Here is a 72089-nt window from a genome sequence, read left to right on the forward strand (position 1 = left end):
ACCAGCCAACGGTGGTAGAATAACAGTTCTGGTACCATGGATTCCCAAGACTATGACCAGTGCATGATAAGAAGGACCAAACTCCTCCTTCACAGCAACCTTTTCACGTACTAGATCCCAAACTTTAGGAATCCAGCCAGTAGGTATTATTGGTACACCCTTAATTCCTGTGGAGGCTGCACTGGCAGAAGCGTTGTCGTCATGGAACTGTTGTAATTCCTGCAAGACAGTCAGGACCAACAAGATCTGGAACATACATTTGAGTTCCAAGCAGGCACTCGTATGAATTATGACCCCCCAGGGACCTTCTAGGCAAATTGTTAAGTGCTCTCTGGACTCCATACAGGTTGTTAAGCAAACTACGACCCGTACCTAAGACACTCTGGCTGTTAAGGATTGCTTTAAATCACGGTTTTGTCACCCCCCCACGCTATTTCCCATGGGATGAAATGGAGACGAGTAATGTAGTTGAATCCCTAATGAAGCCATGACGTCCCTGAATTCCCTTGAGGTGAAAGCAGGGCCCTAGTCCAAGTAGAAAGCCGCAACTTCATATGTATCGATAAAGACTTGCAAATCTTTAATAACAGTCCGAGCGTCAGCCGAACGTTGTGGCCACACCCATAGAAATCTGGAGCAAGAGTCAACAGTGACTAAAATGTATCTGTATCCACTGTCAGGTGTTAGTGAAGACCACTGAGGTCATAATGAGGGCCTATATCTATTCTGTGGGGTCTCTGTATGCGGAGATTCTCCCCTTTCTTTTTTACGTGTTTGTTGTTTTTTATCCCATTGTTTCTTTATATCCTCAGGTGCTTGCTTATTGGAATCTTTATTAGATTTACCCTGAAATTGTGGTTATGTGGTTCTGGCCCCCAGACTATCTCGACCAATGCTAGAGTAGGTCTCCATGATAATCTTTGGCAGCTCATGTTCTTCATCCCGTGAAGGAACATCCCGGAGCCACATGTGCACTGCTAGTGCGACTGCTTCCCGTTTAAGGTTAATTAATATAATTGAGGACACTGTGGCAAAGTTGCCCATTTGCTGCATTCCCAAGTCCAGGGCCGGGGCAGCCCCATATTTATCTTGATTTTGTTTCAACACTTCTGGTAAATTGGCAAGTGTCGGCAGACCATGTGCGGTAGCATAGATCGTGGCAAATAGCGTGCCCCATGTATTACAGTTGTCTATAGTGGGAACCATCCCAAATGACAAGCACATAGTGAGAATTCTATGTTGATCCTGAGGTCCTGTATGGGGAAATTCTGCTTCCAGTGCTTTATTTTTTGAGCTAGCCAAAATGGAATTTCTTCTTGTTTGGCAGGTACCTTACCCATGATTGAATGTACAGTCGCAGGAATAATGCCTGGCGTCACTGCATGTGGTTGCACCGGAGCAGCATGTGCTGGGTTTGTGTTTAATGTTTCAATTACAAACTGTACTAATCATATTTATATTGCTGTCAGATCAGCATATAAGCGACGGACGTCAGCAACCGTGAGGTTGGCTGCAGCAGGGTGAGGTGTATAAGTGGCAAATAAAGGCCAGGTAGGACCATCATTACTCCGAGGACCTAACCTTACATGTAAAATTTTGTGGGGTAGGGTGCCATCAAGGCAATTATGATGTTCTTGATAAGATAGATGTATTTCTAGATATGCATATGCTCTGTATTGTGCAGGCACGTTTGCAGGTGTATAGTGATGAAATGTATTGGTGTTCCCATCAACTGCTGGAAATGTGACCCAAGAATAAATAAGTTCTGTTCTATAGACTGAGTGAGCCTCAACAACAAATGTGACAGGACCCCCCTGCGCCGATAGGCCATGTGCCAGTAAATGTGCCGTAAGGGGTGGTTGCATATTGACTGCAATTGCTACCTGTTGTGGATTCGCCATAATGAATGGTGAGTTTTGTTCAGAGATAAGCGCAATATATGGGGATTATCCTTTTAGAGTTCAAGCTTGGACAACCTAGTGTTAGTTAGGTACTCTCTACTTAGCTGAGGAGGAAATCCTCAATCCCACAGACGTCTCCGTATATAGTACTGGGGTGTCTTTGTATGTAGTGAGACAGAGATACTCAGGAGGACCCGGAAATTAGAGCACGACCGAAAGTTGGCGGCGTCATGTCACGTAGGCTCTCATTATTCTAATAAGACTACTGGATTTGACCAGCAAGATTACCTGCGGTGTGGGGCACTGAGTCTAACCCACTACAGGTGACACCTGTTGGGCTAATCTGGGTTTTGCTCCGGCTAACTAGCAGTGCCTCATCTCCACCCAAGAGTAGGGTTGGTTGGGCAGCCGAGCACATGACACAATTGACTCCTCAGGGAAATCGTGGTCACTCAGATTGCATCCGTTTCTCTCAGTTACATTAGTCTCACATATACAAGGACAAGCAGAGGCAGTGTATGTATCAATAGGGTTTCAAAGAATCAACTACATCTTAGATAATAAAGCATGTACTGCAATAACCAGGACGATAAAGCATGACAGAATTTAAATTGTGACATGAAGAGTGAAACATAGAAATAATGCTACCATATTGTCACTAGTGTGAATGGACTAATTCATACCTATGCTATATTAGAGTGCAGTATGTTAAGCTCTAGTTCTCCCTTTCTGGTTTCCCTGTGAAGACATCAACCCTCATACCTGAGCAAGAGGCCTGAAGTCTGCATAAGCAGCTGCTGCGAAGCGTTCAGCAATCAGCAAACAGTTGTGGTCATCTGGCTGGAATCTCCCTCTAACGTGCATGGGACAGTGAAGTGTTTTTATAATAAAACAGCTGATATTCTGAGAAAATGTCCATACATAAGGATGTGTATATTTCTATGAATAACAGAGACAAAGCGTTACCATGTTTACCAGCAACCTATCCTACTGCAGCCTTGAGAGAAGCACAGTGTGAAAGAAATGTCTTGTTTAAGAACGCAGTGCTGGCCTAGGCAAAGAACAGCTAGATAGAGAGAAATAGCACAAGACTGCAAATGTGGCTATTGTTAAAATAATAAACAAGGCTGAATAAAATATATCTAGGTTAAAGTGCACAGCTGCAGGCCTGGTCTTGCTAAAATAACGTGCATGGAGCTACAACTAAAATGGTGAAACCACAGTGGTAGGCACTTTTTCAATGGCAATTACGTATATGTCTGATACTTGATCAAGACCATTCGACATTGGCTGGGTTTTAGCCAGGCGTAGGTCGTAAACGTAGGCTGCTGCAGCACACATAGAAAAAGCAAAATTGAGGAGGAATAAAAGTATTCCTTCTCATTACACCATGCTAAAGCCATCCCTGGGGTGGTGTTAGTTTTGGAGCTGCCACAGATTTATGATTTCTCGTAAATTTGGGACAGTGTTAAAAGCAACGGGTGTTGCAGTGGAACTGCATCAGAAGGGCCCATATTTATAAGGTGGCGTTAAGCCACAAAAAGTGGTTTAACGTTTACTTGTAAATATGGTGCAGTGAATAGCACCACCGGAGCATCACTAATAGTGATGCTCCGGTGGCGTTAGGGCCTTTCAAATCTGGCCCTCAGTTTCTTTAGGCTCACTCACACAGAGCTTGTCAAGCCATACTTCTTCAGCTTCAGCACAGCATTACTCCTGCAAGTTGCAGGGGGCTGGTGCCACCAGTCAGGGGAGTCTTTCTTGGCTTCTCAGTGTCCACAGGAGTCCCTCTTGCTGGTAACAATGAGCTTTCACCACAGGCACACATCAGTCACTCAGTTCCAGTGGTGGTCTCCTTGGGTCACTTCAGTGTCCTCTCTTCTCTGTGGCTGCAGTCCAGGTCCTGTTGTCGGTGATGATGTCTTCTTTGTGCCTCTTCTTCTTTGCAAGTAAGAACTGAGGGTCTGGTGGCAATGGAGACCCTAAAATCCTACGTTATTGGGTTTTAAGGGTGTGGGGGACAGTGGCCAATAGACTACTGGCCCCCGCAGCTAATCCGCCCCTGCAGGGGCAACTTCCTGTGGAAGGATGTCACTTCCTACCCAGAACCCCCTACTCCTAAGGGTTGCCAAGATTGTAGAACTCTTCTTCAGCTGTATAGTCCTCATAAACCACTCTAAAGGTGTGGCTAGTCTTTTGGGGGTGTACACCTCCTGCATAGCTAATTTTCCCACCTGTAGAGCTGGACAGGGCAGGAAGGGCTTTATCTTCCAGTGGGTGGGAGGTGAATAATTATATATCAAGAGTGGGGGAAGCCTTTGAGGCTCACCACTTTCATTACCTTTCACACTAACCATCCTGGTAGGGTGGTGGTGTGACCTCCTGCCTGCCCAGGCCCTTTGTCTCTATCCTAGGGAACGTGTAGCACAACCAGCAGATGGGCAGACTCTTGTCTGTGGTGGCGGAGGCTCGAGAGCCTGACAAAACAGCAGAGAGCTTGGTAACTTGGTGGGCCCCCTCTAAGGGTGCCACCACGACACATGCTAGTTAATACTGAGCACAGGGTTAGAAAGCAAGGTGTTTGATACCAAACACTGGGGGAATATCAGCAGGGCCATCATGAAGATGGGAATCTGGAAACTGCCCATATGCCAGCCCATCTTAACCTATGGACTTCTGGGTACTTGTGGGAGCATTATGTTTTAAATGCAAACACAGTCCGCTGCGCTCAAAATACACACACACGTACAAAACAACACTACATTGGTCAATTCAAACTACACTCACCTGACACACATACACACACCACACCCACCCCACTATAAAACACCCACCCACATTACCCACAACCCTTTACCACTACAAACAATTTACAACAGAGAGAGAGTCATGCCAGGAGCACCCACAGAACCAGAGCCACAGAACACCATCACCCATACACCATCCACGCACCTCACAGCACACACCCCAACACATCATCTCACACACCCTCACACATACCACACACACTACAACCATGGCACCACAAAGACACCCCAGGTTCTCTGAGGAGGAGCTAAGGGTCATGATGGAGGAAATCATCCAGTAGAGCTACAACTATTTGAATCACAGGTGCAGCAGACATCCATTGCAAGGAAGATGGAGCTATGGCGGAGAGTCGTGGACAGGGTCAACACCGTGGGACAGCACCAGGGATGACATCAGGAAGAGGTGAAATGACCTACGGGGGAAGGTGCGTTCCATGGTAGCAAGACACCAGATAGCAGTACAGAGGACTGGCGGTGGACCCCACCTACTCCCCCACAACTAACAATATGAGAGGAGCAAGTCTTTGCAATAATGCATCCTGAGGGCCTGGCAGGAGTAGCAGTAGGACTGGACTCTGGTAAGACAAATCTTAACTACTTTCACCTCCCTACCTGCATGCCATTGCATACCCCCACACCTACCCTCACCCCATCACCCCACCACCTCACATAAACCCCACCATCACAACCCACCCATCCCAGTACACAGCATTGCACGCACTACCAATGTGTGGACACCACTCACAGCCCTGCATGAAAACCCATCACCACAGCATGCACAGTAGTGACAATCACTTAGCCAACCAAATTACAACTCACACAAGCCAAAGCTGCCGTGGTAATAACAACCATAGAGGGAAACATACCCATGCACAAGATGCCACACACAGTAACAATAACACTGCATTTACATCCCCACAGGACCCCCACACAACCTCACCAGAGAGGAGGTGCCAGCAACATCCAGTCCCCCCCCCCAAGACACAGGACGATCAGGGACCTGGGGTCAGTGGCAGTGGGCCCACGGTTCAGGGGACAGGGGCACAGGACAACAGGGAAGCTGAGAGGACTACTGTGCAACGGGGGAGGACAGGCTCAGGGAACCGACTCTCCACAAGGCACTCAGCAACATCCTGGGAACATACCACTATTCCCAGGAGACCGTAGGCCAGATACTGGCCAACTTGCAGGAGACCCAGCGGCTGCAGGAGGGACAGTACCTGGGGATCAGGGAGGACCTGAAGGACATCCACACCACCCTGATCACCTTTGCAGGGGTCCTGGCAAACATGGCCAACACTATGAGGGAGGCAGTGGCACACCAACAGGCCCCTGACACTAGCCACATCGATGAACAGCCCTCCACCTTTGCTGCCGCTAGTGGACAGGAGGCCCTGCCACAGGAACAACAGGCCACCTGCACCCCACCCGCTGAAGAAGGAGAACCACCCCACAAACAGTCCCTTTGATCCAGGCAGAAGCCAGAGAACATTGCCAAGACCCCCTCCAGGAAATGAGACTCTCCTGATTGTCACCCTTGTGTCCCACTCTGTCACCATGTTCACCTTGAACTGACATTGCTCCCCTTCCTATGCCCCCTTGGACGATGCACCTGTGATACCAATAGACTGGACCCTATCCTGGACTTTCCTCCACCATCACCCAAGCCCATTGCACATCCCCATTTACTTCTCAGCACTGAAATAAACACCCTTGTAAAAAACAAGTATGGAGTATGTCAAATGATTTAAGGATGTAGTTGTTTAACAATCAGTAGACATTAAAAATAGACTGTACAGTGATGTATACATAGTTATGACCTGTAATGTGCTGCAGTCAATACACCAGGAGCCACAGGAGGGCACACATATCTGCAAATAGACATGCTAAAGGGTACAATAAATGGCTTTTGTAGTGGGAACAGCAGTCAGCCAGAGAAAATACACTTTACAAAACAATCAATCAATCAGTTTGTAAAGCGCGCTACATACCCGTGAGGGTTTCAAGGTGCTGGGGGGGGGGGGGGAGGGTGCTGCTACTACTCGAAGAGCCATGTCCTGAGGAGTTTTCTGAAGGAAAGAAGGTCCTGGGTCTGTCGTAGATCCGACGTGAGGGTGTTCTAGGTCTTGGTGGCGAGGTACGAGAATGATCTGCCACCGGAAGATTTGTGCTGGATGCGGGGGATGGAGGCGAGGTTTGAGGAGCGGAGATGCCGGGTGGGGGTGTAGAAGCTGAGTGTGTTGTTCAGGTATGTTGGCCCTGTGTTGTGGAGTGCCTTGTGTGCGTGGGTGAGGAGCTTGAAGGTGATCCTCTTGTTGACGGGGAGCCAGTGAAGGTCTCTTAGGTGGGGGGTGATTTGGCAGTGGCGAGGGATGCTGAGGATGAGTCGGGCGGAAGTGTTTTGGATGCGTTGGAGGCGTTGTAAGAGCTTGGATGGGATACCGGTGTAGAGGGTGTTGCCGTAGTCGAGTCTGCTGCTGACGAGGGCCTAGGTTACTGTTTTTCTTGTTTCTGTTGGGATCCATTTGTAAACTCTGCGGAGCATGCAGAGGGTGTTGTAGCAGGAGGAGGAGATGGTGCTGACCTGCTTTGAAATGGAGAGTGAGGAGTCGAGGGTGAAGCTGAGGTTTCGTGCGCTGTCGGTGGGTGTTGGTGGGGGACCCAGTGTGGTCGGCCACCATGAGTTGTCCCAGGAGGAGGGGGTGCGCCCAAGGATGAGGACCTCTGTTTTGACCGAGTTCAGTTTTAGCCGGCTGTCTCTCATCCAGTCGGCGATGGCTTTTAGTCCCTCGTGGAGGTTGGTTTTGGCGGTGTGCGGGTCCTTGGTGAGGGAGAGGATGAGTTGGGTGTCGTCGGCTTAGGAGATGATGTTGAGGTTGTGCTGATGGGCCACTTGTGCGAGGGGGGCCATGTAGACGTTGAACAGTGTCGGGCTGAGGGATGAGCCCTGGGGTACGCCACAGATGATGTTGAAGGCTTTGGATTAGTACGGGGGAGGCGGACTCTTTGGGTTCTGCCGGCGAGGAAGGATGCAGTCCATTCGAAGGCCTGGTCCTGTATTCCTGCTACGTGGAGGCGGGATTTTAGGGTGTGGTGACAGACGGTGTCAAAGGTGGCTGATAGGTCTAGGACAATGAGGGCTGATGTTTCTCCATTGTCGAGGTGGTTTCTGATGTCGTCTGTGGCGGCGAGGATGGCGGTTTCGGTGCTGTGGTTGAGTCTGAAGTCGGACTGGGAGGGGTCGAGGATGTTGTTGTCTTCAAGGTACCGAGTGAGCTGAGTGTTGATGATTTTCTCGATGACCTTTGCCGGGAAAGGGAGCAGAGAGATGGTCGGGAAGTTTTTCAGGTCCTTGGGGTCCACCTTTGGTTTCTTGAGAAGGGCGTTGATTTCGGCATGTTTCCAACTTTCCGGGAATCTTGCCGTTTCGAAGGAGATGTTGATGGCTTTCTGTAGGTGTGGTGCAATGGCGGTGTCTGCTTTGTTAAAGATGTGGTGTGGGCAGGGGTCTGATGGTGATCCGGAGTGGATGGAGTTCATGGTCTTGCGGGTTCCGTCGTCGCTGATGCTGGTCCAGGAGGTCAGTCCGCTGGAGCGGGTGGAGTTCATGGTGGGTGGGGTAGGAGCGTCCGGAGTGTGAGGGGAGGTGAAGCTGTCATGAATGTCCGTGATTTTTCAGTGGAAGGCGGTTGCTAGGGCGTCACATAGTTCTTGGGAGGGGGTGATGTCGTTGACGGTGGCATTTGGGTTGGAGAGTTCTTTGACAATGCTGAAAAGTTATTTGCAGTCGTGGGCGTTGTTTTCTAGGCAGGTTTTGAAGGAGGAACTTTTTGCTAGCCTGATGAGTTGGTGGTGTTTGCGTGTGGCATCCTTGAGTGCCGTGTGGTTGTCTAGAGTGCATTCGAGTAGCCATATTTGCTTGAGTTTTCGGCAGTGGCGTTTGGAGGCTTGGAGGTCGTCGGTGAACCAGGTGGCTTTTTTGTTGATGTGGTTGTTGGAGGGTTTTCTGAGTGGAGCAAGGCGGTTGGCGCAGTCGTTGATCCATAGCATGAGGTTGTGTGTGGCGATGTCAGGGTCGGTGGGGTTGATGGGCGGTTTCTGGGCTAGGGCGTTGGTTAGTTGAAGTTCAGTGACTTTGCCCCATCGTCGGCTGGGTGGTTGTTTGGTGAGATGGTGTTCTGCCTGCTTCTTGAAGGTGAAGTGGATGCAGTGGTGGTCGGTCCAGAAGAGTTCGGTGGTATGGTTGAAGGTGACGTGGTTGCTTGTGGAGAAGATGGGGTCAAGGGTGTGACCGGCTGTGTGGGTGGGTGTGTTGATGAGCTGTGTGAAGCCGAGGTTGGCAAGGTTTTGGTGAGGGTGGTGGAGTTGGTGTCGTTGTTTTCGAGGTGGAAGTTCAGGTACCCGAGGAGGATGTAGTCTGTGGAGGCGAGTGCGTGGGTGCTGGCCAGGTCGGCGATGGCGTTGCTGAACGGTGCCCTGGGTCCTGGGGGGTCTATAGATGAGTGTTCCTCTGAGCGTGGTGTTGGGATCAGTGCGGACTTGGAAGTGAAGGAGTTTGACGGCGCTGAAGGAGTCGTCCAGGGTGGTTTTGACTTCGAGGGTGGCTTTGTGGACGATGGCTATGCCTCCTCCGGTTCTGTTGGCGCGGTCCCGGCAAGCGACTTTGTATCCGTTCAGGATGGCTATGGCGATGTCGGGTGCTGAGAAGTCGTTCCACCAGGTTTCGGTTAGGAAGGCCACGTCCGGGGAGGTGGAGTTGAGCAGGTCCCAGACTTCGATGGCGTGCTTGCGGGCTGAGCGGGTGTTTGAGGAGTATGCAACGGAGGTGGTTGGTCTTGATCCTTGGAGGTCTATGGGCTCTGTTGCAGGTAAAGCGGCAGTTGTGGCAGGAGAAGGGTCCGTGCGTGTTCTTTGGAGAGGCCTGGAAGCAGGTGGTGTCTCGGCTGGTGTTGAGTATGCAGAGGGTGTCGGCGTTATAGCAAATGCTGACAGGGTGGCTGTTGCCGGGGCCAGGGGTTCTGGCACTGGGCACGGTACAGGCGTGGAGGGACGCAGATGGACGCAGATGGGCTTGCCTCTGGCGTGCCTTTGGTGCGCCAGCGGCATGGCCGTGCCGCGGCTGCCATAAGAGGAGGGGAGGGTGGGAGTGGCAGTCGGAAGGCGGGAGGGTCTGACGAATGAGAGGGCTGGGGGGTGGGGCCGCAGGGGACGCAGCGGTGGGAAAAGGCAGGCAAAAGAAACGGTGAGAAGGAGGGGGAGGCAGGAAGGGCCGCAGGGGACACAGCGGTAGGGAAAAGCAGGCAAAAGAAACGGTGAGAAGGAGGGGGAAGGTGGGAGGGGCCGCAGGGGACGCAGCGGCAGAGAAAAGAAGGCAAAAGAAACGGTGAGAAGGAGGGGGGAGGTGGGAGGGGCCGCAGGGGACGCAGCGGCGGGGAAAAGCAGGCAAAAGAAACAGTGAGAAGGAGGGGGGAGGGGGGAGGTGGGAGGGGACGCAGTGGCGGGGAAAAGCAGGCAAAAGAAATGGTGAGAAGGATGGGGGAGGCAGGAGGGGCCGCAGGGGACGCAGTGGCGGGGAAAACAAGGAGGAAAACAAAATGCGGAGTGGAGGTGGCACGGATGGCGGAGCGGGGAGCGACCTGTCTGCAGAAGCAGGGTGAAAGGTTGCAGCTTCCAACAGCAATGGAAGGTGAGGTTACAGTGTCTTACCTGTGTGTCACTGGAAGTACTATTGTATTATAGTTGTTCTGTTATCCATATTCTCTTCCTCTGCCTCCTCTTTATCACTGTACACATTCTCCACCGCTGCTACATGACCATCTCCAGCCTCATCCTCCTGCAGAAAAGGCACCTGGCATCTCAAGGCCAGGATCTGGCAGACCTTCTTGGGTGAGTAGCACAGGGATCCACCTGTCAGATGGAGGCACCTGAACCTGGCCTTCAGGAGGCCAAAGCTGCGCTCAGTGATCCTCCTTGTTCGCCCCTGTGCCTCATTGTAACGTTCCTCAGCCCTTGTCCTGGGATTCCTCACTAGGGTCAGTAGCCATGAGAGGTTGGGGTAACCATAGTCACCTGTAAATATTGAGGGATACCTGTTAGCCAGACACTCACCCTCAGGGCCAACCCCACACCCATATACCAACAGACACTGGTTGGGGACTATGGGCTCACCATTTAGCCACACCCTGTGCCTCTGGAGTTGAGTCATAACATATGGGATGCTGCTACTCCTCAGGATAAAGGCATCCTGTACAGACCCAGGATACTTTGCATTCACATGGGAGATGTACTGGTCCACCAGGGTCACTATCTGCACATTCATAGAGTGAAAGCTCTTTCGATTTCTGTACACCTATTCATTTCTCGGGGGGCCAAAGGCAATATGTGTACCATGAATAGCACCAATGATGTTGGGCATGTGTGCCAGTGCATAGACGTCAGCCTTCACTGGACAAATCCTCCACCTGGGGAAACCAATGTAGCTGCTCGTGTGTTTCATCAGGGCAGACAACACTCTGGTCAGCACGTTTGAGAACATAGGCTGTGACATTCCTGCTGCCATGGCCACTGTCGCTTGGGAGGAGCTACTTGCCAAGAAATGGAGCACTGATAGTACTTGCACAAGAGGGGGGATCCCAGTGGGGTGACAGATAGCTGAGATCAGGTCTGGCTCCAATTGGGCACACAGCTCTTGGATTGTTGCCCTATCAAGTCTGTAGGTGAGGATAATGTCCTGTCCTCCATTGTAGCCAGGTCCACTAGGGGTCTGTACACGAGGGTATGTCTCCATCTCCTATCCATCCTCAGCGGTTGAACTCTAGGGGGAAAAACGGTGAGCAGATGGTCATATTCAAACCTATCCTCACAGTAAAATGCCTTGCATGTTGTGGCAGAAACAGTTTGTGAATGTGTAGTTCCGTAAATGTGCCTATGTCTGCTGTGACGCAGTTAGGTGTGGCCTGAAATGGCGGCCTCCCGACCTGTGTGGAGGGCCAAGTGGAAATGAGGTAATTCCACTGATGTTGTGCGCCGTTGTGGGAGACGGTCGACGGCAGCCGTGCAACACCTCATTGGTTTTCATTGGGCCCTATGGGTTCCAGTAGCCAATGGTGATGTACGCCGGCGGTGACGGTATGCACCGCGGCGGACCTGACCGCCATTTTCTATCTGTTCACTCACTTGCTACCTGACCTTCAACAGGAGAGGACCTACAAAGGGTCCCTGCCTTCACTTCAGAGGAGTTGGAGAGACTGGTGGATGGGGTCCTACCCCAGTACTGTTTACTTTATGGTCCTCCAGACCAAGAGGTGAGTACACTGTGAGCACGATGCATGGGGCATGAATGCATGGAGTGCTGTGTATGTAAGCCTCATGTAAGGGGGGGTGGCTGAGGGGTCCTGTGCAGAGTGCTGCATGTATGGTGGCGAATGTCTGTGCGCAAGGGGATGGGAGGGTAACAGACAGTATGACTAATACCTTTTTCTATATATCTTTTTCTGCAGGTCAGTGCCCATCAGAAAAAGGGTATTTGGCGTGTTATCACCAAGGATGTGTGGACCCTGGGGGTCTTTGACAGACGGAGCACCCACAGTCGCAAACGGTGGGAGGACCTGCGCCGCTGGGCAAGGAAGACGGCGGAGGCCCAGCTGGGGATGGCCTCCCAATGAGGGAGGGGTGCCTGTCGTACCCTGAACCCCCTGATTTTCTGCATCCTGGCGGTGGACTATCCGGAGTTGGATGGGCGCTTGAATGCATCACAGCAGCCACAAGGTGGTGAGTACAGTTTCAGAATCAAAAAATTGCACGTGTTGAGGTATTATCTGGGTGGGGGATGTGGGTCTGTGGGTGCCCCTAGGCCAGGACGAACATGGCAGGGTAGGTTCCATGATGGGCAGGGTCTGATGCACTCCAGCCCCAAACATGCTAGTGGGCATCTACTACTGGGCAGGGTCCTGTGGGTTTCAGCTGTGCTGCTATTGGCGTTAGGCATTGTATTCCATGGCCTGGTGACTAGCATTGTAACTGGTAGTGCATGGCCTAGTGCATAGGGCTGTTCGCTGTGTGCTGTGTACGCCAATGGTGGTGCTGTTGCTGGCACTGACCAAGTGTATCCTCGGTCTCTCCCCCCCTTTTTGTTTTGTCACCCTGTCCTTGTGTACATTAGCATCATCTGGCGGAGGAGCAGAGGCACCGGCGACGGAGGGAGCTGCATCCCACATGGCCTATGAGGCGGAATCCACCAATGTTGAGGGCACCAGTGGGACAGAGGGTGAGAGGAGCACCACAGCAGAGACTGAAGGGGACAGTTCTGACAGCTACACCTCCTCCAATGGAAGCTCCCTGGTAGTGGCGGACACCTCTGTGTCCACCCCATCTACAGGTACAGCCACCACGCCCGTAACAGCACCGCTCTCCCAGCAGCCCCTCAGCGTGTTTCCGGTGCCCGCTCACCAAGGAGGGTGGGCATCTCCTTCGCCCCAAGCACCTCAGGCCCTGCCCCAGTCAGCCCTGCTGCCCTCATTGAGGAGTCTATTGACCTCCTGCGATCCATGTCTGTTGGGCAGTCAACTATAGTGAATGCCATCCAGGGTCTGGCAGGGCATTTGCAACAAACAAATGCATTCCTGGAGGGCATTCACTCTGGTGTAGCGGCCCAACAGAGATCATTCCAGGCTCTGGCCTTCTCTCTGATGGCAGCCATTGTCCCTGTCTCTAGCCTCCCCATCCAACTTCCTCTACCCAGTCCCATTCCCCTCAACCCCAGCCTATCCCAACCACACTTTCAGACCAGCATGCACCCAAATCAACACAGAGAAGTGGCTCAGGCATCCCACAGGCACTCACACAAGCACCATCCAGATGCAGACACACCAACATCCACTGCCTCCACTGTACCCCCCTCCTCCTATTCATTCACCTCCCTCCCAGTAGCGTCTCCACTCACACCTGCATGCACTACATCCTCATCCACTACCTCCATCACGACTATCACTACATGCCCCTCACTGGTTGTCACCACCCCCACATCCATGCACATGTCCCCTGTGTCTTCTCCCACTGTGTCTGTGCCCCCTCCTCCCAAAGTACACAGATGCAAGCACTCAGACACCCAAAAGCCATCCACCTCACGACAGCATCCAGCCCATGCACCTGCACTCAAACACAGCAGACAGACACCTCTTACCACCACTCCCTCCTTCTCCGCTCCCAAACCTTCACCGTCTTCCAGCCCCAGTGTCCCTGAAAAGCTTTTCCTCTCTACCCTTGACCTATTCCCTGCCCCTCTCCCCATCCTTCACTTCAAGCCAGGGTGGTCAGGACCCAGGCTAGCACCTCAGCCACCCAGTCCACGGCCACTGTCGTTTCTGCAGCTACTGTAGTTGTGAGAGGCACAGTGAAGACACCCGTCCACACAGCCAGTGTGCCTGCACCAGCTGCCAAGGGCAAAAAGAGAGCACCAGGTGGCAAACGCAAGGAGGCACCACCAGCTGGCAGAAGGAAGAAGGCACCACCAGTTGGCAGAAGCTACGGGGCACCACCAGCTGGCAAACGCAAGGAGGCACCACCAGCTGGCAGAAGCAAGGAGGCACCACCAGCTGCCAAGGGCAGGAAGGGAACACCAGCTGCCAAGGGAAGTGACAAAGGCACAGACACCGCGGGCAGGATTGATATGGAGCATTTTGCTGGAGCAGTATCTGGGCAGACAACACCAGCTATGGCACGTCAGCCATCCAACGCTGTGGGGGAAGGGCTGGAGCCTCCCCTCACCACAGGCAGCATCGCCGTCAGCACCACCACCTACACTGCCACCTGCACTGCCACCAGCACCACTGCCAGCAGCTCCAGTGGGCAGCCGTCGGAGGCTGCGGGAGAAGGGCTGAAGCCTCCCCCCACTACTGGCAGCACTGCTGCCAGCACCATCACCTGCACCGTCACCTGCACCGCCACCAGCAACACTGCCAGCAGCCCCAGTCCGAGGCTGCGGGGGAAGGGCTGGAGCCTCCCCCCACCACTGGCAGCACCACCGCCAGCACTACCACCTGCACCACCACCAGAACCACTGCCAGCAGCAGCAGCCCCAGTGGGCAGCCATCTGAGGCTGCAGGGGAAGGGCTGGAGCCTCCCCCCACCACTGGCAGAACTGCTGCCAGCCCCGCCACTGCCAGCACTGAGCAGCCGTCACTGCAGGCGGAGAGTGTGTAGTCGTGCCTCCATGGGCTGTAGTGTGTCCTGGCCCCTTAAAAAACTGTAGGTGTGACACCCAGGTGAGAGACTGTGACCTTGCACCCTCCAAGATCTGCATCACAGGGCACAAAGTGCCCTCCAGAACCAGTGGAAGAAGTCATCCACTCACCCCCTCCTTGCCAGGATGAAGCACACTGGGCACAAAGCCCCCTTGAGAACCAGTGGAAGCAGCCATCATCTTGAGAGACTTTGGCCTTGCACTCCCCAGGACCAAGCAGTGGGCAACCCACCCACTAGAGAGACTGTGGCTTTGCACTCCCCAGGACCAAGCAGTGGGCAACCCATCCACTAGAGAGACTGTTGCTTTGCACTCCCCAGGAGCAAGCAGTGGGCAACCCACCCACTAGAGAAACTGTGGCTTTGCACTCCCCAGGACATCGCAGAGGGCATGTAGCCCCACCAGGAGCAGTGGTGTTGTACCATCTTCTGGCTGAGGTGCCCCCCCTTCCCCTTCCCCCTGTGTATTTTTGACCTGCTGCCCCAGCAGTTATCTCTCCGTATTGAGTCAGGAGTCAAGTGGGGGCCTTGGCCTATGTGATATGGCCCTGTGGGCCATGGACATTTTGGATTGGGCAGTGTCCCTCCATTTGTATAGATTGTAGATACTGTGTGCTTTGTGGACGTATTTCTTGAAATTTGTATTATTACACTGACTTTAGTCACTTCCTTTTGTCCTTGTGTTATTCCTGAGAGGTACTGGGTGGATATGTAATGTTGTTGCATCTGTTTGTGTGTATGGTGTGTGGGGGGGGTGGGGCTGGAGGTGTTGCGTGCTTGTGTCACTCTCTTTTTCCTCCCACCCTCCCTTGTGTGCTAGATGCGGTACTCACTGTGATTGTCTTTGCCGCTGTTCGTGTTCCTGGTGTAGGAGGAGGTAAACCAACACCTGTAGTTCGGGCTCCATGGCGTTGTGGTTCTTCCTTGAGTGTCCAGAGGTGAGTTGTTTCCCTTTTGTGTACTGTTTCCACCGTGCTTTTGATGGCATTGGTACCGCCCCTGAAAAGGTGGCGGATTGGCTTGTTGTAATAGGGTGGACGGTACATTGTCTTCTGCCTTGCTGTTGGCGTTACCGCCACAGTGCTTGTTGTTACCGCCATGGTGGTTGGTGTGTTGAAGTGGCTGTCTGTGTGAGTGGTTTCCGCCGTGGTCATAATTCCATTTTTGTTATCGCCGGCCTGTTGGCGGTATTACCGTCGCTTTATCATCGACCTCCAGGGTAGTAATAAGGGCCTTATTCTTTTGGTGCATTAAAAAAATAGTGTGTCCTTGTGTAAAATAATTGGTGTGGATCTGGGTTTGCACTACAAAAAAACACTGCAAAAAAACTGGATATATTGTGGTGAAAACTGATCTTTACAATGTTTCTTCCTCCTTGACACTGCAAATAACAATCGAGAACAGAATGGACATTCTAGGTTACACTCTTTCCTGACTGATCGTTCTACCAGGGTTTCTCTTTACCCTTTCACTTCAAATATGATTCCACTGCTATGTTGGGCCTGCACTCCCACCCTATCTTTTCAATGTTTATGAATTGGTAGATCATCCACTCTTGTGACCTCCCACTTTATGTCTTCAGGTGATATTCAAATTGGGGGTGGGAAGTTAATTGTGTGCAGTTTTCCAAAAGTGTAAGTAGGGATTAGGAACTGGATGGAAGGCCATTGCTTAAAATTAAACTAATGAAAATCGATGATCCTAGCGGCAGAAGGGAGCTCAGAGTTATAGAATTCCTCCTTACAGCCTGAGCCCTGGAAGACTGTTCAACCACTTTAAAGTTTGTGAATAATTTGGGCTTTAAAATCGACTCAGACCTCCACCTCAGAGAACAGGTTGGGCCATTTCCTCCCCATGTTTCAAATACTGCCTCAGGTTATCCAAATGTCACTGCTTTACCGACCCCTCCGTTCTTCTGTGGAAGCTTCGCTGGCTTGAACCTTGAATAGTGCACTCCTGGGACTTCTGTGAAAGAAATACTTGGTAGCCTCTTCCTACCATGAGCTGCTAAATACTCCTTTGTTTAGGAAGGCAGATCCCTTTCTGTCTTGACATCAACCTTACTGAATACTTTTCCTTTAGTATTATGGATAATTATAATTTTTTTCTCTTTCAGAAAATATTCAAAAAGGTTCGTGTTTTACCAACCGGAATCGATATAGATGTTGTGCGTCATTAACTTGCCCCATTTTAGTAGCCAGGGGGCGGTAGGCTGACACTGTGTAATTCCGTGTAACTATGATGGCTGACTCTAGGTTTCAAGAAGCTAATTAAGCAACCTCGTGCAGTCAAAGAAATGAGGTAGGGGCGAATATATGGCAGCAGAGAAAAGAAGAGAAGAATGGAGATGGGGCGGATGAATGGAAACAGAGATGGATGATAGAGAGACGGATGATTGAATCAATGGAGAGAGGGATAGCGAAGATGGATGGACGGCTGCAGATACGGATATAGCGGATAGAGGGAGGAATGGACAACATATTAATGTAGAGAAGGATGAACAGAGAAAGGGATGAATGAATGGAAAGAAAAAACAGAGTGACAGAAAGAAAGAAGGAAAGACAAATGGGTTGATGGCGGATAGCAAAAAGAAAGGGTGAAGAATAGATTAAAAGGAAGGAAAAGAAAACGAAGGAGGAAGAGAAGGAAGACTGATGAAGTTAAAAAAATCAGGAGTGAAGCATACTGGAGAGAAAAGACATAAAGTGGGAAGGTTGGATGGATGCAAAATAGTACGCAAGGGATAGGAAAAAAGAAGGGAAGGTAAATGAAAAAGGAAAGAAGGATGGTGAAGGGGAAGGACAAAAGACTGACAGAAGCACGGAGAAAAGGAAGGAAGGACATTTAAGAATTTCAGAATTCTCCCAGGAGGTGCAGTCTCCTGAGTGACTGTCAGATTCGCTTGCCTCACCCCTTCGGAACATGGGATTTGGAATATGGTTCAAAGTAGAGGGTACGTTTTCCCGCCTAATCCTTTGGGTTGTGTTATATCACCTGCTTATTTTGATTTTAATTCCTGCGTAGTCCAAGACGCTTCTGGTAGTCTAAGCGTGTGTAGGTTTAAAACTAGGAGAGATAATGAATGTTTTTTCAGCTTGTGGAGAAGAATGTGCCTATGTAATTGGTGGTCGAGTGTAGGTCACGTAGCAGAGCAAGGTTTACACTCCCTAGCGGAGAAGGGTTTAATTGTATACAAGTTAAGGCCAGAGAGCCCCCAAGCAACTTAGAAGCAAGCACCAGACTATCGATAGAGAATGTACCTATTTTGATATCAGAGTTCATGTTGCACCTGTTGTGCAAAGATGTCCTTATGCATCTTGTGCAATATAATGTAATGCGGTGTTCTTTTGTTACTGATAAGGGAGAATGTGCAATATTTACATGGGGGTACAGAGTATTCTTCTTGGCATGGTGGGTGAATGTAACTAAGTAATGGCGATGAAATTATACCTATTTAAATATTGGTTAGAGTGTACCCAGAAACGCGGTGCAAGAGAATGCACTTTTTCACTAGATGTGGTCAAGAAGGTGATGGGGTGATATACCAAAGCAACAGATGAACAACCTCCAGTTCAGATTACTTCTCCAAACCTGCACATTGCATCTTCGCATTAACCACTTAGGTAGTAGTTCCCTTTAACTGACTGATATTTTCCATGCTGCTAAGGTAACATATCAGCCCTTCTGTTAGAAGCGGAGTGTGAGAATGTGCTAAAAAGCCCCTATTTTGCTGGGTTGCTTTTGTTTAAGTGGGAATTTGTGAGCTGTTAGAAATTCTGCAAAGTCTGCAGTCCTGCTGCTTAGGGTGACTAATGCACACTGACAGACTAGGCAGATACATCGTAAAGAAGCAGATCTTTGCTAAGTAACTTTCCCTCATTAGCACTTTTCTGGTTATGTGCAATATAATTTGCAACTGCAGTGTGAGCAAAAATGTTAAGTGGTAGAGGAATGGCTATCAAAGAACATGCAGGACCAGTGATGCGGACCCATAGAAAGCACTTGGAAAAAATGCAGGCTTTCGCATTGGCCCAGTAATAAAGCACACGGTGGGCCTAATCCACAAATTAATGTAAATTTGCAACCATAGATTTACAACTACCCTTAAGTGTACATTTCTGAAGTTTTGAATAGTCATATTTCATCAAAACTCATGTAAGCTCTGACAATAACTTATCAGGACCACTTATTGGCATAAGAAATGACGTGCATAATTGTACAGGATGCCCAATTAATGAGTGTAAATGAATTGAAGTTTTTTTCTGGATGGGGAAATAATTCTCACTACTTTCCAAACACCACTCAGCGTCCCTTCAGACTGCTTACGCCAGCTCTCCTGCTGCACTGCTATGAAGCAGTATCTCAGACACCTGCTTTAATAACCTAGAAAATACAGTTCGTAGTTAACACCAATGCACATAAGCTACACTACAGAAAGCCGGCCATAAACCACAAGAACTGTATTCCGATTACTCTCATACCAGATCATTCCACAGGGAAGAGAAAGTCTGAGAAGGCCCTGAAATGCATGTTACACAACTGCAGACCGGCGGGTAAACATGCCACAGACATTGCATAAGCTATCTTATCTCATCAGCCCCACATGCTACTCCTGAATAAAATATGGCTTAACCACTCTTCCTCATCCTTAATAGATATTCTAACTTTACCATCAAAAGGCTTAATAGCACTGGAAAACTAGACAATGGGATTGCATGAATCCACCCTACATCCTTGATGGTAATGCCCTTCCAATCAGATAACCTGTCCTCCTATAAATATATGATTGCGGAAATCTGCACAGCAGGCAGATCCTTAGCTAAGTGGTGCATCGCCTTACACCCTCCTGGAGGCAACCAGTTGTTCATGGAGCAAAACATGGAAAGTGTCACAGTCCACTCGCTCCATCACCCGAATGTGATATTTCTCGGGGACGTCAACTTTTGCCGGAACAAAATGGTAGACATACACATTAACATTCTGAAGAACTTCCTAAATGATCGAAACTTTGTACAAAGCCTACTCACAACAAAGGAGGAACACTCAACCTAATTATATACAAGGCACAAGCACTGAGCATCAACCTAATAAACCCAATCAACTGGGTACACCATTACTATATCATTGTCACATTAGACCCTGCATACAGAAATCAAGGCACCAGGTGGTCAAACCAAGATACTGGTCCAGCGATACCAGAAACCTAAATTGAGGCAATTTCTCCTCTCTCTAAGTGAGAATCCTTGTTACTTAAGAGAAACTACAGGATGTACAAGAACTAACGGAACACTATTATCACATAATGAACAAAATAATGGAGGTCGTTCTGCCTCATTAACTAATTGATGAAAAGACTCATTAACTAATTAGGACAGCCATGGTTCAAACCACAACTTAAATGAAGAAAGGATGAGACTCAGAGTATTTTTTTATTTTAATTTTAATATTCTTTTGAGTCAAACACAACAACATGCCCAAGTGGGCTTGAAAGCAGCAGTAACAAGGGAACTAGGTAGCATTACATTGTCGCTCATTAGTATACAGCATATTCTGGTAGACATTTAGTAAAAGTCTCTTGTTTCTAGCGGCGTACGTCCATGGTCCCACATGCTTAGTCCGATCATGAATCCCGTGGGGTACATCCACTGTTGCTCTCCTCTACCTCCTGTATCCCGTAGTATGCCCTCCAGGGTCCCCAGATCTTTAGGAATTTCTTTGGGCAGCCTCTAGCTTTATATGTTACTTTTTTGCCCATCATATAGAGGTCCATCCCAATCCTCCATTCCCTCAGTGTAGGTATCTCAGGGGCTCCCCAATGCTTTGCCCCATCTCTCTTGGCCACTACTAGGCCTAGGTTGCCAAAGAGGAGCTTAGGATGTGGTATGTCTACATCTGTGGGTATGCCCAGTCACACATATCCTGGGTCTGTGGGGATTTCTACTACCAGTATTTTACTGAGTTCTTTCAGGGCAGTTGTCCAGTATGTTTGTTTATGGGGACAGGTTCAGAGTGTGTGCAAAAAGGACCCCCATTCTGTCTCACACCTTATACATTTTTGGTGATTCGGCACTCCCCATCTTGTGAAGACTTGCCCTGTCATAGAATATCCTGTGAAGGATTTTGAATTGTATTAGCCGTAGATGGATTTTGATGGACACTTCACGCAGGTGCATCAAGGCGGCCTCCCAGTCTGTGTCCTCCATGGGTCCCAATTCCCCCTCCCAGTTGTCCCTCACCTTTCTTAGCATGTCTGGCATGTTGTTCAATGTTTTATATGTCCATGAAATTGCTTTCCCTTGTATCTGTCCCATTAACAATCTCCCTTCCAAACGTGCGTACTCAGGGAGGTCCATTAAGTCTAGTTTCTCTGCCTGCCAAGCATGTGACAGCTGTGCACATTTGTAGCATTGTGTAGCGGTATGGTGGATTTCCCTCCTGAGTGCATCAAATGTCTTAAGCCGCCTGTCCTCTATCAGATTACCTAATTTAGAAACCCCAATCATGTCACATCATCCAAATCCCTGGAGTTTTCCAATCTCTTTTAATCGTGCTCCTTCCCACAGGAGGGTTTCCCATGTGAAATTCCGATGCCAGTCCATCTTTCTTTTCACCCTCCTCCAAGCCTCTATTGATAGTTGGGTAGGCAGTAGCAGTTTCTGCAACACTTTTCCCCCATAGAGGTGATGGAGATGTGATTTAAAAAACAAACTGACCCCTCTCCAGGGTGTATGCGGGGTGGTCACCTGGTGTGTATTCCCAGTCATTAATGGCATAAGGTACACTGCCCAGTAGTATGCCCGGGAGTGTGATCACCCCATTATATGGGTTACACTGGAGCATCTGTAGGGATGTTTCCCATTCCAAAACAACTTTCAGACCACTCTCTCTATTCTCCTAAAGAGCATGTCCTTTATTTGCACTTATGTGTTCTGGAGGGAGTATAACATTTTTGGCAGGGTAATCATTTTGTACATCGCCGCTCTACCGAACAATGTTAGTTGCAAATTCCCCCACCTTTGCACGTTGTTATAAAAATCTATCAGGACCCTCAAAACATTCTGCTCCAGGCTATGCCCCGGGTCTAAAGTCACATATATACAGGAGTGCAATTTTAACATCTCTGCCGAAATAAAGAACAGCACCGCATAAGGTGACCCTCAATGCAGCAGCAATACTAATTTCCGGTGAAAATTGAAGTTGGCCTGCATGATGCACAAAGCCCTCCATAATATACCTTTATATCTGGCACAGGAGCTCACAATATCAGGAGGCAACCTCTCCTTAAGAGTGCTAGCTTCCTCCTCCTAGAACCTTTAAGATTCAGTAAAAAGAATAGCTTTGACCACACCTTGTCAAGATAGGCCCCTAGAATTTGGAACTCTCTTCCGCCTGAAAGATATGCAACCCCCTCAATACTGGCCTTCAAGAAAGAAGTCAAAATGATCTCAACAGATTTCTTCTGTGACATCTTTGTTTCAGGATCAGACCTGATTAATCGGACACCGGAGACTCATGAACTGTCAGACAGAGTAAACCCTCTTGCTATATACATACTTTTACAGCAAGGTGAGTTTTTTTACTAAATGAGCTGATTTTACTAATAATGAATTTGTATTGATTATTAGCTTAGAAGTGACATGAATTATGATAATATAAAATAACTGAGAGTTTGGAGAATGTGCCCACCAGTGTGGCTGCCATGATGTATGCAACATTAATAAAGAAAATAGCATTAACTGTTTGAAATAAATATGTAGAAAATTATTAAAATGTATAAGTGGATTATACTGACATATTAATGAAATGTACTTGCTTAATTTGCTAAATGTAGAGCAATTGTGAAAAATCGTGGGCCTAGTCGACATACTTTTACAGCAAGATGAGTTATCATCCCCTCACACTGGGTGGTATGGGACAGTGTGCAATACATTTTTCCTTTGATTACATCTTTTGGGTTGTTATCTGTGTTGTAATGAGATGAGGGGGTCTTTCTGCACAACACTTTGACACCTTTGGCTCTTGTTTGCACTTTATAAAACTCTCTAAATGAAATAAAATGAAATCCCTTTTGTGATTATTCAGTTCCAAGAACCATTATCAAGAGTAATTTAAATGTACCTGTGAGAGCTGATATTACTAATAATGAATTTGTATTGATTATTAGCTTAGAATTGACATGAATTATGATAATATAAAATAACTGAGAGTTTGGAGAATGTGCCCACCAGTGTGGCTGCCTTGATGGATGCAACATTAATAAAGAAAATAGCATTAACTGTTTGAAATAAATGTGTAGAAAATTATTAAAATGTATAAGTGGATTATACTGACATATTAATTAAATGTATTTGCTTAATTTGCTAAATGTAGAGCAATTGTGAAAAATTGTGGGCCTAGTCGACAGAGACCCATACTGATTTACGTGGCATTAATAAATGTTCTTAAATGTTTTTCTGATGCAAGAAGAGAAGCTTCGCTGTGCATTGGTCCTTGTTCACACAGAGATGACCAAATAGATTGTAATGTTGCAATGTTAAACTAGCTGATGTCCTAACTTTCTCATGAGAACTGCTTGCTGTAATGTCCTGTGCTAGATGTTGTTACTTTGTATTTTTAGTGTGTGAGAAGCTAAGGTTCCCAGGAGTTAACAATGACCGTATTGATGGGAGGTGTGAATTGCAACAAAAGTTACTCGAAGAAAAATGGTGACAGGAACAGGAGAAGAGGAGCCAATCATCGACGCGTGAACGAATGTCTAATCATATCACTGATTTGGGAATTAATGATCATTGCTTCTAGTGTGAACATTTGATATTTATACAATGACGACGTTAGAACTTACTGTGTAGTTTTAGCTTATACCCGACTTCACTTGACAGGAGCAGTGAGAGTTCGAAAGAGATGAGAGATGAGCATGCGTTAGAGCAAGAGAGAGACTTAGATGCTTTCCTTAGTTGATGCCCTTATGTTGATTCAGCTGACTTAGAGCCTACAGTGGCTGAGCCAGTCCCTTTCATTGTCCCCATTATGAATGCTGACCGGAAGGATGTCCAGCTGACGAAGAAGTCTCTGCTTGCTGATCCATAAAGGAGAGGTATAAATAAAATTAAATTAGCTTGTTATGGATTTTTGTCCTTTTCTTTTTTAGGTACCAACTGCTATATTTTTTATAGAGCCATAGCTAGATGTTTTTACAAATTCATTTTTGCCTGTATTTTGTTTTTTACATGAATGACAATCATGCCATTCGAATTAGAGGGTTAGTTAGACTGTTCACGTCCAACAAATGTTCTTAACAAGGGATTGATTTTGTTCTTCTGTGAATATATAAATGTATGCTATTTTTTTTATTCAGTTATTGTTGATATTAATCTGCTTGATTACTCTTGAATGATTAGTGGTAAATGCATTAGTTAAGTTGAGGTTCTCCTGCTGTTTTGGTCAACCTGAGTTGTTCATTTATGTGTATCACTTAGTTTTAAGATTGCTTTACATGACTTAAGCATTGTTAATATAGGGAAATACACATTTTAGCTTTTACTAAAAGGTGTGGTTATTTATGGTCACATGGGCCATGATGTCTGAAGGTTTCTGACTCAAAATTGACAAATGTTTTATTCTAATTGATTGCGTTATTGGTAGGCAGGTTATGTACAGGTATTGTGTCCCTGATAGAACACTCTTGTAGTGTGGTTGGTTTTACGTATCCTTTGCGCGTTCGCTTCAGGCTTTAGGCCTTTGTGCACTTTGCCCTGGATGTATTTTATTCATTTTCTGGCAGCTTAGAGCCTCTGTGCACTTTGCCCTAAATGCTTTTTATTAGGCTTCGTACTGTTATTTTTCAAATAGCCAGTTCTACGGTTTTGTTTTTTATTCATATCACACTGTTTTGCCTATTTCAGCACTGGAGTTCTCCATAACACATTCACTCTGTGCTTCAGTCAAGGATACAGTCTGGTACATTGCCGATAGACGTGGTAGGAGTTTAGACTTGGCATTCCTGCGTAGGGACATTTTGTGATCACACTGACATGTTAGTTATAAATTCACTTCCTTGTCCCAATACACGCAAGAGGGAGATTCCGACCAGGGAACCACAACTAGACGCTGACTGCCTCGTTGCAGATGCTGAACCAGATCACAGGCCTTTGCTCAGGTATGAGGGCTGATGTCTCACCAGTGATTCGGAAAGGCAAGCTAGAAGCTTAACATGCTGTGCTCTAAATAGAACAAGCAGAGGGAGAGTAGAAACTGTTAGGCACTATGATAGCTTTGTTCTTATGTTTTACTCTCCTGGTGACTATTTCAATCCTACTATGTTGTATTGTTCTGGTTATTGCAGCTCACGCCTTATTATCTAAAATACAGTCGTTTTATTAAAACATTATATAAAACTTATACTGTCTTTGTCATTTGTATATGAGATCATATTGTAAATGAGAGAGTTGGTTTGGATCTGAGTGACCACGACTTCCCTGAGAAGTTCAAAAGATGTCATGCGCTCGGCTGCCCAATCATTTCTTCCCCGTGGGAGAAATGAGGCACTGCTAGTTAGCCGGAGCAAAAACCGGATTTAGGGTGACAGAGTTCCTTACAAGTGGGTCAGACTCAGTCCCCCACACCGTTATCGATCCTGCTGCCTAGAAATCCAGTAGTCTCATTTAGGATAATGAGAGCCCACGCGACACTCTTAACTGAGTCCAAAGGCCCATCAAACCTTTAACTCGTTCCCTTATAATTAAAATATGAAAAGGACAAATAAGGTCAGACACACTCAAAGTCCCTTGACAGGAGTAAATCTTTGAACCACAAAAATGTTAGGAATACCCAAACGCACCAACTTTCCATGACATGTCCACCCTGAAAGGTCCACTTTCCTCTGCAGGTGGAGTGGCACATTTACTCACACTTATTATTACACCATCTCTGTGTAATAGTGATTCTCAGAAACATATTAATGAATGCAAACTGACATGTTAATTGCATTTGCGAATTTCCACTTGTAATTAAACTACTCAGGAACGTATGCTTAACGCAAGTGTGCAAATGTTATGTGACTAGGGCCTTTTGTGTTTGTAAACAGTTTGTGCCTGCTTCACAAAAATATTTGTAATTGGAGCTTGCATTGAATAGATCTATGCATGGTCATATAATGCTGTTGTTTGTCTGATTCCAAGCTCTCCAACCTTGCTGTACATAAATTCTATGTCTAAATTCCACAGCATAGGATTAGCATTCAGAAAAACATGTTTTGCTAATCCTACCTGTTCTTCAGTCTGCATAAAGTTTGGAATATATTTTTGTCACTTTTATTTCATCTAGGAAAACTATTTTTTAAAATATCTTTTCACTTATGGACAATCTTTGAAAATAAAGAATGTTGGTTCACTTTTCCACACTCTCTGCATCAAGGATGATTGCTTATTTGTTGATGATCCTTTCTTACTTGACCGATCATATCACTTCTAAATTCCCTTCTCCCTGCCTGTGACCTTGTGATCAGCCAAAGAGACTAAAAATCTGAGTTAGGGATTTAGACAACAGTAACAAAAACTACCTTGCAGCTTGATTTACATCTGTCAGAATGTTTTAACCAACACTTACACAGGAAATTCATGATGACTGTTCCCAATGCCTTTCTCTGAACCACTCCTTCCCCAAGTACACTGGTGGACAGGTGGGTAAAGGGGATGGGAGGAAGAAGAGTGAGCTTGATCTTCTGCGTTTTCTTCTCTTGTCTTAGTAACTCTATCTTCAGTGCTTTTTAAAACCCATATATGTCTACTGACTTTCAGTTTTCAAGTGAGAGTTTTTTAAACTGTAAAAAAACACAAACAAAATATATCTATTCTTCACTTTACTAAATTCTCTAAACTCTCATCTAGCTATAATAACACATCAAACAATTATTTCTGTTGTCACCTACCTAGATGATATAGGCTATTGGTTCTCTTCTGGAGAGTGTGTAAATATATATATATATATATATATATATATATATATATTATGGTTACGATACATAGATGACTTGTTCTTGATCTGGCATGGAACTGTGGAAGAATTTGAGGAATGTTTTGGTATATTGAGTAAAAATGATGTTGGATTACAATTTACCTATAAAACAAGTAAAAGTTTGATTGCATTTTTAGATGTATTAGTGTATATTGCAGCAGGAGAAATACAGACTACACTACATAGGAAACCTACAGCAACCAATAGTATCCTACATGGAACTAGTTTTCACCCCAGATCACTGATTAAAAGTATTCCTTATGGGCAGTTTATTCGCATCAAAAGAAATTGTTCAAATGAACAAGATATGAATGATAAATTTGATGAGACCAGACAGAGATTCATGAATAGGGGATACACATTGAAATCAATAAAACATGAAGAGTTGAAGGCAAGGGATAAGACCCGAGAACAGGTGTTGGTGAAGAATAGAAATGTATTAGAGTAGTCAATGATGGAAAAGAATGAGATTAGATTAATCTTGGATTATAGTAAAGAGAACCAACAAATTGAGAAAATATTGAACAAATACTGGCACCTGATTCAAATAGATAGTGATATTGGATAAATAGTGGGCACTCCCCCCTCAATTACATATCGGAAAGTACCATCCTTGAAAGATATGTTAGTAAAAAGTCACTTAGAGACGCCTAAAATTGCAAAATGGTTATCAGAGGGAAACAAGGGTTTCTTTTGCTGTAGAAAATGTAAAGCATGTAAAACTGGATGTAACAAAAAGGCCATAACAGACTTTAGAGGAAGAGAAATTGTGATCAGAGAAAGAATCACATGTGAAACATCTTTTGTGGTGTATGTTTTGGAATGTCGATGTGGTCTTAGGTACGTAGGTAGTAATATATGCCCCCTGAAAAAGTGTATTTTAGAACACATCAGGGCGGTGCAAAATGAGGGCACTACGTATGCTATGACCAAACATTTGAAAACTCATTCAGAACTGGATTGGTTGTCCATGAAATATTATGGTATTACAACAATACAAAAACATGAACGGGGAGGCGATAGGGTTCAGAGATTAAGACGTTTGGAGTCCAGATATATCATTAGATTGAAGACCAAGATGCCATTTGGGATTAACTATGATGAAGAATTATATTGTCATCTTTAAGCTTGGTTATATAATATGAACTAGATTTCAATGTCAGTGCAAAAACATATGTAGTATATCAATTAAAGCAAATGTAACAACTATGATTTAGAACAATTGGGATATGTATCCCTACAGACAAATGATGGAATAAAAGTTGAAATATTGTTTTAAAAAATTTGAAAAATCAAAATGGATATTTTTGAGGTGGGAATGCAAATAATGAGGACAGTGGAATATTATAACAAATTGTAATGATGAGTAGAGTAGCTGTTGTTATGTTCGTGGTATTCTGTTTTATTATTGTCTATTTGCACAATGTATTTTTTATTTTTTAGTCTCTCTTTTGTGTCAGTGGTACACACTGGGGTTAAGATGGTTATTGGTGTGGTTTGAATAATAGCATATACCTTAAAGACTACATATCCCAGAATGCCACATAAGGGCATGGCTTAGAGGATTATTATAAATAGTGCATGTAATGGATTGAATAATTACCGTGGAAGGTCGAAACGTGTTGGTGTTAGTTTGTTTGGGGTCTTTTCATGAAATAAAAGAAGTTTGATGAAATCCTGTGAGTGCTGCATCCTTGACTTAACTGTCAAACTGGTGTGAAGATATATATATCAGTTAATCAGTATATGTATATATATATATATATATATATATATATATATATATATATATATATATATATATACATATACTGATTAACTGATTATCTGATTAACTGATTAACCTCCTTAATATTTTTTATGTAAACATAAATTATCTTGTATTATGTATTGTTTTCCTTTCTTTCATATGGTGCACAAGAGGCCACTTAGCTAAGGGAAAGAAGATGAAAGGAACACGACTCCACTGGATTCCACAGTAAGTATATAATTGCTTTAAATGTCTTATGTCTTTTCCTCGCTTAAATTGAATTTGGTTTATAGCTTGTCTTCATAGGCATAGTCTTCATAGGCATGTGTTATTTCAAATAGTTGTTCTCTTGAGAAAACACTCAGTAAATAAAAACTTGACATTTACCAGATCACTCAGCTTCAGGAGCAGCTCGCAGCGTGTGGCGGGGCGGCACAGAGGGAAGAAAAATTAATAATAAAACAACAAAAAAACTTACCTGAAGCTGCCGCCGCCACCACCGCTTAGCTCCTCTTTCCTTCACCACAGGCACAGGCTCCCAGCCTGCCCTGCGGCCAATCTGAATGCTGCTCTCATGCCGCTGGCAGCATGGCAGCAATGTTCTGATTTGTCGGAGCGTACAGCCAGGGTGCTCCCAGGCAGACAGGGAGAATCTGCCTGCTCTCTCCAACCCGGCACTGCGGCCTTTCTGTGCAAGGCTCAGTGTAACTCTTCCTCCCAAAGGCTCTCTATTTGTGAAGCGTCGCACAGTACCTTTCTGAAAAGACCAACCCTGTTCTGAGAAACGACTCTTTCATGAATTGACTGGAATTATGTTGAACTTCAACAGACGCTAACTTCTGACTGAAGTCCACACAATAGGGAGATGCTTCCAATATCTTCTTCCACAGAACTGACAGAGTAGAGACTCTACTATCCTCCTTAATTTTCTGACCAATTATACTACGACCATTAAGGGTAATAACACAGAGAGTTAAACAATGCCCACAATGCAACACCACTACCCTTGACTAACTTCCACAATGGAGAAACTGAAGTAAGCGGCTTTCAGGGGGTAATTCTCAGTCAAATGTGCAGTTCAGAAGCAGCTTGCTCCAAACATTCTATTCTGGGCTCAGAATGGAACCACTAGAGCAATGAGCTGAGGTAGGCTCCTCTGTGGACATCTTTTAATTCCACAACATCCAAAATGTCCTCAGGTATTGGGTTTAATACTTCTTTTCAATTGAAATCACTCCTTAAAGAGAATTGTTTTGATTCTAGATCTTGTTGCCTTTTGCTGAACCCTGACAATATCCAGTTGTCTTTCTTTTTCTGTAGTTCAGGATACCAATGATGCTACCAATAACTTTGATAACACTATGACAGAGATGGTTTATGACCTTGCTCCACTAATGGAGAAAAAACAACTAAGTACAAATGTCTGCCTTCTGGCACACCATAGAACTTAGCAATGAACAAACCTGAATGAACACATTTGGCAACAAAATTCACTAGAATCAAACTCAAATTCTTTTGAGTTGCTAAAAGAGCAAACAAAAATATTGTTTTTGAATCTAAGTCCACAGCTATCAGATCTCAAACTGACTCAGTCAAAATTGTCTGAAAATGCTCCTTGACATCATAATTTCTGCCAGGAAGCCCTAGACCAACTTCAGAGTAGTTGCCAAGTTAAGAAATGTGAGCAATTTGCTCCACGTCTTGAATCCAAGACCAAATTGACTGAAGCTTCCATGTCTCCTAGTCATAATCCTTTTTGGCCTCCCAGACAGGAAATATATGTTTTAAACTCAAATTTAAATTTTGTCGCTGATGCTCTCCTTGCAACATTAGCTGAAAAAATTGAGACTCTTCTTCTGCCACAATGATCTAAGCTTTTAAACTTGGGACAATCAAAAGGATTGTTGCAAGGTTATCTAACAGGTTGGTCAACTGTGTCTTTTTTTCAAGAAATCAATCACTGTCCTGGACGATTTTAAAAGCCACTGCCTGGTTTACTGTTCCTTGCTAAGATTTTAAAAGGTTCATCAATTACTAGCTCAAACAGCCTGTCAAAGATGATAATCTACTCAGTGACTACCATTCAGTTTTTGGAGCAGGTAGGAGTACTGAAACAGCCAGTCCGCAAACCACTGATGATGACCTTTACATCCTCACTGTTACTTGTAGATTTAACTTGAACTCTCTGCTGCATCGGATACTGTCACCTTAGATATACTAACTCAAGCTCTGATTGAGAATATAAGTATTGAAAATAAGATACTGGACTGACAATCCTATTTAGGTAACCACACTCAAAATAGACAGTTCCCTCCAAACCCTTATTTTATTCCCACAAGGAGCTCATAAGGATCCCTTCTAATCTCCACACTCTTCCTTTTTTTATCTCTAATCTCTAGAGAACTTCATTAGAGTGTCCAGCATGCTGACAATGCTAGGTTCTATTAAAAGTTCTCTTCTCTGGCTGACATCTCACTTCTAGCTTCAACTCTCTATACTATATAGTCCTGGATGACTTCCCACCATCCTAAATTAAATCCAGACAAAATGATGTCCTCATTCAACATCAATCCCCAATCAAAACTTAATTTCACTAATATATTAAGCTTCACCCGACTATTATTGACCACTTCAAGTAGCGTGGATGTATCCCCAACAATAACGGCCACAAACATATGAACAACATACACATAAATGCAAATCACCAAGACAGATTCATTTCGGGGTCAATCTTGTTTTCCAGAATAGGACTTAAAAGAAGTTGTCCGAATCATTTGACATATCCAGGAAAATCTATCTTGCTCTTCTCAAGGCTTCCTTGAGAAGAGCATACCGTAGCCCACCTCCTCACAGGAATTGACCACTTCGACGGCATTACACTCATATTTTGCACTCTTTATGTTGGCTTCCTATGTAGGGAAGGTCAATTTACAGACTTGCACATGCTGTGCACAAACATTTAAATCCAAATAATTCCAACTAACTGGTCAAGGACCTTATAACACAAAGTTTCTTCCTAACTCCTCAACTCTGATATTATGCTTTCAATAATAAATAAAAATGCACCATAACTCAATCCTGATGAGTTTGTGCACCCAGAGTCTGGAACTTCATTTCACATGGCATATGCACTACCTTGCTAGGTTCAGAAAAGAACTAAAATGATTCCTTTTCATATTGATTTGTTTGTTCTCCACTTGAACTAGCATTCTTTTCTAGAGTTCTGCTTGTGATACTGGCTACTCTGGCGCTTGACTTTTAGATACCCCTGTATAGACTCCAACTTTGTATTTTCTGTAAGATTTTTTTAAGATTCTGCAAGCCTGTCTATACTGATGTTTGCTTTCTTATAACTGTGTACAGAATGTTTCTGACTTTTATTCCAAGGATTTGTTTAATGCTACCTATGCTGGGTGTGGTGGCTTAGTGGACTAATGCAACCACTCTAGGGGCATGTGTTCAACCTCCTGTTCACAAGTTCAAATACCAGCAGATCCCCTCAGCCTTTCACCCTTCTGAGGTCAGTAAAATGAGTACCACTGAGTTGGTTATCAGTAGATATCTGTTATTCAGCACCAAGATACCCTTCTGGGTGAAACGTGCCCTTTACAAATACATGTTATATTATCCTGTTATCGACTTTGTTCCTGTACTTCACACATTGCTCCATTTACAGCATTTTGTTGCTCTTTGGCCTTGTACACACTATAAATATCTGCAAGTGAAGGACATGTATGGATCGTTTGCAAAGAGCTACAAAGGTGCAATTGTGTGGGTGCTCACCACATTTGTATTTACTTGATCATTTTATGTCAGTTACCTGAAAACACTGAAGGGATACACTATAAGTGTGTAATTTATGCAAACTTTGTTTAATGTATGCACATCTAAAGCGGGGTCCAAAGACGTTAGTTCCATCTGCCCTCCTCTAGTGATATTTTACCAACCAGAAAGGGTAACCCAAACAAAACCCCAAAGGGGTCTGGGTAAAGCTTAATTACAAAAACAACAGAAACCCCTCGGAGCAAAATTTTTAACTCCAAACCATTCAAACCCAATACATACATATACATCATTACCCTGCATTTATTACAAAATAGTTTATTACAAATACCAAATATACATTTCTTCACACATAATTTATAACATCCCCCATCGTATCACAACAAGAAAAAGTAGAAGAGAAACAAGTGCAATAAGAATAAAGTGCTTGTGTTTTTAGTAAGAAATAAGGAATGATAGATTTCCCTCAAGCCATTCTAGAAACCATCTTCATAAGAAACATGTAAAATAAAAGACAGCCTGTTGGTTAATCCTTGAACCACATTGTATCACAGTATTATTTTTTCAAATAGAACTATATCCCCCATTCAAATTCTCTTAAAAAAATAGTAAACCAAATCCAGGCTAGAGCAATATCATCGACGTTTCGACCCCCTCACGCTCTTGGGCCAACTATTAGCTCCACACAGGTCTTCATCTGGGCTGATAGATAGCGGAACCGTGTGAATCCACGCTAAATTGAATGGCCTTCTTCATCCATAGCCCTTCAAGCATCTGTCAATCTTAACTCAGAAAGTACAAAGTCCTTTCATTATTCCACGAATTTAAAACCCTTCAAAGACTTCCAACCAGTGCCAATCCTATATCCATCTCACGGCCTTTTACACGGCAGCCTCTCTTTCACATCAAACCCTTTGTCCTCTAGTTATAGGCCCGTCAACACTTCGTTCATACATATGGACCTCATTTAGGGATTGCCAGGGGTTGCAGCTGTGACCCCTGGCTTGCCCCTTGCGACTCCTGGCATTCTTTTTGCGACTTCTGGCTTCAGAGGTGGCAAAGCAGTGCCAGCAACACAGTGAGAGCACGTCGTCATAGACGTTGGTTGGGGCTCCTCTCTCTTTGTTTTCTTTCATATTTTAATCACACTGACAGTGAAAAATGTTTAATTATTCACTATTAGTGTAAAAGAAAATATGGTGTACAAGTAGCTGGATTAGACCCTCTCTCACAGCTGAGGTAAGCAAACAAAAATGCTTTTTAAGTGTATGTTGTGTGCGTGCTTGAGGGTGAGTATGTTTATATGAGCGAGTGTGTTTGTGTAAGTGTGAATGTGTGTATGTGTAAGCATGTGTGTGTGAGTGGAATTGAAAGTCAAAATTGGTGTGTGGCGTCACTTCCGCTACCTCTGGCATTGTGGTGTATTGACGATCATGTTCATACCCATGACTTCCTGCAACTTCTGTCTTAGATGTGCGAGGGTCCGGGTTGCACAGAGCTTAGTATACAGAAAGCTGCATGCCTTCCCTAGCCAGCAACACCAGGAGAGATGCCATTATCCGTTGTGAAGAGGTTCTCCTTTCAGCCAGAACACGGGCCGGTGTTACAAATTACTTTGCTATATTTGCGAGGCAGTTAGTGTTAGTGTTATCTTTAACTGTACCCGTACATCGCCAGGAGGTGAAGGGGATACGGGAAGGGGTCTGATCAGAGCAGAAATAAGGTACATGTTCCAAAATCAAGATTATACAAGAGTCTTAGTTGGAAGAATGCTAGGACACAAATAGCAATGTAATTAAAGTGAAGGTTTTATCTTTCATAAGTAAATTGTTGATAACAGAGTGCTCAAGAGCAGGGCCATTGGATTTATGCAATTTTATGGTGAAGCGTTTAACACACAAACATGGATTTTCACATGTGCCAAATAAATTGCCACATAATGTGCAGATTACACAAATAATGCTGTTTCTAGCTCAAATAGATAAAAATAACACTGACAGAGAATGTGCAGCATAATTTGAATGTTTAGCTGCATAATTTATATAACCTTACTGCATAATTTATTAACTTGTTGCATTGTCCCCATAGCCAGACAATGTTAATGGTCTTCAGAGTGCTTTAGGGGCTTCTGTTATGACGATGAAACTCATATTTCACAGGAAATAGTGAAATATTTTCTATGTCTACCGGTTTTCTCTGCAATATGGGGGCCCTATTTGGTAGAATGTCACACAGTGCAGCGTAGGTAGTCACCTTGAAGCGCTGCATTGTGTGACAGGGAAAGGGAAGCAATGTGCTGTATTTAAGGCAATAAGGTGCATTCCTGTTTTTCCCCCTTATGTTGGTGCCCTTTTGACAGCCTAGCACCAATGCAGGCACCCCTACAGCACAGTGCAAGGGTTCCTGTGTTGCATGGGGGATTATTTTGGTGCAGGACAGGGACACTTTCCTGCACAAAAACAATCCTAAGAGGCATATTCCTCTTTCTATGTATACAGCAGCCTGCAGAACAGGTAGAAAGAGGAAGTAATGAGTAGAACTAAAGATATTTTCCAGTGACGCCTATCCTGAGAAGGTGTATCTTTTTGGAACATTCCCAGGTCTACCAATTCTGGTAAATATGGAAATGCATCAAAGACCATGGAAGCTGCATGGGAAAACCCTTGCAATGTCCATGGAATGCCTTCCCAGGGCACAGTAAGGCAATGCAGCGATTTCAAAACTAGCACTCTCTCCACTGTTGCACTTTTGTCTTGAATAAAAGATCCAAAATCTATTTGCAACAAGATGGGCTTTTGATAGGACAATCCTGAAGAACGAAATTAGCAGTATTTTACTATCAGAACATGTAAAACACACTAGTACATGTCCTTCCTTTTAAATACACTGAACCCTTCCCATGGGGCTGCCTTGGGCCTACCTTAGGGGTGACATAGGTAATAAAAGGGAAGGTTTGGGCTTAGCAAGTGGGTGCACATGCCAGGTCGACATGGCAGTTTAAAACTGCAGACACTGCAGTGACAGGCCTGAGACATGTTTGCAGGGCTACTCAGGTGGGCAGTACAATCAATGCTGCAGGCCCACTAAGTAGCATTTGATTTACAGGCCGTGGGCACACACCGTGCACTGTACTAGGGACTTACTTGTAAATTAAATATTTTTAAAAAATGTATGAAGTCTTAAAACCAATTTCTTATGAACAATTATCATATTCAGAAATAAACTCCCCAAATGAATTTTCTGGCAAATGGACATTTTTTCAAATTTTTAGCCTAATTGTCTTTTCTAGAACAAAAAATAATTTAATTCCCATAACCCAAACGTCTGCACTAGATTTAGGTGTGGCTGCTGAAAATGAGCCCAGCATACTTATGAAACTAATATTGTGGGAAAAATATTGAAGGACAAATTGTCGAAAGGTATGCATACATTTTTTATACCTAACTCCACATCTATCTAGCTTGATGATATGTACATATTGTCAAGCTACATAGATGTGGATTAAAGAATATTAAATCTATACTTCCCTCTAAGCACTTACCTTTCGATATTTTGTCCCTCAATATTTTGTCCACGATGTTAGTGTGCCATGAGATGATATTCAGGAGTATATTCCCAGATTTAGCTCCCCTAATCCATAAATAACGACACACATGCATTTCGGTAGAATGTTGGTTGAGCACCTTTTAGAATCAGATCAATTCCTGTTATATTATTAACTGGGGTGTTAAGGAAATGAATTAAAGGGCCTGGATGCACTTTTCCTAATCCACCACATCATTATTACCACCTGTTGTGGCTATTAGAAAGAAAGGTCAATTAAGAAATGGGCATAGTACTTAATCTATCACAAAAGGCTGTCCCTCCAGAACGGGCACATGAAACTGAGGGTAGCAGTTGAAAAAAAGCTTGCACAGTTGTTCCTGTTCTGTGCCACACTGGTGTCTACATGATTTCCTGAACTCTTAATCCAGCAATTGTGAGAAACAGTAAAATTCATAAGAATACATATTGCAAATAGAAAATATGTACTTATTAGTAAAACTAGGAATTATAATTTTTCGAAAGTGCATGGGGTCACAGACCTGAAATCAGTCTTTTCTGTCCTCGTGTTTTACGTAAAAAAGAGCACTATAATTTTACTGAAAATAATGTTCTAGCACCTTGACCATTATTAAAAAGTTTATTAAATTCTAAGAAAAATCCTTAAATTAATGCTATACCACCTCCCCTCACTAGATCACCACTCCCCTCTTCGGCATACTTCAGCCTCCTGCCCTCAGTTAGCCTTGCAGGTACTTTTTTGAACGTTACTGTTAGAAAAGGGGTCTCTATTTGGCAGTGGTTGGCACCCTGTCCAAGTAGGGACTCTCACTCTAGTTTGGGTAAGGAAGTCACACAGCTAAGATAACCCTTGCTCACCCCTGTACTTATTTCAGAGGCAATGTGTAAAGTATTTGTACACACACACACACACACACAGTAACACAGTGAAAATACCACAGAAGTACTCCACACCAGTTTAGAAAAATAGTAGCCAATTTTTATCTGAGTAAAACAAGACCAAAACAACAAATATTTAACATACATAATTCAAAACATCTCTTTTTAAAAGTTTAAACAAGTCTGAACCCATAGAAATCAATGGATGTATCTCTTTAGCACAAAGTACCTTGGATGCATCAAAAACAAAGATGATGAGGGCCACATGGAAGGTGAGGCGCTGGAAAAGCAAAGCAATGTGTTGGTACCTTACTGCACAGGGGAGGTGATGCATCGATTCTTTCCTCGTAGGTGAGACGATGCATTGGTTTCTTACTGGCAGGGTACGTGATGCATCAAATCTTTACTTGCAGGAAAGGAGATGCGTCAATTTCTGGAAATGAGGCCATGGTACCTTACTGTGGTGCAGGGGTCAATGAAAAATTGGCATCCAGGGAAGATGCATGGAAAATCCAGATCAATCAATCATCAATCAATCATCAGATTTATAAAGCGCACTAATCACCCGTTAGGGTCTCAAGGCGCTGGGGGGGGAGGCTACTGGTCATAAAGCCATGTCTTTAGGTGTTTCCTGAAAGATAGTAGGTCTTGGGTCTGGCGAAGATGGAGTGGTAGGGAGTTCCAGGTCTTGGATGCCAGGTGGGAGAAGGATCTTCCTCCGGCGGTGGTGTGGCGGATGCGGGGAACGGAGGCGAGGGCGAGGCTGGCGGAGCGAAGGATGCGGGTGGGGTGTGCAAGGTGAGTCTTTCATTTGAGGTAGGCTGGGCCTGTGTTGTGGAGGGCCTTGTGTGCGTGGACGAGGAGTTTGAAGGTGATCCTCTTTAGTATAGGCAGCCAGTGCAAGTCTTTGAGGTGGGGGGTTATGTGGTAGAGGCGTGGGACGTCCAGAATGAGTCGGGCGGATGCGTTCTGGATTCTCTGCAGCTTTGTTTGGAGTTTGGTTGTTGTTCCTGCATATAGGACGTTTCCGTAGCCCAGTCGGCTGCTGACCAGGGCGTGGGTGACAGTTTTCCTGGTTTCTACGGGAATCCACTTGAAGATTTTGCAGAGCATGCAGAGGGTGTTGTTGCAAGAGGAGGAGATGGCGTTGACCTGCTGAGTCATGCTGAGTGTGGAATCCAAGATGAAACCCAGGTTACGTGCGTCGGTGGTGGGAGGTGGTGCGGATCCTATGGAGGAGGGCCACCTGGAGTCGTTCCATGTTGAGGGGTTGGATCCGAAGATGAGGATCTCTGGCTTGTCTGTGTTTAATTTGAGGCGACTTGCTTCCATTCAGACGGCGATGTCTTGGAGTCCGTTGTGGAGGTTGTTTTTTGCAACTGTGGGGTCTTTCGTGAGGGAGAGGATTAGCTGAGTATCGTCTGCGTAGGAAATTATGTTGATGTGGTGTGCTCGTGCAATCTTGGCGAGTGGGGCCATGTACACGTTGAAGAGCGTAGGGCTGAGTGACAAGCCTTGGGGGATGCCGCAGATGATTCTGGAGGCTTCAGATAGGAACGGTGGGAGGCAGACTCTCTGGGTTCTGCTTGAAAGAAATGATGAGATCCAATCGAGTGCTTTGTCGCGGATTCCAGTGTTATGGAGGCGTGTGCGTAGAGTGTGATGACATACCGTGTCGAAGGCTGGGGAGAGGTCCAGAAGGATGAATGGTGCTGTTTCTCCTTCGTCGAGCATGGTCCTGAATTTATCTGTGATAGCGATGAGTGCGGTCTCGGTGCTGTGGTGTTTGCGGAATCCGGATTGGGAGGTGTCGAGTGCCTTGCTGTCTTCCAGGAATTGAGATAGTTGGCTGTTCACGATTTTTTTCTATTACTTTGGCTGGAAATGGGAGTAGGGAGATTGGTCGGTAGTTCTTTGGGTCGTCTGGGTCTGCCTTGGGTTTTTTCAGAAGGGCGTTGACTTCAGCGTGCTTCCAGCTTTCTGGGAAGGTGGCTGACTTGAAGGAGCTGTTGGTGGTGTTGCAGAGGTGGGGAGCGATGATAATATTAGCTTTATTGAAGATGTGGTGTGGGCAGGAGTCTGAAGGTGATCCGGAGTGGATAAAGGCCATGGTGTTGGCGGTGTCTTCTTTGTTGACAGGGGTCCAGGTGCAGAGGAGGTGGGTGTTGCTTGGGGGGTTGGGTTAGTGGGATGTGCTATGTTGATGGGACCATAGTGAAACAGGCACTGCATTGATTAGGCAGTTGCAAAATAGGTGCTGCATCGATTGTTTTAGCAGTGAGACTGGCGCTGCGTTGAGTCTTCTGGTGTGGTGCATTGATTTTCTCCTTCAGATCACCAGTTTACACTTCTAAGGGCCCAGAAACTGGAGCTGGCACCATTCAGCAAGTTAGGACTCTCAGCAGAAGAGCCCATGCACTTGCAGATGAAGTCTTTGATATCCCTGACACTTCTTAACAGGAGACAAGCTCATTCAAAGCTCTTGGAAACCCTTTGGAAGCAGGAAGTCCAGTCCTTTCACTCCCAGGACAGAAGCAGCAAGAAGCAGGCCAGCACAACAAAGCAAAAGGCAGAGTGGCAGTCCCTCCTGCAGCATTCAGCTCTTCTTCCTGGCAGAATTTCCGTAGTCCAGAAGGATTCTAACTATGAGGTGTCAGAGGTCCAGTACTTATATCCATTTCCGTCTTTGAAGTAGGCAAACTTCAAAGAGAAGTCTTTGTAGACCCTGCCTTTCCCTGCCCTGGACACCAACACACTCCAGGGGGTTGGAGACTGGTTTGAGTGAGGACAGGCACAGCCCTATTTGGGTGCAAGTTTCAGCTCCTCCCACCACTGTAGCTCAGGAAGACCTATCTGCCTGGTGATCAGCCACAAGAATATGCAGGGCACACCTCAACTCCCTTTGTGTGACTGTCTAGAGTGAATGCACAAAAAGCTTAACTACCATCATGACCCAGGCATGTATTCAACAGACAGGCAAAGGCATTGAATGGTTAAGCAAGAAAATGTCCACTTTCTAAAAGTGACCTTTTAAAAATTACAATTCTAAAACCACTTCACCAATAGATTAATTGTACATTGTGAGTTCTGAGACCCCAAACTTAACTTCTCCATCTGCTCCCAATGAGAAGTTACACTTAAAGATCTTAAAAGATATTTCAAGGCAATCCTCATGTAACCCTATGGAAGAGATAGGTCTTGCTATAGTGTATACCGAAATTAGCAGTATTTCACTATCAGAACATGTAAAACACACCAGAACATGTCCTTCCTTTTAAATACACTGAACTATGCCCATGGGGCTGCCTTGGGCCTACCTTAGGGGTGACATAGGTAATAAAAGGGATGGTTTGGGCCTAGCAAGTGGGTGCACATGCCAGGTCGACATGGGAGTTTAAAACTGCACACACAGGCACTGCAGTGACAGGCCTGAGACATGTTTGCAGGGCTACTCCGGGGGGCAGTACAATCAATGCTTCAAGCCCACTAGTAGCATTTGATTTACAGGCCGTGGGCACACACTGTGCACTGTACTAGGGACTTACTTGTAAATGAAATATGTCAATCATGGAGAAACCAATCACTAATACAATTTACATAGGGAGCACTTGCACTCTAGCGCTGGTTAGCAGTAGTAAAGTGTTCAGGGGCCTAAAGCCAACAAAAAGGTCAGAAAAATAGAAGGAAAAAGGCAAAGAGTTTGGGGATAATCCTGCAAAAAAGGCCAGGTTCAACAGTTACCCTCATATTTAATGTGCTTTCTTAACACTGTGGCCAAATGAAAGAAATCCATCTGAATCTACTCATGATGCCCTCTAGTTTGTGTGGGACATGATCAGAATCAAAATGGGTTTGTAATGCGTTCTGCTGGTTACTGTTAAAACAACTCTGGAGCCTTTTCCTATAAATATAAAGCTCTCTGTGGAGGATATCTGTTCAACTTGGTATCAATCTGTGTTAATGAGGGTCCAGTTGTGAGGGCTCTAGCAGATAAGAACAACATCTTAGAGACCTAATCCATGGCTCACAAGCCCTTCATCCCCAATTCTTGGAGCTGAAATTGAAGGGTTGCACCGCTTATTGTGCATGAGGCATGGGGCACAAGAAGGCAGAAAACTTCTCTAAACTCTTCTCTACTGTGCATACACTACCTCAACCAGTCTAGAAACCTAGCTGAAGAACAAGCAAAGATATCCCTTTCCAAAAAGGCCCACTGGAGCATTCAATTTGTTCAATTGCATGACTTGAGTAACACAGAAGTGAACATCTATCGGATAAGTTAAAGTTGCCTACATTTCTGAGTAGGGTCTCTCATAACTATCAAGGGGCAGATGTGTGTACATGTGCATTGTAGAAAGTAAATCAGCTGCTCCTAGGTAATGTTTTCATCTGACTCTGGAGCAAGAATCCACAGTTTGAATACTGATACTGTAAAAAAAACTGGGTGCACATTGTAAGCAAAATGCTAAATCGGTAGCCATCTTGGAAACAGCTTCAGGGCAAGGGTTGGTAACACAGATGTGAGCCAGCACTTAAAGCAAAAATCTGTGGAGGGACTGTTTAATGGACTTGGCCCTCTCCTTAGGTCACCCCCAAATGTTTTGCCAACACCCTTCCGATTGTTTGCAAAAAAATATTTTGTTGGCTTTAGAACAAAACTGGCCCATACCTGATTGACATATTGAATGTACTTATAAATCCCTTGTAGAATAGTATATCATATACCCAGGCCCTGTAAATTAAGTGCTACTAGTGGGCCTGCAGCACTTATTGTGCCAACCACTTAAGAAGCCCCTAAAACATGTCCTAGGCCTGCCTTTTCAGCCTGAATGTAGTTTGAAATTGCCAATTCAACTTGTCAATGAAACAATATTGCCAAGCCTCACACTCCCCTTTTATTGCATATAAAACAGCCCTAAGGTAGGCCATGGGTAGCAGGGTGTAGTGGATCCTATTTAGTTTTAATAGGAATCAGGAGTTTAGCTTAGCCTTCTGGCTTGCAGGCCTGTGCCCCCATCACCCAGTCACTTTTAACCTACCTAGCTTGCTCCGTCTAAGCCTAATTATTTAAATTTTTTTTTCAAAATGGCTTCTATGTTTATAGTTAGGGAAATGGTTTGATTTTACGTTATCAGTGCCACTCTATGAAAGCATCACTATCAGCGTCAAAGTTAAGTGAGATACATAGGTATTCACATCATGTCCCTTTCTCACTTACGTGTGACAGGAACATAATGTACTTTTGGAGGGGATTATTTATATAATTGCTGTCCCAAGCATGCCCCCTTATCTATTGTTTGGGAACATACCTGCATTAGGGGTCCTACAAGATTTGTATAAATACATCTCATGCAGACAAGGGTATCGGAGAGATTTCTACCAGATGCTATTGACACCATCTATTCTGCACGTCACCTTGATGCAGGCCCAGCCGTCGTGTCACCACGTAGTCTGATCTAGAGACCTCATTCCAAGGTAACAAGGGTTGGGGGTGCTTCTCATGGACCTGGTACTGGCAGATTAGGTTTATCACACCTAGGTCTCGTTAGGTTAGGGAGTAGGTTCTCCATGCTAGGGTTTTTCATGTTTCTTGCAAGATGGTGGGGTCTTTGTATTCACTACTCTCATCTTTACAACTCTGCTTCTTGTATTGCTCATTATCTGACTCATTGCAGCTCATGCATTTTATCATACATTGCAGTCTTTTTAATAAATCTATTGAAAACTGCCATGCATCTCCTTTCTTGTCTGCGTGTGACTGAGACTTGTTGCTAACGTGAGAAATGGGCAACTTCCATTCCACCACGACTCCCCAGAGATGTCGCATTCTAGAGTCCATGCGTAAGGGCTGTCAGAAATCACCTTAATGTTTGGGTTTTTGGTGAGGTACTGCTTGTGAGCCGGGACGGTTGAACCAACAGTTGCGACTTGTTGTAGGATTGGCCTAGTCACCTACAAACACAAGTGCTGACATCCCTAAACCAGCAGTCTTGCCTAGGAGCGAGAGTCCAACTACGACAAGGTTCACTGCTATAAAAAGGATGGACATGTACTTTTAAGCTTTACATGTCCTGGTATTGCGAAAAACTAAATTCCTTTTTTAACTACTATGAGGCCTATCTGCCCATTGGGTTCATTGTTACATTTTATAAGTGCTAAATTTTGATTTGGAAAAGACAATAATATTTAGGATCTGTGAAATTGTGATTGGAAAATCCTCTTTAATGGTAAAGTCAGATTTAAAATTCCATTTTTATAAATTTGGCATTTTCCTGCCCTTTGCCAATTGGTGGCTGCAGCCTGTTCTACGTCATATGATGGAGTGTAGTTGACAGTTAGACTTTATGAATTCCTCCCAGGCAGTCACACAAATAATAGAGGAATTAGGTGTGTTTGAATGGGCCATCTGCTGGTAGGATGGAAGGACAGACCTGGGCACAACCCCACTTGCAACTGAAAGGCTGTGCTCTGACTTCAAACAAAGGGCTCATCACCATTGCATTGTCCCTGCAGCCAGCCCTGGAGCCAGGGAAGGGGAAATTCCTAGCACTTCAAAGAGAAACCTCTAGAAACTTCTTCTTCAAAGAAGACATCAGATATTAAAGGACCCTCAGACCTACTCTTCAGTTCTCTTTCTGGACCTGTGGAAGGACTCAGAGGCCTGTCTGTTGCTGTTACCTACTCTATACTCCACAAGACTGTTTGTTGCCCTAGGAGGACTGTTTGCTGTCTGGAGCCTGCCTTGAACTCTTAAAGGCCTGCCCTGCTGCTGAGCCCTACTTCATCACTTGAACACAGGACAACCAGAATGGCTCCAAGGGCTAGTGTGCTGTTCTCCTATTTAGACAAAAAGAAGTGGCAGGTAGAGATAAATTAAATCATGAATTACACGAACAGTCCTATATTCTGTTGCTCATGAGTTTATTATTTACTCCAATTTTATTTCGAACGAATTGCTCAAAAAGCATAAAAGGATGAATGGTAACAAAAGGATTAGCCGCCTTACAAAAATTATATTACACTAAATGACACTAGACATCACAAACACAATAAATCCAACTATGAATTTATCATTTTTAAAAACCAAATCTTAAGTAAATGCCCTATACATTTGAATAGTGGTCACTGTTTATACTTCACAAGTGATCCACTTTTATCTGCTAAGTGACTAGGCTTTTCACTGCATTCATTTATCACCACTTTGTGCATTTCTTTCCCACAAACATGATAAAATGCATCTCAAATATTTACAATAAAGTACATTATTTAACAAGCCCAATACACTTGCAAAACAAGAAGATCGACGCGTTTCGGCCTGCTGATTAAAGGCCTCATCAGGATTGGAAAAGGGCAATAATCATTCTTAGTGTCAGGGATTCACACCAAAAAGCCGAGATTTCATCTCTCTTCTCCAATATCTTTCAGCGGTGTTCAATTATACCCGTCTGCAAAATGCTGTAACCATCGGCTTCCGTGTGTGTAAGGTCCGCGGTTGACGCTGGCTATTTTCGCGCGTTTGTATCAGCTCCTAAGGATGCCGCGTTATGTGTGTTACTAAGTAACAAAACCGCGCTGGAGACGGAACCGCGTCTCTAGTGAAGCTCCATACCTGAGGATGGTTACAGCATTTTGCAGACGGGTATAATTGAACACCGCTGAAAGATATTGGAGAAGAGAGATGAAATCTCGGCTTTTTGGTGTGAATCCCTGACACTAAGAATGATTATTGCCCTTTTCCAATCCTGATGAGGCCTTTAATCAGCAGGCCGAAACGCGTCGATCTTCTTGTTTTGCAAGTGTATTGGGCTTGTTAAATAATGTACTTTATTGTAAATATTTGAGATGCATTTTATCATGTTTGTGGGAAAGAAATGCACAAAGTGGTGATAAATGAATGCAGTGAAAAGCCTAGTCACTTAGCAGATAAAAGTGGATCACTTGTGAAGTATAAACAGTGACCACTATTCAAATGTATAGGGCATTTACTTAAGATTTGGTTTTTAAAAATGATAAATTCATAGTTGGATTTATTGTGTTTGTGATGTCTAGTGTCATTTAGTGTAATATAATTTTTGTAAGGCGACTAATCCTTTTGTTACCATTCATCCTTTTATGCTTTTTGAGCAATTCGTTCGAAATAAAATTGGAGTAAATAATAAACTCATGAGCAACAGAATATAGGACTGTTCGTGTAATTCATGATTTAATTTATCTCTACCTGCCACTTATTTTTGTGCTGATATTATATTTACCCAAGGCAGGGTAGAGTGATTGGGTTCTCCCCTTTTTTTCGGTGTTCTCCTATTTAGAGCCACAGGGACAGTGACAGGGCAGGCTCCCACCATGTTGAACCTGCACCTGGACCTAGCCCGAGTGAGGGCTGAAGACCCAAGTGGTGCCCCTTGAGTCCTTAACCTTTGGTTGTGGTGTCAAAGATGCCCAGATAACCAAAATCCAAATCTTGGGACTTTTACCTCAAAACTCCTCTGAGAACTGAGGGAAGACCAGGACGAACCTGCTCATCTATCCACCCAAAGTGCATCGCCAGTCTGCCTGACTTCGCTGTAGTTCCTGCTGTAGTTCCTGCTACATTTGTCTCTGAAGAAGTAAATGCTGTTCAGTGCTCCCTCTGGGAAAGGGCATCCTACCTCCTGGAAGTCTCGTCTGCCACAGCCTCCTACTTTGTCCTAATGGAGATTTCTGACTTCCAAAAAGAGACCAAGTCAGAGCGTAGAAATCTTCATTGCGACTTCATCCAGCGGCTCACGAATTACGATTACTTCTTCTCAGACACTGCCTGCCTGCTCTGTTGAACTTTAATTTCTCAGAACTGTTTCTTCAAAACATTTTCTATGTCCAAAGGTAAGCAGTGACCGAGCCCAATCCACTTCTTGTATTCAACCCATGCTCTATTGCGGTCAGCCATATTTTTCAACTTTGACTAGATGTCCACACTACTTTAAATATTCATAACTCCGGTTCTACTGATTAGACTTTTGCCATTTTGGTGACACATACTTCATTTAATTTTACTCATTTACTCTAAATTGGTGTGGGATTTTTCTCATGTTGTGTTTTCAACTTAATTCTTGTTTGTGTGCTTCATAAATACTTTACATAATCACTCTAAGTTAAGTCTCACTGCTTTTTTGTTAAGCTACTGAGGGTTAAACACAGGTTAATTTAGTGACTTTGGTGGTTCACCCTCACAGGAATTGTGACTGTTGCACGAACAGGAGTCACCACCCATTAAACTAACAACCCACTTTCTTTCTCACACCGTTTCAGTCTGATACAAAATACATACAAATATATAAATTATGGATGCATAATTGAGTGCAGTTAGGTTTGTGAGGAAGAATGAATACGCCTGGGTAAATTCAGTGTCTTCTCCTTGAGATCACAGAAGAGTTCAGAAGATTGATTCCAGATTAATTATTTTGTTACTTATAGGATGTTCATGGGTTTCAAAATAGATGGCTAATGTAAGATTGACAGATCTTCAAATGGTAGCCCCTTGAATAAGTGTGGTCATTGCCACAATAAACTAATTGAAACATGGTGACTAAAGAAGGGTGACTGTTTGCAACGCTGACCTGGTTAAACATTTTAGTAAATTTTTTATATTTTCACTCACTGGTCAAAATGTCCTCCGGATCTTTCAAGTCCACCACAATTGCATGGCCATCAAATTTCCTTTTCCAAAGAATGAATAAGTCAAGGATGACTCTCCAAAGTTACACTTGCTATGCTCCTCACACCCTTCCAAGTGTATACTGCTTCTAAAACAGCATTCAGAAAATATATAATTGATATAGATTTTTAAAATCTGTAAACTTGAATCCAAAATAATGCAACAAAACCTACCAGCTGTAGATCACGATGACTAACCTGTGGCAAGGAGTAGCACGTCCTAGATGATCTAACAGCCCCTCATTGAATGAAACTAATATCCTGAAAAATTAGGTTTTGTTATTGGAGGAATATCCAAGAGTAAACAACGTACTTTTTATAGGACTCACAAGAGGAACGAAGTGACGGAGTCAAGAACATGGAGAATGGTTTTGTAAATGTAAAGAACTCACTTTAGTACCCTGCCTGTACTTGTTTGAGAGTCACCATTGGTAAAACAGGAGTGGCCGAAGACTTCTCAACTTGTGTGCATATTTATGGCAGAACAATGTTATCTGCACAAGTGCACAGAAAGTGTTGAAGAATTAGGAAAGAAGGCATACATGGAAGGGATACAAATGACCTTGATCTCAGTGGTACAACTAACAACCAGATGGAGAAAGACTCTGTAAAAGAGGAATCACAAGCTATACAGTCATGATTTCCAAAAGCTACATGTATGCTGAAGACCAGAACTGTAATAGTGTTTGAGGTGGACAATAGATGGTGTGACTGTGTATCCCTGATACCTTTGAGCAGCGTGGAGCAGTGTGTGAAAGGAATACCATCCAAAACGCTGACACAAAAATAATCTTCTGCTATTAATAGTGATGTCAAGTGCTTGCTAAACCACAGCAGAAAAGCACTAAGGGCCTGGTTACGACTTTGGTGGTCTGACCGTCAGACCGCCAAAGCCCTGGGGATGAGGCCGCCTTCAAGCCAGCAGCCTAAACTTCATTGTATTATAATGTTTCCGATGGGCTGGCCAGGGGAAACATTGTATTATGAAGCTTCCGCCGGTCAGCCCGATGGAAACAGTGCAACAGCATTGGCCTGGGCTCCCTTAAGATGCTCAGACCAATGCCATTGCACACCAGACAGTGCACATTCAAAAGGGTGCTGGCAGGGGGGCACCTGCACTGCTCCCGACATGGGACATGGTTGTGGGCAGTGCAGGCCCCCCCCAGTGGCACCAAGCATTGGCATTCCTTCAGCCTTTCCATGGCGGTGCAACTGCCATGGAAAGGCTGTTGAAAACTGGAGTTGTGGTCAGCATGGCAGTGCCACAATGGCCACTACCATGGCTGACCACGTCTCTGACTGCCGCAAACCCGTAGGGATCCTTGATCCTGGCAGAGGCGGCGGTCTCCTGGTGGTCCAACCCTTAGAATCATAATCTGGCAATCAGACCACCAGGAGTGCAGCAGCCCAACTGCCACCGCAAGTTTGGCAGTCCTCAGACCCCCAAACTCGTAATCAGGCCTAAAGTCTCATCTAATCCAAGAGGGTATCAAGTCATAAGGGCAAACAATTAACAAAATGACAAGGGGCATAAGGGAAACCTCGGACACCATGATAAAAGGCATTAATCATCCACACTAAAATAGCTCAGGAGTGTAAGACTTACACACTGTCACTCAGCCTGACAGTACTGCGGCAGAAAGTGGGGAAATCAACACAGAGAACCACAGCAGCAGAAAATAAAATTGGGTAGGTGGAAGACTTCTGCAAAACATGAAAATAAATTGTGGCACTGATGTGAGAGAAGACAAGGCAACCTGACCTACGATAGGTGAGAATACATTTCCTAGTGGATTTGTGAGAAGAATGAACATCAATGAAAAAATATGAAGACATCCAGAACATTACTTTGAATCACCCAGGACAAGAACAATATCAAGCAAAGGAAATGATCTAAATATGGAGCACAACTCCTTCTCAATATCTTCGTAATATTAGGCAAACTTTATGATATTTAGGAGATGATGGAGTCAAATACATGTTTTGTGCTGGCTGGCAGTTGTATGATTCTAAAAGAGTGCCTGGCTCTTGAAGGATGGTGGTATGTTATCAGCTGTCTATTCACTGTTTTTATTTAAGGACCGAAAGGAAGTTAATGTAATAGTTTTTGTTCTTTGTTTTTTACTCAAGGGGGCAGGCAGGCAGAGGTTGTTCGTAATTACAGTAGGCAGACCCTCAACTACACATTGAGCTGGAGAGCTGTAGCTTGTTAGAATTGTTAGTACTAGTAGCTGGAGAGGACTTGGATCTGAAAGAATGTTGACATAACACTGTGGAAATCTGCTCATTACTAAAATGTTCTACTTTTGGGGAATAATGGAGCATGAGCACCTTTAATGTGACACTAGTTTGCTGGGCGCAGGGAAAAGGACACCAATCAATTTTAAAGGCTGCATGGTTCTACATTGTGGAATTTGGGAGGGGTGGCCTCCCTGTCACAGTAACATGTATTAAGCCAAGTTTGAGTTATAGAATGGCGTAAATCTAGTTCTGCAAAATATACAAAAAATGCATCTCTGGAGTGGAGGGTGCAAAATGCATGGCAGGTTTGAAGTTTCAATCTAACATTACCTTGATCTCTTGATGGGTTGTGATCTGAATTATACCAAGGGAACCTTTTGCAGCAAATGACACAGAGCCCTATATTGTAGTTCCATGCCTATTGTTTGAAACAGAACTGGAAGACAGGTGATGCGCAGTACCTTCAGCCTGACAGGTTAGAAGAGCATCAAGTTTAGATGCATCTCCCACCTTTTGACCTTGTTGGAAGAGCTTTCTCTACTTCATTACTAGTCTAGTGTGAAGCCTGGGAAGAGCACCACACACGAAGAGTCTCAATCCTTATGCTGGGCGAGTTTAACTATCATTAGCTTTAGTGTGGCCCAGGTGGCAGTCACTTCATCAAAACCGAATGCACTTGTTCTATTTCTAAGCATGCTGAGTTCAGGTGAATTGGGGGAGAACCAGATTTTTAGGAATTTTCAGGGATCAAGACTTCTTCACTCTCTAAGATCCCCCACAATGTGCAAATTGAAGCTTTTTGGGCTAGACCTCTAAGTAAAGAGAATTCTGCTGGTCTGATGCCTTCGGATCAGCCTGACTGTAATGGACACTCATTCAAGCTGTTGCCTCAGACTACAACTTTAAAGATCTGGTGCCATTTGGCAGGCATCAAGGCAAAGAAGAAACCTACAGGCCTGTTCACTCATCTAGGACAGGCAGTGATAGGAGAGTATCCATACATGTTGCTTGACAGTTTGTGGTATTGTTGTACTGAGAGTGTAGAATGCATAGGTGTAGAATGTAGATGTCAGAATGTAGAATGTAAAAAGTAGTTTATTGTTGGGCAGTTGGGATCAGGCGGTGCTATCTCTTCTAATAAACAATGTGGAGTTACAACCATTTATTACCTTTATCCCAACATTGGCGATGAGCATGAGAACTTGAACGGAGCAACACCATCCTTTTACTTCATTCCTCTGTTGTGTGCATCAGGTGTTCCAGAGGAGCTTGCGACTGCTGATTCTGGTGCCTCCTGCCGCATCATGTGTTGCGGTAAAAGTTTGTGAATAATGATCTGCTGATCAACTTGCTGCTTCTTGCTGCATCATGTGTTGCAGTAAAAGTTTGTGAATATTGATCTGCCTATCAACTTGCTGTGGTGCGTACTGATGCTCAGTTCCAGGCGCCGTCTCGTACGTCAAGTATACAGAAACAGTACATGATGGCAGCCATTTTGGATGTCGACTGATGTCGATCTGAACAGGCTCCTTCTTGTATGTCAAGTGTTCATGATGGTGGGCACCTGAAGTGTAATTATGGTTTGTCTTTAGTTTATATATTGATATGGTGGATTACGGTGATTTGCACACCATATTTGTCAAATTTAACTTTCTAAATCGATGAAGCAGATCATGATGATTCGCACACCATATTCCACTTTTATATACATTCTGACTTTTCAAGTGCTATTATCAGAAAAAAAAAGAAAACACACATTCTTCTCAATCCGTTATGATATAATCTAGTATGAAAGTGATAATTCTGCACTTTGTTCCTCATTTCGCTATTGTCTCCTCAAACTTCTTACAGTTTTTCTCCATCAACCACCAAGGTACCAAATTTGTAGATGGTTTCCTCCCTCTTAACAGTCCAAAGGGCATTTTCTCTGTAACAGAATGAGGAGTCTCACAAACCACTGGTAAATATATTAAAAGCAGGTGGTGGGAGGAATTTATCGCCAAGACTTGCAAGACTTTCTTCTAAATTGCAAATGTATTTTTTTTTAAGTGGGATATGCCGATGGCCGCTCGCGATTACCAGTTGAGGATGATGATGAGAATTTTAATTTAAGAATGGAGAGTGTGATGTACCCTTTACATATGATGATGTACTGTTAGGAATGAAGACTAATTGAGAACTGGAACAATAAATGATAACTGAACAGGAATGGGAACAAGAAATGTTGAAGGATACTGAAATGCAAATTATAAAGAAATACATAGTTAATGGTTGGACTGGTGAAAACATGATGAGAGGTGATGGTGCAGTGATATGGAAATTGAAGCATGAATTAAGTGTGTGCGATGATGTAGTATTGAGAGGTGACAGGATAATCCCACCTAAGGGTGTACACGAAGTAATAGTAAGGAAGAGTCATTTTGGTCATGGTGGCATGTCCAGCAACAAAAGGAAGGTGAAGGAGAATTTCTGGTGGCAAACCTACTTGCTTGGTACCCAAGGGACCAATTCATTACCAGCAATCTAGAAGGTTGCAGGCTCAGTAGATTTTATTTTGGCATGAAAGCAGTGGGTAGTGGTAAAGTCGATGAAGACTTGGCTGGCTTTGACAGTGATGGGTAGCCTGGTGGCTTGGTGCATTGATCTAGGCCTGATTGCAGCACAGATGTGCACAGGCAAATTGCCTTTGACTAGGCCTAACACCAGCAGAGAAGCTTGCTTAGCAATCACCTATCGATAGGCCTGAAAGTAACTGGTAAGGTACATGTCCACTGCCTGAAGATAAGCCTAGGAGTACAGAGAAGCATATATGCCTAATGCCTGCCTGAAAATAACTGGTAAGGTATACGTCTATTGCCTGAAGGTAGACCTAGAGGTACAGAGAAGCATATATGCCTAGTGCCTTTTATTTGTAACACCTACAAAAAAATGCTGGCCTGCCACCATAGATATCAGCTAGACAGTGACACAACTCTGCATTCCTCACCTTTAAGCCATGAATGACAGATATGGATGTTGTATAACTAGGCGGTCCTGGCACCTTTCCTGACAGAGACAGTCGTGGACACGGTGATATTGATCGTTTTTCCTGGGGCTCCTGGAATAGGGTGACCATGCGTCCCGGGTTTTAGCCAGCTGTCCCAGCAGATTTCTTGAAATTTAGCTCAGATCCCGGTTTTTAGAGAGGGTCGCCTGAAAACGGTGGGAGGTGAATTTTTTAGTTTTCCAAAGCAAGGATCAGTAGCAGTTGTTATCAGAAAGCAATTTATTACCAGGCATTATACTGGCCTTAAAAAAAGCATTTTATTTATGTTCTTAGTGCCTCTTCTGTAATTCTGTGCTGATGAGCGCTATCATTCTGTGCGCTTGGTTGAAGTCAAATTTTTGTGGGAAATGCCCTGGTTTTTGGCCTTAAAATTATGGTCACACTATTCTGGAAGCCTCGCACTGAAGATAGGACTGAAAATGAAGGGGCTGCACTCCAAGAAAGTAAATCGACCTAAACATTTCTACACTAACTGAGCACTCACTCACTCAGTTGGCAGAAGCTGTCATTACAGACCTGTGGAGGCCCGAACATCACTAATTCTCTACAATTAGTTCAGCCGGTGGAGATTATTGCTTGGGTAAACAATGATGGCACTGTGAGCCAAGCTCATTACTTCTGGAGACTGACGAAAAGTTGTGTTATGGGGTGACAGGATGAAATAGTGTGGTGTTATTGAAGTGATGTAATAGGCATTCACCTGGAGCCCCGCATATTGGCAAATGCTGTCATCACTGTCACTAATGATAGAGTGAGTAGGTGTGTGTGTGTGCGCGCGCCCTTGTGCGTGTGACTGCTTGCCAGCCAAAACCTTCCAATATGGTGTTACCACGATCTGACTGTGCTTTCACAGCTAACTATGTGAAAGCAACTGAGAGAGAAACTTAATAGTCGTGTCTGGAATGTTTGAACAGCTAAGTACCTGAAAGGTTTCAATGGACCTCTACTTTTGTTGCAGAAAGACTAAAAGAGCAGTGTTATCTTTAGGATTTTTGGGGCCCTTGCCAACACATATTTTGGAGGCCCTGTAAATAACACATTTGAAGGTTTTTACCCATTTCCTGCTAATTCAAGCCCATACAAAGCCAAACCATGATAAATTAGACGTTAAACTTTAACAGGGTCGCAAAAAATTTATGAAATATTTGCCGCACTGGACCCAAAAATCTAAGTTCCCTTTCCTAGGGGGCGCCTTACAAGGTGGGGCCCTGGGCAACTACTCACTTTGTCCATGCTTGAAAACATGTCTGTAAAAGCGTTGCCACGGGCTGTGCCAGACCTCTACCCAACTCCCAATACATAGGTGTAGAGATTTGTTCCAGTGCTTAATTTGCTACAAAAGTAAGTGCCTGGGCCCCTCTCCGGAGGCCACTGCAGCTTGCAGTGCCCATTACCCCTGTCAGCACTGCCAGTCATAGTACCAACATAACTACTAACCATCACACTCCTACATGTGTGACAATTCAGGCTATTCCAGGCCACGCAAAGCTATAAAAAAAGTTTTGGGACAGCAGGTAATATAATTTTTTTTAAATGTATATTTAAGTCTCACATATTGTTTTTGTGCTCATCTCAAAATCAGACAGACAGTGCCACCATCTGGTGCGCTCTCTTTAGTGCCAGTGATTACAATTAAGTGTGGATGCTGAGCACTGGAAACCACTGTCTCAAATCAAGGAAAGATTTTATTCCAGATTTAAGTCTAAAGCAGAATATGGGGCCTGCAACATTTCAAGAAAAGCAGGAAATAATGTAATTAGGCTGTCCAACTTTACATTATCACTTTTCAGAATACTTTTTGTGGCGAGACACTTTTGCCCACAGAGATACCATACTAGATGCTTATTCAAGGGAAAGGTCCTATCATGCCCTCTCATATTAAACTAGGAGCCTGGTCTCAGTCTTTTGGTGCAACGGTGCCTGCGTTGTCTGCAGGATTGCTTTTGTGCAGGAAGGGGTATCTTCCTGCACAAAAACAATCCCCTGAGCCTTTTTCCTATGTCTATGTGTGCTGCAGATTCCATAGAAAGAGGAAAGAGAAAAAACAAAGATAAAGATATTTCTCCTTGTTGTGCTTCACTTGGAGAGGCGTATCTTTTTGGTGCATTCTCAGGTTTACCTTTTCTTGGTATTCTGGGAATGTGTCAAAACCCATGAATGCTGCATGCGAATACCCATGCAATACCCATGGAAAAGCCTCCCTCTCACAGAGTAATGCAACACAGAAATTCACACTGCAATACATTACTCGAGATTTATGAAGCTACGCAGGGCCACGCAAAGTGGCCTTGCATGGCTTCATAAATCTCATTTTTCATTTGAGTCACTTGTGCACCATTTTACTTGTTGCTAGAGTGACACAGAGTGGCTTATAAATATGCCCCAAGTGCTTCATAAAGAACAAGTATAGCAAATGTGACATGTCCATTCAGTAGGAGAGTCGTAAAGGTGTGGCAGGTAGCCAAGGTGCATTTTGGAGGACATATATTACTATATGCATAGTTTGGTAGCGCACTGTCAATTACAGACAGCACTTTCTCCATTTAAATGGCCACAGAATTTGCAATGAAATGCAGTTTTACTGATAAAAATTTGTAGTGCAAGCAATGTGTGGAAATCAGGTTTCAGGAAATATTTCTCATTTGCACATCAAGTACTGTGTCTTGATTTGTTTTGATTCTATTAAAATCTTTGTTACCATCACACTTCAGAATTTAAAAATAAGTGCTTTATTTGTGCTTTCCTAACTGTTGGTATGTTTTGAAATATTGGTACATTTCATTTACAGGTATTTTCATTTTGTTGTGTGTTAGAAAGAACTGACATCCTTTCTCTTATCACTCCCTGTACCCCCTGTACCCAAGCAAGATCGTCAGATAGTTAACTTTCTAAAATCCTTTGAATTCAAAGAAAAGGAAACACCAATCTCTATGTTAAAATTATAAGCATCAATATATCAGAAAACACAGCCTGACAATCGACCTCTGTCTTTGAATGTACAGCTGTTGTGACAAGATTGACAAGATAAAAACAACATTTGAAGGGATCTTTATTGCTCATTTCACCTTATATTTTGGGAGTGCTGCAGCACCACCACACCCCTACCACCAGCGCCTATGCGCCCACTACAAAGATGCCTAGAAATTCCAAACTTCCAATAAATTGCCAGAATGGTGGGAAATTCCTGAAGTCACTAAGTTGTATATTCGCTTTTCTAGTGACTGTAAATTGGTAAAATGTATTACAATGTTGTTTGTTTCCTTTAGTATGATACGAAAAACACTTAATAAATAAAATAATTAACTCCTCAGACATTGACTGGCCATGACCTCAACCTGGCTTTGGATTTATGGTGGCCTTTCTGCTGCTTCAGGGCCTCTTTAGTGGAATTGCTGGCATTCCTCACCATTAGCATATCTAAAGGTAAGGGGGCACCTTATGTGCTGCAGTAATCCCCAAGCACTTACAAGGTGAAGGAAAAGGCAGCTACTTACAGCTCTGTTTGAAAGGTGATATTAAATTTTAGCACTTTGGAGAGTTATACTTTGTCTAGAGAGATGGACAGGGTAAAGAATAATTAGAAGTTTCCCTAGTGGGCCACATGAAGTCCATGTTGAAAAAGGGAAGGGGGGGTTATAGGCAAACCCTATTATTTGCAAAAATAGGACATAACAGTGAAACACCAGTATGTTAACTATTCGAAAATTGAAATGCTAGGAGTTCCACGGAAGAGAAAGGAGAAGGTGTAGCAAATGATGACTGTATAAGCCTGCTGCTCCAACATACAGTGTTTCTCTTTTCTCCACATAAAAGGTAGAATAGTCAGTGGGTGGAATGTTCCAATAGCATTATAGCCTTCATTTGGCCAGAGGCCATGCCATCTTTTAAATACTCTCCTGTCTATTGTAGCCTCAGTGAGAGGGTATTTATTCATCAGCAAAGCCTTCGAAGTGGGCCATAACGTTACTCCCACATCTATCCTCCTAGTCATAGTAGTTACTTGTGAGGCTGTCCCGCCTCACAACAGAGAGTGCTACCCAAGTTTTCTTCCATTTCAAATATAACAGAAATGCCATATGAGCATAAAGATCCCCACTTTCACTCCCTCTTCCCGTTACTCGACGCAGGAATCAAGTAAGAGAATCTGTCACTAGCTGTGATCAGCTGTAGCAGTTGCATACAGGATGTATACAGCTTCAAACGATTCCCCGCTCAGGTGCTGCAGCTTGAGTGGGGGACAAAGTAAAGCGCTTGGTGTTGTGCTGAGGATCAGATAGAATGATCCTGTGTTGCACCCTAGTTGTTCTCTGGAGTTTGTGCATCGTGGTAGGCACGTACTTGGTTGTTTTACCATCAGTTCTCCTCCTACAAGACATCTGGTTGCTAAACAACATATGAAACCAGAAATCACTTCTCTAGCTCGATTTGAGGGAAAAGATGGAGCCTTTGCCAGGCACTTCTACAGCAGCCGATATGGCAGAAGAAGAGGTTATCATTGTATCAAGAACTGATCCACAGGCAATGATATATAATACACTTAGTGCTACTCTATCGCAGCCTGAAATGGAAAGACTGAAATCTCTTCCAGATGATGGAGAGGATTCCGAGCCGAGTCCAGTTCTAGGAGTAGATGTGTGCAAGGAGCACAACTGCAAGACATGCTCAAGCGTCTAAGGGACATTAGGCTTTCAGCCCAAAGGCTACCAAGAGCATGATTTTTTTTCTCTATACAAAACCCCGTAGCAGATGATCTCCTACATCACAATATCATAGATAGCAGTATTTAAGAGTGGAAAGAAATTCACAAGTCAATTTTTCCCTGCTTCCTATCAAAAAGTATCAATTACAGTCATTTGAAGAGACATTTTATCAACTGCCAAAAGTTGAAGCAATCTTGGCCAGCCGGACATCGGCATCTTGCCTCACAACAGAAGTTAATAGCAAGGTAGAAGCTTCTCTAAAAAGATATCACACAGCTTCGAATTTTACTCATTCTAGTGGCAATATGTTCAGTTTATTCCCCACAACTTGTGCTAAAAGATTTTCAACGTCTTTACGATTATCTCCAATAACAGAAAGAACCAACGGAAATTCTTGCAAGCAGGAGATTTGGCACAAGTTTTCTCGAATGGTTTATTTGACCTCCTCTAGTCTTCTGCCACTTCTGCAGGAAGCTTTGTCTTAAATTGTGAAAATTAGAACAAGCACAGAAAGTATTGATTTTACATCTGCTTTCACTGGGATTACATGATTTTAATCTCAGCTGGATGAGCTAGTTAAAAAAACCTGGAGAGGAAAGAAAGTACTACAGCCAGACGAAGTTGTTTGTCCAGAAAAGTTATAATCAGGGTTTTCACAACAAAAATCCCTTTTGAAGCTGGGTTTGTGGAGCCGCTGCGTAAGCCGGAAAATGCTGCTCACAATTGTTGCAGCCTGTAGTAATGTGAAGCATTGTGCTAGTTGGTTCCTTTAAAGTTATGTAATGTAGAACCTTAAATATGAGATTCTGTGTTCTGTTTTTTCCTGGAGAGACTGAGGGGTCTATTTAACAGCTCCTAGCGGCACCGGAGCAGCACTTTTCGTGACTTTTTGTTGCTTAACACCACCTTGTAAATACGGCCCCTTCACACGCAGCACTTTGCGTGGAAGAGGCATGCAATGGGTGTTGCTGTGGGCGTGCTACAGCAACACCCTTTAAATTATGACCCTGCCTCAGATTTACAAGGTTTCGTAAACCTGAGGCAGTGCCAAACTCTAATGCCATTCCAGGGGTGGTGTTAGCATAGCGCAACAAGGATAAATGCTTTCATTTTGCCTCGTTTCTTGCTCTTTCTATGTGTGCTGCAGAATGAGCAAATCGCCGTTTAGGATTGTTTTTGTGCAAGAAGGTGTTCCTTCCTGCACAAAAACAATCTCCCCCTCAATGCAGCCATCCTTGCACTATGGTGCAATCAATCAATCAAAACATTTATTAAGTGCACTACTCACCCGTTAGGGTCTCAAGGCGCTGAGGGGGGGGAGGGTTGCCGTTTACTGCTCAAAAAAACATGTCTTCAGGTGCTTTCTGAAAGTTAGGAGGTCCTGGGTCTTGCGTAGGTTGGTTGGGAGGGAGTTCCAGGTCTTGGCCGCCGGAGGTGGTGTGTTGGATGCGGGGGACTGTGGCGAGGGCGAGGTCAGCGGAGCGTAGAAGTTGAGTAGGTGTGTGGAAGTTTACTCGTTCGTTACGGTAGTCTGGTCCAGTGTCATGGAGGGATTTGTGAGCATGGATAAAGACTTTGAAGATGCTCCTTTTGCTGATGGGCAGCAAGTGTAGGGATCTGAGGTGAGTGGAGATGTGTTCGTGGCGGGGGAGGTTGAGGATGAGAGGTGCAGCTGCGTTCTGGATTCGCTGGAGTTTTTTCTGAAGCTTGGCTGTGGTACCAGCGTAGAGGGTGTTGACGTATTCCAGTCTGCTGCTGATGAGGGCATGGGTGACCGTTTTTCTTGTTTCTACAGGAATCAATTTGAAAGTCTTCCTTAGCATGCGAAGGGTGTTGAAGCAGGAGGACGATATGGTGTTGATTTGCTGGGTCATGGAGAGAGTTGAGTCTAGAACGATGCCCAGGTGGCGTGCGTGGGTGGTGGGTTGGAGGGCAGTGGGCCACCAGGAGTCGTCACATACTGTATTATTGGGGCCAAAGATGATGATTTCTGTTTTGTTGGATTTAAGTTTGAGGTGGCTTGCTGTCATCCATTTGGCGATGTCGAGGAGTCCGACGTGCAGGTTTGTCTTGGCGGTGGAAGGGTTCCTGGTGAGGGAGATGATGAGCTGTGTGTCATCTGCGTAAGAGATGATGGTGATTCCGTGGGGGTGGAGGATGTTGGCAAGGGGGGCCATGTATACGTTGAAGAGGGTGGGGCTGAGGGAGGATTCTTGGGGGACCCTACAGATGATCTTGGTGGCTGGAGACCAGAAGGGAGGGAGGCGAACTCTTTGGTTTCTTTTGGCGAGGAAGGAGGTGAGCCAGTCTAGGGCTATGTGTCGGATTCCTACGTCAAAAATGCATGTGCAGTGGGTTTGGTGGCATACAGTGTCGAACACTGCGGAGAGGTCCAAAAGGATGAGAGCGACGGTCTCTCCGTTGTCCACTCTGGTTCTGATGTCGTCTGTGCAGGCTATGAGGGCGGTTTCAGTGCTGTGGTTCTTGCGGAATCCAGACTGGGAGGCGTCAAGTGTGTTGTTTTCCTCTAGGGTTGCTGCATTGGCACACAGCAGCCAATTTAGTGCCGGAGCAGGGGGAAATACAGAGGTGCACCGTATTCTAGTAAATATTATGGCGCATCCCCGTGTTTTGAAAATGACGTTGTGCGACACTACCAAATTTGGGGCAGCACCGCGCACTGTCATTTTCTATTCAATCTGGTCCCGATTTTCCACTTATGTCAGTTGGAGATGGCTGGCCTGGAGAGACTGAGATTCCACTTATGCTAGTTGTAGATTGGCTGGCTAGGGATGATCACATCTCTCCAGACACAACATCAGCAGCAAGAAAACAAGGGGCTATCAATACATTACTGGGAAGAATAAGCCTCATTCTTCATCGGTGGCAAGAACTAGTCTCGGACAAGTGGATTCTGGAACTAGTTCATCATGGTTACCAACTAGAGTTTAAGACTTGCTCATGAGTGCCATTCTTCATCCTAACCCCATTTCTGAAAGAACTGGTAAAAATACACGCAATCCATCAAGAAGTACAATCCCTTGACCATAAAGCAGTAATAATGTTGGATCATCGAATAAAAGGATAACAAGTTTTTTACTCCATACTATTCCTGGTTCGAAACCCGGTAGCAGATTCTGTGCAGTATTGGAAGAACCTAAACAAATTTGTGACACATGTCACATTCAAGATGATATTCATCCACCAAATATTTCTGTTAATCTCGGAAGGAGGTTTTCTAATGATGTTAGCCCATTAGCACATTCCAACATAAAAACTTCCAGAAATTCTCTGCTCTACTGTGGAAATCAACCACTTCCAGTTCAAAGTGTTAACTTTCTGTCTATTCTCATCACTTAGGCCCTCATTACAACCCTGGCAGTCGGTGATAAAGAGGCGGTATTACCGCCAACAGGCCAGCGGTAAAAAAAAAAGGGGATTTGGACCATGGCGAGTACAAAACTGCCACTTTAACACACCGACTGCCAGGGTGGTATTGGCCGCTGGGCTGGAAACTTCGGTCTCCAGCCCGGCAGCCACCACAATCCCACCCTCGGGATTACGACCCGGCCTACCGCCATGGTATTCGTGCCAAACATACTGGCATGAAAACAATGGCAGTAGGCACTATCAGTGCCAGGGAATCCCTTCCTTGGCACTAATGGGGGTCTCCCCCGGCCCCCTCCTCCGAGCTCTCCCCCACCCTCCCACTCCCTCTCCTGCCCCCGCACATATACACACCTGCACGCGCACCCTTATACACACATGCACACACGCATACCCACCACCACCCATGCATACACACATACATACCAACACACCGCAACACACACCAACATATCTTGTCACACACATGCATTCACAACACACAACACTCACAACCACTTGTTCACACATGCATCCTACGCGACTCACACCCACATGCACGCATAACAATACATATACACACCCCTCCACATACACACAACACCCCACCCCCCCTCTCCAGTCGGAGAAACCGACTTACCTGCTTGCAGGGGGTCCTCCGCCTGGAAACGGTCCGCGGCGCTACTGTCAGCAGCAGCATCCATCAGCAAAGCACCGTCATGCTGTATCCTTGCTCCTGATACGGTTAGCGGTGTTTTCCTGGCGTGGCGGTGCTGCTGTCAGCAGCGCCGCCTTACCGCCGTCCGCTGCCATGACCGTCGGCGGCATTCCGCCAGCATTCTGGCGGAATACCGTCGGCGGTCATGATACCGGTAGACGGCTGTTAGTCACGGCGGCGGTATGTTCGCGACCGTCGCCGTGACGGTAGGCGGTCAATACCGCTAATGTTGAAATGAGGGCATTAGTCTTTACAAAGGTACTAGCTCTGATGATAGCTCATTTGCACATGTTGGGGATGCATAATTTCCTATACCTAGCTAATTGGTTAATGGTGGGATCTTTTTCCAAGGATAGGGACCTGTTTGGGAGACATGCAAGATCAGGAGTGGCTCCTCCATTAGAGCGGAGGAGCATCTCACCACTAAATAAAATGCCCCCTAGAAAAGCCCCATAGATGAAAAATAAAATGTTAATAAGATTAATTTATTACCATTTTATTTTTCACCAACCCATCCCATCCTAAACTGAGTGTTAGGATGGGGCAGGACCATTGATGCTGGGTGGCATCATTAAAGAGCAGTGGTGGGCTGTGCTCTTAAGTTTAAAGTGTGCATATCTCTTGGTTGGCTGTCTTGCTAAGGCCAGCCAGACATGCACACTTTAAACCTCTCTAACCCAGTTGTCATAGACAGCTGGGTTAGAGAAAGGGCAGGCCTCCAGTGCTCTTGAGAGCTCTGAGAGAGGCCACTCCTCCAATCCTGGAGCTTCTCTCATGTTAGGGGAGTTAGCTGGGGCCAGCGCCACACCAGTTATCTGTCACTCATAATGAGGGCCTCAATGTCAAATTCATTACAAATAAAAGAAAGTGCTGTGGAAATAGAGCGACAAGCTGATGCATGGCGTTAGTAGTTTTATCGTTGTTTTTTTTGTTTAACCAAACTCAGTGGTTCTCAGTTTATCAGTTTAGTGGAAAAGATGAAAGGCACCGGGCTTCGAACCTGTGACCTCTCAGTTACACCCAGACATCAGTAACAAGGTTATGTTGCACTGAAATATCTTAGACCTTTTCCCCCATCAGTAGCACTGCCTCTTGGCTCTTTTAGCTGAAGTTGGACAGCCTTCACCTGACCCGATATTAAGCCTTGGTGGAGTGTGCCCGGTTGTAGGACACCTGTAAAGGAAGGCTCAGAGTAATTTGCATGTGATCCAAAATACAACCTGGAGGCTGTCTTTTAGATAGATTTTTTAACTGATCCATAAACAAAAATTACGATCCTAATGCATTGCGCATTAGACCCACACTTAAAATGTAATTGGTTTGTGATTTTATATCTGGTTGCCCACTCACCCAACAACCATGTGCCCGCTCTACCACTCTCCGTATTTGCCAGCCACCAAGGTGCAAGACCTTTTTTATCTCTGGGCTGTCTGTTGAATGAAGAAAAATTATAGTTACTTCACAGTTGACAGAAGAATTTTATTTTGAAACTATTTGACTCAGGAAGAACAAGATTCTCTTGCCAGGAGAAAGAGTACACAATCTACGGTTCCTTTTTTGACAACTTCTGCAACAGAACTACGCTCCAGCTTGACAGTGGCTCTGAGTTCAAGGGTTGATGTCATCTTGCACGACAGCGATAGCGTGGACCTGTTACCATCTAAAATAACTTGTTCACAATATCATGGCATACTGGTCCCCAGTATACTTGGACTACGAGAAGGAAATTCCTGACTCTTCAAAGATGGCTCAATCCTCCAGTGGTGGTTATGTCTTTAGAACTTACAAAAAGGGGTTTGGTGGAACTTCTTCCACAAGTTCTCATAACAGGTGTCAGTCACTGGGGCTAGTGAGCGACTCTGGGAGAATAGGAGATTCAGGGCAGCTGGTCTCTTTGTAATCCCTCAACTCTTCAAATTCAAGAGAGAGCTAGCAGCAATAGATAGAGCCTTTCAGAATTTTGAGACTTGTCTGTTCAACAAACCGGCCGTACTCAGGACAGCAAAATCACACATAAATAGACAAGGGTATGCAAAATTGTTGTCTCTAGAGAGCTTAGTCAGGGAAATCCCGTATTTGTCAGAAGGAAATCTTTTGTCAATCCGGGCAATGTACATTCCTGGGGCAGTCAATCTCCAGGCATTCTGTTTGAGCTTGAGTACTCCCTCTTCAATAGAGTCATATCTGAGCTATCAAGCATTTAGACTGATGACGGTGGCAGACCGTTGTAGTCAAATTACTCTGAACCTGTTTTCATCACCAGCAAATGCTTTTCTACCTTGCTTCTGTATGGAGAAGACCTGTCAGGAAGCATGGGGAACACATGGTCTGTCTCTTCCATGGCCTCAAGAAATTTTGCATGCCTTCCCTCTGTTTCTCCTTCTCTTGAAGGTGTGTCAAGAGGATTCTGAAGGACGGAGCAACAGTAATTCTCTTGGTGCCATTCTGACCCAGGAGGCCTTGGTTCCATTATTAACTGAGTTGTCAATAGCACCTTATCTTGTTCTCCCACTTATTTCGAGCCTTGTTCAATTTCCATCCCTAATGTTCAAGCAGATAAACAGTTAAGACTGCCCACCTGGGAACTGAAAGGGATGCGTTGTCACAATTAGACTGGTCATGTGAGGTACCCTAGGACATTCAGGCAGTAAAGAAAAGCTCACAGTTCATGTATTTGCCAAACACTGGGAACAAAACTTGCTCCTGGTGTTCAGTAATGAATCTTGATCCAATTTTAGGTGATTGTATGAAGCTGGCTCTCTATATGGTGCACTAAAAAGAAGTACATCATGCAGACAGTCCAGTGGATCCCCTGCTGGTTTGGAGAGGCAAACGTAGTTAGTTCTAATGCTCTTTTTTTTGCAGGGGGGGGAGTAGTTAGGCTTATCAGAGGGTAATGCTAAGCATTTGTTGCACTCACAGAGGCAATACATGAGACACACACTCAAAGAATAAATACAAGACCAATTTAGAAAAATAATTTTTTTTATATATATACTTTGAAACCAAAAAATTTGTCACAATGTAAGCAAGTTTTTAAGCATAAATAATTTTCACTTGGTAAAATGGACACATTGCAATTTTTGAGTTCTTCAGTGTTAACCTATGGGAGGAAAACAAAGTCACCCAACAGGTAGAGTACAGCACTTACAAGACCAGTTTCCTGTGTTTAAGGCAAGTAGTGGACAAGGTCTAAGGCAGCACCCACAGTACACTTTCAGTGGCACGGGGTGGCCTGGTGCAGGGTGCAAAACAGTATTGGGTGTCCAATGAGTTCCTATGGTGATCGGTCAATGTGAAAAGAGGCTGCAGGTTAGGTCTGGGCGTCTTGTTTGGGTGGGTCACCGAGTGGGTTCAGGTCTTGTGATGCTCGATGTAGAGTCACCAGTGGTCCCCTTCTCCTTGGTCCAGGATGTCCAGGTGAAGAAGGTTCTTGGACTGTCCGGTGTCTGTCACCGGTGGCGGTCGTGGTGGGGGGGGCGCCCAGAACAGACTGTAGGAGTGGACTGGGGAACCAGTCCTGGTGTACCAACAAGTGGGTTCTACCAACAAGTGGGCTCAAGTTTAACAAGCCGGGGGGACACAGAGATACCACTAGTCCTCTTCTCCTTGCTCTGGGGCATCCGGGTGCTGAGGTGCAGTGGACCAGTAGGGTTTCCATCACCGGGGGGGTCGCAGTTGAGTGGGGCCTGCACAAAGAGACTGCAGGCATCGGAATGAAGGCCACAGTGGGGAAACCCACAATGGATTTTGTCTCTGTAGAGGCAGAGGACCAGATTAGCACAGATGGCCCACTTCAACAGGTGTTGGGGGTCCGGGTGCAGTGGTGCCATCCAGCAGCGGTTTTGGCGGTTCAGAGTCCTCTTCAGTGATTATTAGGTGCCTGAAAGGATGCAGGGGAGCAGCTCCGCTACTCCACAGGAGTCCCTTGTGCTGGGGTGAAGGCTGGCAGTCTTCCCGGGCTCTTGAAGGTTCAGTAGCTGGAAGATGAGGTGTCTTTCTGGCAGTCCACAGGCAGGCTGGCAAGGTTTGTGGCGAGGCCATCACAGATCTTCAGTTCTTGCCTTTTGCGTCTCTAGAGTGTCCTTCTTGTTCAGGTCAGCAAGGATCTGAGTTTTTAGGTTCAGGGGTGCTACCTAAATACTCAATTTAAGGGCATTACAGGGAGTGCCAGGTGGCAGCCAATGGGTAGCCCACCTTTAGGGTGACTACACCCTCTTTAGGACTACTTCTGTTGGGGAGTGGGTATAACCCTGACCCTAGTGGTCTAATTCCATCCAAAACAGGATGGAGGAGTTTAAAAAGTGGTGTCCACTTCAGCTCGTCCACCTTATGGGTGGGACTGGCATGATGTGTACACACCTCCTAATCTAACTAATTTTCCCACCTGTCTTGTCGCCAAGAAGTGGGGTCAGGGGGATCATCTTCATCATTAGGAGAGTTCTAGGTTGCATTACAAAGGCAGCTAGGCCTTTCAAGCTTCCTGCCCTGGAATGTCCATCCTACCTAGAGGAGGTGTCAACACCACAGCCCAGTGTAGGTTTTTACCTCTGGCCTCTAAGAGCACTGGCTCTCACCTTACGCAGTCAGAACCGTGGCTAAGGTCGCTGAACCAGTCAAGACCAGTCAGTCAACACACTAGTAGCTGGTAGGTTTTTAGGGGTAACATCTAAGGTGCCCCCGGGTGACTGTATTGGTAAATCCAATACTGGCATCCGTGTGGGTTCACCAATATGAGATGTATGATACCAAACATTCCTATCTTCAGTGAAGCTATCATGTAGCTAGGGAACTCGAAGTGACCAGTGTCCAGCACATGTATTTAAAATGGCTTCCGTGGTCACTTACTATGTCTGAGAATTGATAAAGTCATAGCAGGGTCATATCTGCTCATGCAGATATGCTCTCACATGTAATATACTGCACCCTGCCTTAGGGCTTTAAGGCCTGCCAGTTGGGAGACTTAAATATATTGCATGCAGTGCTAGGGGACATTGCACACAGGCTGTGTGTCATCTCATGTTTTCACTTTGGTCTGCACCAAGACACGCAGCCTGCAATGGCACCCTGTCATGTGCTTGATGAGGGGTCCCTTAGGGTGGCACAATTCATGCTGCAGCCCTTAAGGACCCTCTTTTGTACCCCAGGCCTTAGGTACCAGTGGTACCATTTACTAGGGACTTACAAACGGTGATAAAGGTTTTGCCAATTGGGGAAACAACTGTGCAGTTTTGGGGAAAGAGATCTGGCACTGTGGACCTCGTTTGCAGGAACCCAGTGCACTTTCAGTCAAAACTAGATCAGATACCAGGCAAAAAATGGGGACTAACCATGCAAAAAAGGGTGCTTTCCGACAGTGATCCATTTAAAATCTAGGATTTCTTAGGAGATGGGTTTGCTAAGGGTTTAGCCCCATTCACCATATCCACTCAATGGGCAGCAATAAGGTCTTGTAGAGAGTCAAGGGGGAAACTTTTGCCCATTTTACCCTTAGACAAGAAAATTCTTAAATGTTTCAGAGTTAATTTAGAGGTTGGTGGTTGCACGATAGGGGCACTTCTTGCTTTGGTTTCAGAAACAAACTCCAGCTTCAAAGGTTTATGAAAGACAAAACCAGTGACCATAAGCCAACTTGACAAGGTGGCCTGCCTTGCATTGAGTTTTCCTTTAAAGTGTTACTCTCATGTTAGTAGGAGCACGTTTGGTGAAAATGCCTCATCAAAGAAGCAGGGAGTTCTTCATGTGATGTACAGGATGCCTCCAGGATGCTGATTCAGGGCCTCGGACACTTTAGTAGTTTGGCGACACATCATCTGCAACTGTAAACGAACTGCTTTGCTTATAGATATTTAGGCCCATATTTATACTTTTTGACGCAAAACTGCGCTAACGCAGTTTTGCGTCAAAGAAATTAGCGCCGGCTAACGCCATTCTGAAGCGCCATGCGGGCGCCGTATTTATTGAATGACGTTAGCCGGCGTTAGCCGCCGGCGCCGTCTGGTGTGCGTTAAAAAAAACGACGTACACCAGGCAGCGCCGGCGTAGGGGAAAATGGAGCTTGGGCGTCAAGAAATGGGGCAAGTCAGGTTGAGGCAATTTTTGCGCCTCAACCCGATTTGCGCCATTTTTTTTTCACTCCCAACCCCCATAGAAATGACTCCTGTCTTAGCAAAGACAGGACTCATGCCCCCTTGCCCAATGGCCATGCCCAGGGCACTTCTGTCCCCTGGGCATGGTCATTGGGCATAGTGGCATGTAGGGGGGCACAAATCAGGCCCCCCTATGCCACAAAAAAAAAAAAAAAAAATACTTACCTGAACTTACCTTAATGTCCCTGGGATGGGTCCCTCCAGCCTTGGGTGTCCTCCTGGGGTGGGCAAGGGTGACAGGGGGGGTCCCTGGGGGCATGGGAGGGCACCTCTGGGCTCCTTCAGAGCCCACAGGTCCCTTAACGCCTGCCTTTTGCAGGCGCTAAAAAACGGCGCAAAAGCGGGCGTACGTCATTTTTTTTGACCCGCCCACTCCTGGGCGTGATTTTTGCCCGCGAGTATAAATCCGACGCACATGCCTCGGAGTTGATTTTTTTGATGTGAACGCCTACCTTGCATCTCATTAACGCAAAGTAGGTGTCCACGCTAAAAAATGACGCTAACTCCATGGACTTTGGTGCTAGACGCGTCTAATGCCAAAGTATAAATATGGAGTTCGTTTTGCGTCGAAATTGCGTCAAAAAAAACGACGCAATTCCGGCGCAAACGGAGTATAAATATGCCCCTTACTGTTTTGATTTTGGGAGGCAACCCTTCATTTTCCTTCCATGTATTTATGTGTGTAAATTGTTCCAGAAAAACCATTGTTTCACCTTAAAGGGGTGTAATTCATACATCTTCTTTAATTTTATTTTGATATGAAAAGATGTACATTCTTTAGCAAGTTCCCCACCTCTTTCTACAAGTTAGAATACACAGCACTATGTTTGTTGAAGCTCTTGTTATAGGTATGTTTGGTCTTTCCCCCAAATTAAACCTCGCCATAAGAATAACCAGGGTAATAAAATACCCCCAATTTGAACCATACCACGAATGGTGCAGAGTGAGAAAGTGAAGCGAGCAAGTCCTATATTGTCTAGAACTATTTGGGGGGAGGGTTCTTCCAAGTGAAATTTTAGAAAGAAATGGGGTCCACTAGGTGCATTTCACAGCACATTATTAAAATATCTTAAAAGAAAAGTTACACATCTGCAGACAGATTGAAAGGGGATCCTTAGGCATGTTTGAGAACATGAGCCCAAATTGTAGATTTTGCAATAACATTGTCTAAAAAAGTCATAGGATTTGTTGAGAATTCTGAAGAGGCACTTGTTGAATTTTCAGTTATTTTATTTATTTTGTGCAATACATGTCTGATTCTCCTCAGGGATGATGGAACTCTAGTTCTCTTAGCAAAACTAGTAAACATTTATGTCAAAGTGCAGCATTTTTCAGTCCAAATTATCTAAAAATGGTTAAAAATAGGAGTGGTTGTGACTCATGTAATTTACTGTAGCATAATTATGTGCAATTACAGCAAAATGATGTGAGATTACGTGGAATTTCACGAGGAGCATAACCTGCATTTAGTGCCCTTTTTTACGTAAATTGCACCAGTGCTTCCAAAATGGACCTGAGAATGCATTGTACCTTGGGTAAATAGTGCTGAATGCAACAGAACAGAAACAGCAGCAGCCAGCAGCCACTCACGCTCTGCTCCTGCGCTCTTGGGTTTGCATTTTTTGCCTAACCAAATTACACAAGCGGGTGTAATCACATAAAGTTTAGTAAATTCATGCCACAAGAACAACAATATGTTACAAAGATCAATCAGATTACTCCTATGTAATTAAAATTTTGTCCAGGATGAGCTAAAAAGCAGTGGGATTTATGAGCAGTTTCAGTATCAGGCTAAGCAATATAACGTTTTCAAGATGCATATACATCACCTTTCTTCAATTCCTCCTTCAATTTAATTTGATTTTTCCATCCTGCCCTAGCCATATAGATTTGAGGTCATATGATAGACAAAATACTTGAAGGTGTCAGTGTAGGAAATTATTAATAATATCAGTAAAGCTTTATCAATATAGATTCAGAAATGCCTCCTGGGGGTATAGATAACATGTTAACTAACAGCCATAGCAACAAAAGTCCAATAATTCAGGCCATGGACTAACTACCTGTGGGTTTTGGATTGGATAGAATAGTTAGGGTAGGAAATTCACCTTTATCACATGAATAGGATCCTGCCAAATATGAACAGGCAATGCTACCATCTCAAGTCCTCCAATGTGTGGCAACATGTGCTAGCCAACTGCCTGCATAGCAGCCCTCTAGCTTCTTTGGCAAATCTAAACTTAAGTAGTTTATTTTTGGAGTTGTACATTTCATCAGCAATGTTCCTTGTACCATTCAACCTGGTCTTGGGGTACAGCGATGTTCAAGATGTCAGATCTCAGAGACCATTTAACTGGTCTAGTAGGTCAAATAAGTATTGATGTCTTTATTTTAGATAAGTTTAGCAGAATGTCCTCAGACTAGAGGCATATTTTGGAAATGTCCATTGTGAATTTAATCCCCTTAATCTGTGGGTCTGTACATATTGCTAAAGCAACTAGTTCTACTACTAGTGGAAATTTTAAGACATCCTTGTCTTGTCCCTCTCAGCAGCAGGAAACTATATTACCTCCAGCCATTTACTCTGAATCTTGCACTCAGTGCTTTATAGTTGACTAGCATCCACCCTAACAACTTGGGGCCCAGACCTATCTTCTGGGGAATTGCAATCTCAAAGTCCCTGATCATGTGATCAAATGCTTTTCTGTATTCAAGGATACTAGTTACATCGGGATACACTTCTTTGTTGCCTTCACCCAAAACAACTCTTCTTATTTTGTTTCTCTCCTGCCTAGGCTTGATAAAGTCAAACTGGATGGCCCGTCCCAAAAATGGCATCAGATTGTTCAGTGCAGTGACAAGAATATTTGTGAATATTATTACATAGGTTTGCAAGAGCCCAAAACACCTGAAAGATGGACACTCTTCTGGGTCTTTCCTTTACTTATGATTGAGAATAATGTTGGGTTCTGTTGTAGAATTCTTACCATGGGGTTAAGACTACTTGGTTTCAGGCGGCAGCACCAACACGTGTGGGGGACTGAGTCAGTCCCACACGAACTGGAAGCTTTTTGTCCTGACCTTCAAAACTAGCTTGGAGCATCTCACCCAAACCTAGAAAGTAAAGGTGATTTGTGGCAGTCTGATGCATGGCATCCTGACTCCTCAGGGAATTCATGGAGGAACAGATCTTATCCCTTTCTCCTATTTACACAAGTCTCACTCACGTGTAAAAAAAGAGAAATTCAGGACAAGTTTTAATACATCTTTGAAGAAACTGTATTCTATGATAAAAGTCATGAGCTGCAATTATTAGTAAAATTAAACTTGATACAGTGATGACTAGGACAATTAGAGTAAAACATATAGACAGTTCCAGAATCCTGTCATAATCATGAATCTAGGAATTCCTATCTACACCTCTAGCATCTAACATGAGACCATAGCAGTGTTGGCCCATCTGCCCGTAACAGTCAGTGAAAGGAGCCCCGACCCCATACCTGGAAAGCAAGGGTTTGCCTGTGGGCTGTTGTTAGTCCTAAAGGTTTGATGGAAAGACAAGGCCAAGATCAGCAAAGCTCTGACGAAATGGCACACAGAGTAAGATGGCAGTTGGAATGTCCTTACAGCCCACCTTCGGCCTGTGTGGTGTTTTATTAACAAAACATGTTATGTTCTGAGAACAGGTCTGACGTGATAATATGTCTTGGTTTAGAAGGTTAGTTCTGTAACACTTGGACTGGCAATACTAGGTAAACTATCATATACAGCCTTGAGCAGAGGCACAGGATGAAATGTCATGCAGAGAAAATTTGCTTTTGCAGAAAAGCAATTGATTAGAATTTAAAAACAGCACTGCTAAAAGCAAGCCATGCTAAAATATAATAAAATGCATAAACAAATGAAATGAATATATAAGTAAAAGGGCACAGGCCTGGAGATAAAAATAAGTGTTCTCAAGCAAAAAAGCTAAAACAAACCCACAACAGCTCTTGCATTGATTGAATCACCACAATTTATTATTTTAATGTATTAAAGGTGTTAGTGATCTCTGTGCCTACTTAAGAGAAAACGTTTTGAAAAATTCCCAGTGGAAAGAACACTTGGTCCTGGGGTTTTCTAAATGCTAAAACCATCTCTGGCTTGGGTTGTGCATTTCTAGGGCCATAACATAACATTCATGATACCTCTGGTAAGGCATTCCATCTCCCTTCATCATTAAGATGAAATAATTCCAAATTATTCTCACTTCTGTTAAGTACTCTACATCGTCGTACAATACTTCCCTAAAACCTGCTTCCCCCTCCCTCCTCACCAAACCACATATCAGCTATGCATTTCACCAATGTCTGTCTCTCCCCTTTGGAGACCGACAGGCTCGACCTAAATTTGTGATAAGGCTGTTGATACTAAGAGACTGTCACTGCAGAGGTGCTACAGTCTATCATCACTAGGATGCCTTTTTGTCCCTGCTCTTCCTTGTTGTGTGACAGCTGACAGAGAGGCCTCCCTTTTGGGAATGGATTCTTCCTAAATGTGCAATAAACACTGTCCCTCGACAGAGCCATTACAAACCAAAGTGGGCCACCATCTGTATTGAGTGCTTTTCTACTGAAAATATTGTGTCACTGGGTGGAGGTCTCTTCTTCTTTTGAGTTTTGTTGTTGAGATTATGAAAAAGGAACACTTGACTGTCACAATATTGTAAAGGAATAGCGTAGCTGGGTTCCTAGAGATATATTTCCTTACACCAGTAGTGAAAGATTTTGGTCATTGTGGCCCTCATTTTAACATTGGCGGTATCGACCGCCTACCGCCACAGCGACGGCCGCCAACATACCACCACCGTGGCTACCAACCATCTACCGGTATCATGACTGCCAACGGTATTCTGCCAGAATGCTGGCAGAACACCGCCGACGGTCCTGGCGGCGGACGGCGATAAGGCGGCGCTGCTGACAGCAGCACCGCCACACCAGGAAAACACCGCCGACCGTGTCAGGAGCAAGGATACGGTCTGGCAGGGTTTTGCTGGCAGACGCTGCTGCTGACAGCAGCGCCATGGAGCGTTTTCAGCCGGAGGACCCCCTGCAAGCAGGTAAGTCGGGTTCTCCGACCAGAGAGGGGGGTGTTGTTTGTATGTGGGGGGGTGTGTGCATGTAGTGGTATGCGTGCATGTGGGTGTGAATCGCGTAGGATGCATGCATGATTGAGTGATTGTGTGTTGTGAATGCATGTGTG

The sequence above is a fragment of the Pleurodeles waltl genome, chromosome 7, assembly GCF_031143425.1.
Source record: "Pleurodeles waltl isolate 20211129_DDA chromosome 7, aPleWal1.hap1.20221129, whole genome shotgun sequence".
Taxonomy (NCBI): domain Eukaryota; kingdom Metazoa; phylum Chordata; class Amphibia; order Caudata; family Salamandridae; genus Pleurodeles; species Pleurodeles waltl.